The 72,089-nt window shown below is 42.7% G+C and overlaps 1 protein-coding gene across 5 annotated transcripts; it reads left to right on the top strand.

The window, feature by feature from the left end:
• Nucleotides 1-33,681: 33,681 nt before the first annotated feature.
• On the top strand, nt 33,682-53,454 carry LOC137412162 (uncharacterized). Of its 5 annotated transcripts, none has more exons than XR_010981443.2 (7): nt 33,682-33,950; nt 38,110-38,258; nt 41,017-43,233; nt 43,350-43,431; nt 43,571-43,628; nt 52,761-52,895; nt 52,989-53,442. XR_010981443.2 is itself a non-coding variant. In XM_068097451.2 (3 exons), exons 1-3 carry the CDS (start codon nt 33,831-33,833, stop codon nt 42,740-42,742), a joined length of 1,995 nt encoding a protein of 664 aa, XP_067953552.2. In that variant the 5' UTR covers nt 33,682-33,830; the 3' UTR covers nt 42,743-43,301. The 5 variants fall into 5 exon arrangements, 1 of the variants encoding a protein (XP_067953552.2); XR_013621786.1 differs by lacking the exons at nt 52,761-52,895; nt 52,989-53,442 and adding exons at nt 45,438-45,532; nt 52,178-52,291; XR_013621785.1 differs by lacking the exons at nt 52,761-52,895; nt 52,989-53,442 and adding exons at nt 43,733-45,532; nt 52,178-52,291.
• Nucleotides 53,455-72,089: the final 18,635 nt, after the last annotated feature.

Raw genomic sequence — 72,089 nt, 5'->3', positions numbered from 1 at the left:
GTTGGCGCACCCCCCTGGTGGCCGGTAGCTGCAAACTTCAAAATGGCCACCAATAGGTACGAAACAGACAATATCTCAGCTTCTACTGATCGTATATCTAAGTGTAATACCACTTTTTCCATGTTTTCGAGTACAGATAATCCATTTTTAAAGAGAATTTTAGGATTTGAAGTCAATTAAAAGGTCACTGAGGTCAAGCAGCAAACGAAGAAACATATTAAATGGAACACAAAGCATCAATGGAACTGTCATCCTGAATCACACCAACATGATAATTGTTTTCCTGCTCGATCACATCACTCCATATTGTTGCAGCAACCACCTTGACATTTGCACAATGGTGTGCACCTAATTGCAGCTTTAAAACACTTGCAGTTTCCTTTGCAAGCTCTAACACATGTGCAGTGGAGCATAAGTGCACAGGCAGCACTTGCATCGCCCAAATCGGTCCAGTACGGGACCCATGTCTCCAGCCGACCATTCCATTCCCAAACATACTGAGCTGGATCTGGCAGACACAGTTGTTTCTCCAAGCCTCGATGCCAAATGACAGCTGATACAAGAACAGTTCTCTTGACATGCTGGTACAAGGCTGCTTTTGTGGGTGGGATGCTCTCTAGAGACCTAAGCCTGTGAGTGAACATAAGCCGCTGTGCTTCATTGACAGTAACACTGGAGCAGTTCTTGCTGTACATGAGCACTATCAGTTGCTCAAATGCGCTGCATGTGGAGAGAATCCTCTGTCAGCTCGTGTGGATTTTCAGTCAAGCTGATCATTGTTTCAGTTACATCGGGAAAGTTCATCCAAGCATTCCATCCTGACTTCTTCCCAATGCCCAGCATGCTAGATGTAAGGTCACAACCTGTAAAGGCATGGAAGAATGGGAGTGCTTTACATTTGTCAGGTCCCAGCTGCAATTAAACTTCATGAACTGGAATATCTGTGTATGCTTTCCCACTCCCGAAACCAATCCACAGCTCGGTAAGCCCGAAGTTTTGGAATGATGTGAAGAAGTGAACAGACAGCACGATGACATCAGAGTCAACTGTCCGGAGGAATGCCTTCTTATGGCCATTCATGACAGCATGACGCTAGTGCAGCATCATACGGCTGTCTGCCTCCTCATGGTCAGATGGAGTGATGTCAGATAGCTCGACTGTCTTGTTGGACAGCACAAGTTCCCCTTTCGTTGTCAGTAGATGGTATTCAGACGTGGAGGTTGCCTTCACGAGCTTATCAAAGAGAAACTTGAAGAGTTCGTCTTTGTTCTCACCATCTACCGGCTGGTCATCACTACCGGCCATCAGAGGGGTGTGCCAACTTGTAGCCAGTGGTTTTTGAAAATTTCATGACCTGCCCTATCATCGTGCCAAATTTCAAAAAGGTGTTACAAAGTGCACGATTCTTGTCTTTTATGACATGTTCCTCCCCCGCTAATGAGGAGAAACAGCACGAACAGGCATGGATGACTGCAGTACATGACACCCTATATGTGGATTCTGATACAGAAAAAGGCACTCCAGTGATGTGGTCTTCATTCCATGCTGCTCGATCAGATGCTGTTGGACAACCGGAAAAAGGCATTGAAGCCCTCCTGCCACTTTTCTATGAGAAAGCAGCCACTCCAGAAATGATTCGACATGGAATGGAACTGGTGAAAAAAACAACTGAGCACCTCAACCCACACCAAGTCCCTGTGTTGGTAGTGGACCAACCACTCTATGATCTCGCAAAAAAAATGCAGTGGACCTTCCCTGACATCTTCGGGGAAGACAAGTTTGTGATGATGCTAGGTGGGCTCCACATTGAAATTGCTTTGTGGAGCACCATGGGAGATCTGCGTAGGTCTGGATGACCTGAAACCCTGAAAGAAGCTGGGCTAGTGAAGACAGAAGCAGCAGCCACAGCTTTTCTGAAAGCATCCAATGCAATGAGATCAAGATATGCCCATCAAGTTACTGTTGTGCTACTCGACAGCCTTCTGAAGCGAGCCTACGACGACAGTGGAACCGAGATGGCCCTTGAGGATTGAGTCATGGTAGCTTCTCAAGAAAGCCCAACGTTCAAATTCTGGCTACTCGTACACAAGTACCAACAGATCATATTCATGTTCATCCAGGCACATCGGGAACGGAAGTTCGAACTCATGGTCACTACCCTGCAGAAGCTTGTGCCTCTGTTCTTTGCTCTCGATCACCAGAATTATGCCAGGTGGATTCCAATCCTTATCCGAGACCTGGAAGTTCTCCCAGAAAGCATCCAGGTAGAGTTTGAGAAGGAACACTGGACAATAACTCGAAGCAATCGCCGTTTCTCATCCTTACCAATTGATCACGCACACGAGCAAGCCAATAAAAGGATGAAAGGAGTTGGTGGCATGATTGGTCTCATAGAGAACCCTGCCATGCTGGAACGCTGGATCGTGACTGGCCCGGAAATCTGCCGTGTCATTGAGGAGTTTACTGGTGTAAACGGCAACGATGATTATGAAGAACTCCCTCATCATGAGGAAGGATATGCATCTCAGCACCGATTTCAACGCCATGCCAAAGACCTGATGGAGGTGATGCCGAGCAAGGGAAATCCTTTTGAGGAGAACAGTGAAGACCTGGTTACGTTAGACAACAAGGTGTGTGAGTCTGCGGCTGCTGCCATATCTGTCCGTAAAGTCGGGTCTATGGGACAAGAGCAGTACAACAACTTCAGGGAGAGTGTGCTTGACTCAAATGATGCACTTCTGACAGCAACGATCAAGCGAAACAACTTACTGTTGTTCCATGAGAAGAAAACGCAGAAAAAGACAGCAATTAAACTGAGAATGCAGCACTTCAAACATCATGCAGAGCTCTGTGGGCAAGCTTTTGTTGTGCTAGACAGCCACGGGGGGGATTTGGAGGATTTTTTCATCACGAATCTTCCCCATACCCACCTGCGTTGTCATCCGAAGGGTCCCTCAACTCTGGTACCAAGTCAGATTTGTTGGTATACGTCGTGGAAGCCAGTACGAGTAGCGCCATTTCTGTCGACAAGGAGCTAGTTGCGTCAGATGTTTACGACTTCATTGTTATTGACGGTGGAGTACTGATACACTCACTTCCTGGTACAACTGTCCAAGGAAACACCTTTGATTCATATTTCGACAAGGTATTCTGCCCAAGAGTTCGCCACGACTTGAAAAGATCGACAAGAGTAGACATTGTCTGGGACCAGTATCGTGCACTGACAATCAAAGGAGGCACAAGGGGAAAACGAGGAACAGGCACCCGGAAACGCGTATCTGGTATTGCCAAAATCCCATTAAATTGGCCGAAGTTTCTGGCGAACATTGATAACAAGAAGGAACTGTTCTCATTCCTGTCAAAAAAGATAACAGAAGGACAGTTCCCAGATGACAAGGATGTCTACATCACTGCAGGTGATCAAGTCTACCATGTTGGAAACAGTCCACCAATGGATCAATGCAACCATGAGGAAGCTGACACTCGTGTCCGAGTACATCTCCTCCACGCCCTCCAAACATCTTCACTTGGGATGGTTAATACTGGAGACACAGATGTTGTCATAATCCTTCTGAGTAATTTCCATCACATCAAGGCTCTGAATCCAGCCGCAGAAATCTGGATCTCCTTTAAAGCGGGAAAGATAACCAGAATGATCTCCCTGAACATAATCGCCACAAACCTGGGCACGACAACGTGCAACGCCATGGCCCTCTTCCACGCATTCACTGGATCAGACAGTATGTCTTCCTTCAAGTTTAAGGGTAAGCGATACTGCTGCAAGTTGATGCACGAAGTGCCGTCCCTCATGGAGGAATTTGCATCTATCGTCAACACTCCATTCCAAACATCGCCGAGGCTGAAAGAAGTGGCAACGAACTTAGTCTGTAGGCTGTACTCCAATGAGTCAAACGAGGACAATGACATTGACCTCGTCCGAATGAGGGTGTCCTCACAGAAGACTATGGGCGTGGAGAGAATTCCCCCAACGAGTGATGCTTTGGATCAACATCTCAAAGGGAGTGTCTTCCACGCGAGCATCAGGACAACAGCCCAAAGGTCCGTGATGACTGTCAACAACCCCACTAATCATGGGTGGAAGTAAGAGGACGGCAAGCTGCTTCCCATTTGGACTTTGCTGCCCCTCGCCAAGGATGTATTCCACCTGGATGTGAAGTGCACTTGCACAAGTACCTGCATTCTGTGCAAGTGCATGAGGGCAAAGTTGAAGTGCACACGTCTGTGCAAGTGCAAATGCGAGAAGTAGCTGGACCAGAACAATTTCCAATACTGACATGTTTATATGGTCGATTTGTTAGCCACTTTCCTATTAAAACTATTGTTCAAGGAGTTATTCAAGCAATTGTCTAAGCAGTGACTCACCACCATATTGTAGCACAGTTAAAAGATAAATAAAAATGTCACTACATCATTGGGTCCGAGTATAATTATCCAGTTTATTTTTTTAAAACATGTTTCAGCTTACCGGGCCGATAACCCTTGGTCTTTTTTTGTGTCTATGCGCCGGTACCGGCAAAATTATTGCTTCTATGGGCAATATGCTTGAAATACAAGTTGTTACTCCTGATCCTGAATCCATACAAAGTTCATATGTTCAGATCGGATCATCCAATCAAAAGTTATAACAGTTTCCATATTTCGCATTGGCCGGTGGGGGGTCGGGAACCCCCCACGTCTCCAGAAGCCCCATTTTTTATCTGAGTGCTTGACACTCAAACCAAAATTGTTCTATAGGCCCTTACCTTCAAATTGGTACTGAAAACGAAACTTTTCATCAATTTGAAATGAAGAGAAAAAATTACCCATGCACGGCCCCCCACTAAATCCTTGCTTAATGCTGTTTCACACAAAGCTATTTCACTATAACACGGTTTTTCTATTCGGGAACACTTTTTGCACAACAGGGAAGGTGCCTGTTATAACGCGTTTTCTGAGCGGCGGTCAATGACCTTTTTTGCGCTGCGCGGAGCAATACACCTCGCATCTCAGACCTTTGCCCCACCATCTTGCTGCGTGGCACGTCCTCGACCTCGCACACAACCCTCACATTTGACATTATTTCTTATGGGAAAATTGTTTTTGCACAATGTGATTTTGCTTGAAACATGGTACTTTTTAGGAACGCATTTACCGCGTTAAGCGAGGAATTAGCACACTAGAGGAAGGATAGAGTGTTGCTGGAGATGGAGGGAGTAGACACCCCACATGGAACATTCCATTGCTGTCCCATTTTTTTTTGCATACTTATGGTATAGTTGGCTTTGTTTCCCACAACACCTGTCTGATGTAGTACCTCCTGTTCACAGTCTGGAAAACCTGGATATATTTGTTAATCATTGTTTTTGAAGTTCCTCTTTCTCGTCGTCCACCATCTATTCCAGCTCCTTTCACTTGCATCAGATGTGTGCATCATTCCTGCAGCATGGCGTAGCTAATGGAGCATGCACACATGAACGAGAATGTGTATAATGGGTGTCGAATTTATCAAATATGGGAGGCTCCTTCATTGCACAAATTATATCCTGTGGTTCTTAATGTTGATTAAAATTCAAGAACTCTTGTTAACTGGCTGTGTCGCTGTCCTTCTCCTATAATTATTTGCTTCATGCCTCTTCTTTCCTGCTTTGTGTCTATTATTGTTGTATCGTCTATCATTTTGCAAATGAGGATATCAAGTGGTATTTGCTAACATCTGCTAACAGGACATTTGCTAACAGGACAGCACTGTGGTCACAACCTGAGATCCAAAATATATATTTTTCATCTCTGAGGGTCTTCATGGTTTGGTTCAATATCATTTACGAGTCTGATGTACAGCTGGGTCTGGCTTCAGACAACTAGTGTATGCACTCCGAACAGGAGCGGCAGGAAGGGTTATATTATTATCCTATGTGGGGTATATAGATTACAGTAGATCTAGGCTCAGGCCTCAAGAACGTCAGAGGTGTATTCAGTTTGCAAGTTTCCTCCCTCCCGTTTCCTCTGTGTTAATAAACCTATTCATAAAAACCTGTACGTGGTCATTCGTGGTATAATAATTTGTCATTAAGCGTGACGGAATTTGCTTTAAAAATCTGGCAGTGTGTCGTTTGGGAAACGCGCATAGGGTGCTGTTCAAAATGTAACGCTATTTTTTTCAGGGAGGTGCGTACAGGCTTGATTTAACCTTACTAATAATTTAACACTCGACCCGAAGAAAGCCAATGAAAATCTGAAGCAGAACATCTGTATTATAATCAGCAGAAGCCTATATAGGCCTAATGTGTTCGGCCCCGAAACAAGATGGCAGCTATATCATTTTGTTTCTGCACTATGGTGGGTGGAGTCAAGCAACAGATGTAGGTGTGGTCTGGCAGCTGTCCGACCAATGGGTGCATATTTCAAAAATCGACCCCTAACAAGAACCCCAACAACAGCAACGCAAGGACCTTGTAGACCTGCAACATTTCACAGGTAAAAATGCGATTCCAAAAATTGTTAAACTCAAATAAACAAATTTAATTAATGCAATATATTATTTACTCAAAAACACAGAAAATTATCGTGCAATTGTGAACAGCAGCATTTTGTTCAAGTTAGTCTGCTACTCCTCGTCTTCGTAAATTATAAGATGTATAAAACCAAATCAAACTAGAACAATGTGACTGTGTCGCCAATATGCCTCCGCATAGTCCCACAATGGGTAGATGCCCTCGTTCACTGTCCTAAAAATAAAAAGTTTGATTTAAATCCCTCCAGCTGTTTTCAAGTATCACATTTTCACCAGCCATGGCAGGTTTCACATCGATCGGTGAAGCGGTTTCAGAGAAGGGATTAAAAATAAATAAACCTTTTTGGTTGGTATACCACTTCACCTATGATGTCATCATTATCATGCTTTTGTTCCCCACTGGAAGTACTTGACAATGTGTCGAGTTTCAAATTTTTCCATTCAGCAGTTTCCGAGAAATAATGTTTTAATTATGTGCTTTTAATCAAAGATGGCTGCCATACCACGTAACCTATGATGTCACAATTATCACAAAAACATTCTGCATGGGTGTCACTCCTACCCTGAAAGTTTCGTCACAATCGGACATATGATTCCTGAGAAAACAGAGGTTTAGCTTGTACGGACGGACAACCCCAAAACATAATGCCTGCGGCGACTTTGTCGCCGGAGGCATAAAAAGTTGGGGAAACTTTAGAGATAAAAATTTTTTTGAAAATAAAAGGTTTTGGGGGCACGTGCGTGAACAGCAGCATTTTCTTCAGTATGTCTGCACTCTACACCTTTTCATACTGAAATATGCAATTTGGTGTCTGTCTGTCTGTCTGACCACGATATATTCAGTCATTACTTATCCAATTTCTACCAAACTTCACAGGATTAAGGGTCACAGGGTAAGGTTGTAGCGAATTAATTTGCACCATTCCCCTTCCACCTTGGACGAATTCCGTGTGAAGGTGTATAAATAACTTATCGTGCCATTTTTACAAGGCCGCTATCCCCCTCCCCAAGGGGGTTTTCCTCCTTGAACAACTGGCATTTTAAGGCTTATTGTGGCGTTTTCCCAAGGCCGTTTCTAATAACAAAAATAACTGGAATGGCACCCGGTAGAGAGCATACCTCCGCCAGGCTCAACAGTTTACATTTTGTATCTCAATGATTGGCCGGATCTGAATTTGAACATGAACCAAAATCTAATCGCTTGTTCTTGTGGTCTAACCAACGCATTCACCAAGTTTCGGCTGAATCTGAAAAACAACTTTTTTTTTTAGATATCATGCTATATACTGGTTTTAGCCCGATCTCTCAATGGTGAAGAATCACGAAGAAAATTATCGGATACAGATTCGGATCTTCACCAAAATGTGATCATTTCGTCCTTGTCACATACGCAACCTCTCCATCAAATTTCGTCAAAATACGTCCACAACGTTTTGAGATGTCTTGTTCACGGGCAGACAGGGGTGAAAACATAACCGCCGCCCACCTTCAGTGGCAGTGGTACAATATACTCAACATCAAAATAAACTTATCAAATCTTTAGAAGGACACTCATTGAAATCCTCCATGCAAAAATGAAAAATATTTTAACACAGGTAAAGTGCAGCCATCTTTACTAAACACGTGTCAATAAACAAGAGGTTGCCTCAATCACAAAAAACAAAAGGCATGAACATCACAAGGGGTGGTGCAACAAAAGTCACAGCACTGCAACACAAAGGCACGCACCTGAATACAGTCAAAACAAAATGACACAGGAATGGACACAACACTTTAACAGTCAAGGACAATGACAGCAGTCCTCAATATCGTGTGTGTCCTCCCTGAGCTGTGATGCAGGCCGTACAACTCCGACGCATGCTCTGTACCAGGTGTTTGATGCGGTCTTGGGGAAGTCTATCCCACTCCTCCTGCAAGCCTTGAATGAGCATTTGCCGATTGACAGCCGTTGATCTCTTCGATGCAAGACGTCGACAAAGCTCATCCCATAAATGCTCAATGGGATTGAGGACAGGGGAATAAGGCATCCAAGGCATCACTTCAACACCCTGTTCCTGGAGGAAGTTGGTGGTCAGGCAAGCAGCATGGGGTCGAGCCGTCGAGCGTTGTCCTGCTGGAAAACTGTGATGTCTGGATGAGCCTGGAGAAATGGCAGCAGATGAGGTCTCAAAACTTCATTGACATAATGCTGACTAGTGAGATTGCCTTCGACGACGACCAGAGGTGTCCTGAAATGGGTGGAAATGCTGGCCCATACCATCACACTGGGTCCTCCCCAATAATTGATCTGGCGAATACAGCATGATGCTTACCTTTCCCCACCTCTGCGTTATACCCATTGATGCCCATCAGCAGCATGGAGGCAAAATCTGGACTCGTCGCTGAACAAAACTGCACTCCACCGTTGCTGTGTCCAGCAGCGATGCTGCAGACACCATCTTAGTCTGTTCCGCCGATGCACTGCGTTCAACACTGGACCTCTGCAAGGATGTCTTGCCACCAGGCCCTGACTTCTCAAGCGCCTCCGCACAGTAGAGACACTGATGCGGTTGTTGTGGCAACCTTTCGTCACTGCAGCTGTTTGCGTCGCAGGGCGGAAACGATCACAAATATGCTGCAGCACAATCCAGTGGTCTTGGTTTGGGGTGGTTACCCGTGGTGTTCCTCTTCATGAACCATCATTCACAGTTCGTTTCACCGTAATACCTGGCCAGGTTGGAAATTTCAGGCTGTGAGCAACCAAGACGTTGGGCAATTGTTCGCTGGCTTACACCAGCCTCAAGCATCCCAATGGCCCTTAAGCGTTGTTCAGATGTCAGGCGTGGCATCTGAATTTTCTTGTTGTTTTCCCTGTCAGAAGCCCCTTGAGTGACTATAGACAGCAGTAAATGAATGTCTAGCCACGAGAAGTGAAGGATTTCATTATGAGGGTCATTATTTAAAGGGAAATAGCCCTGTACAGAACCACTCAATCATGCCATTGTTGATCAACCAGGTGATTGAAGTGAAGATCCTGTTGCATAATCAGCCATTACAATTGAAGAAACGTGTTTGTAAAACTGCACATTAAAAAAAATGAAAGTGATAAGTTTATTTTGATGTTCAGTTATAAATGATAGCAAGGAACATTTAAAAAAAAACTATGACAAGGCCAACAACGGGAGAAAACAAAACTATGTTTACAAACAATGTTACATTTTTTAACTAGAGAAACAATGCATCAAATCCTCAGCCGTCAGAAGGATACACTTGAAGATTTCAGGAAACGGATTTCTGAAGACACAAAATCAACACGAGGCAGGTAGGATCCGAAACTTGGAAAATAAATCGCAATCACCTAAAGGTTTGAAAGCTGGAAGGCGTGTTGCAGGTGTAATCACTGCCAACAATGTTATGTTGAACACACAATGGCCTCGTCTTTTCATAAATGTACCAAAAGATCTTGTGTCAACCAGTGAGAGATCGCAAACTGATTATGAGCTGAAATACTGTTTCTTTTGGAAGGATCCACTGTGATGCAATGCCTTCCTGAAGAAGCGCCAAGATAAACCCATAGACGGGACCTATTTTTTCAGGAAATGAACTTCATTAGATATTTTGAAGACAAGTACAGTTTTGAACTTGCGGATGGCGTGGTGAAAGTGTGGGGGGTGGAAGAACCAGATGTAGGAGGTGCAGCATTACGATGTGTTCCCTGTTTGCTAGTCACAACAGATCTTCCGTGTCCGCCATCTGTGGTCCACTGTTTAGTGCCAAGAGGGCATCTAAGCTGATGAAATGAAAAGAGTCATTACTACAACTATGACCTCCAATGGTCCCATTTAATCAATCACACTTTCCTATGGGGTTTGCTGCCATCCCATGGAACATCTGAGATTGGCCTGTCTTCACAATCCACCTGACCAGGTCAAATGTTGGAATGGAGCCAGTGTTGGAAAGAAATCTGAATTTAGCAAATAGGTAAAAGGATGCAATTAATGGTCTTTTCAGAGAACAAACTTGGGTGTAGTTAGTCCTATTGTCACCAAGAAACCTCCAAAGTATTACTTTTATTGGAGTAGAAATTGATCAGATTGCATTTTCTTTGCTCATGATACATTTATGGTGGCGCTTGCAACAATGTTTTATTTAGACCACGATATGTGCGTCAGCTCCTTTGGGGGTATGGGGTGTTGTGCTTTGGGGCCTGTCCGGCCTCGAATCTAAAATGACTGGAAACATTTTTTTCATATTCAGAGCAGGTATGCAATGATATCTGAGCATGAGGCACGTCAACATATTTTGGTATCTGAGCCAAAAGCAATGGGACACACGATTCTATTTCCAAATTTTGGCAATTAAAAATATATATATTTATGGGAGAGAAGAGTACAGAATTGTATATGCTTTTGGGAACCATTATTTATTTCTATGCACTTTACCATCCCCACTACCAACATGTAACTTTTAATAATTTATTTATATACACCTTACCATATCCACTGCCAACACACATCTGTGAATTAATTATTTCCTTTGATACTGTTGCGTAAATAGCTTCTAAGAGTTACCAATGTATAGCTTAGAAATAGTTATTAGGTTATTACTGCGAAATAACCGCATTGAGTGGGTACCGATGTTTTCTGTAGTGCATGTTCAGCGTAAGAGTGAGCCAAATTAATTGTAATGCAATATGCATCAATATATAGGCCTATGCATAGAAGGGCTGTCTCTCCCCTCCCAATGTTTGTTTCTAAAACCATTCTCCCAAAACACCTTTTAATGTTTTACCTTCTGTAAATATGTCCTGAGGAATAGGTGCTTTTGGGAATAGCGGCCTTTTGGGAATAATAGGCAGCGAAGGCCGAAATAAGGATGTGGTGACCAAAACTGTACACAATGTTGTAGATGAGCCCTCACTAAATTCCTCTACAGTGCTAATACCTCTGGTCCTGTCACTGTCCATTCACTGCCCCTGGTCCTATCGGATCAACCAAGACACAAGTTTTGGCGTGTTCTTGCAAGGTCTTGAGCATTTGTGAGGGACTGAGAAAGTTTGAGGTGTGGCTTTGGCTTGATTGGTGCCTGAACCACCAATAGACACAGAGCAGGCAGGCCGGGGTGACATCACAGGGTGGGGCGTCACTGACAGATGTAATTAATATACAACATTTTCAGATGTAATTAACATACAATATTGTCAAAAGTAATATACAATATTGTGAGATGTAATATACAATATTGTGAGATGTAATATACAATATTGTCAGATGTAACATGCAATATTTTCAGATGTGATATACAATATTGTCAGATGTGATAAACAATATTTTCAGATGTGATATACAATATTGTGAGATGTAACATGCAATATTGTGAGATGTAAAATACAATATTGTGAGATGTGACATGCAATATTGTGAGATGTAATATACAATATTGTCAGATGTAACATGCAATATTTTCAGATGTGATATACAATATTGTGAGATGTAATATACAATATTGTCAGATGTAACATGCAATATTTTCAGATGTGATATACAATATTGTGAGATGTAATATACAATATTGTGAGATGTAATATACAATATTTTCAGATGTGATATACAATATTGTCAGATGTAATATACAATATTGTCAGAAGTAATATACAATATTGTCAGAAGTAATATACAATATTTTCAGATGTGATTTACAATATTGTCAGATGTAACATGCAATATTTTCAGATGTGATATACAATATTGTCAGATGTAACATGCAATATTTTCAGATGTGATATACAATATTGTGAGATGTGACATGCAATATTTTCAGATGTAATATACAATATTGTCAGAAGTAAAATAGAATATTGTCAGAAGTAATATACAATATTGTCAGATGTGATATACAATATTGTCAGATGTAATATACAATATTGTCAGATGTGATATACAATATTGTCAGAAGTGATATACAATATTGTCAGATGTGATATACAATATTGTCAGATGTAATATACAATATTGTCAGACGTAATATACAATATTGTCAGACGTAATATACAATATTGTCAGATGTAATATACAATATTGTCAGATGTGATATATAATATTGTCAGAAGTGATATACAATATTGTCAGATGTAATATACAATATTTTCAGATGTGATATACAATATTGTCAGAAGTAATATACAATATTGTCAGAAGTAATATACAATATTGTGAGATGTAATATACAATATTTTCAGATGTGACATACAATATTGTCAGAAGTGATATACAATATTGTCAGAGGTGATATACAATATTGTCAGACGTAATATACAATATTGTCAGATGTAACATGCAATATTTTCAGAAGTAATACACAATATTGTCAAAAGTAGTATACAATATTGTCAGATGTGATGTACAATATTGTCAGATGTGATATACAATATTGTCAGATGTAATATACAATATTGTCAGAAGTTCTATACAATATTTTCAGATGTGACATACAATATTGTCAGATGTAACATGCAATATTTTCAGATGTGACACAATATTGTGAGATGTAACATGCAATATTTTCAGATGTAATATACAATATTGTCAGAAGTAATATACAATATTTTCAGATGTGATATACATTATTTTCAGATGTGATATACAATACTGTCAGATGTGATATACAATATTGGCAGATGTAACATATAATATTGTCATATGTAATATACAATATTGTCAGATGTGACATACAATATTGTCATAAGTAATATACAACATTGTCAGATGTGACATACAATATTGTGAGATTTCATATACAATATTGTCAGATGTAACATACAATATTTTCAGATGTGACATACAATATTGTGAGATTTAATATACAATATTGTCAGATGTAATATACAATATTGTCAGATGTAACATACAATATTGTGAAATTTAATATACAATATTGTCAGATGTGATATACAATATTGTCAGATGTAACATACAATATTTTCAGATGTGATATACATTATTTTCAGAAGTGATATACAATATTGTCAGATGTAATATACAATATTGTCAGATGTGACATATAATATTGTCAGATGTAATATACAATATTGTCAGATGTAACACAATATTTTCAGATGTGACATACATTATTTTCAGATGTGACATACAATATTGTGAGATTTAATATACAATATTGTCAGATGTGACATACAATATTGTCAGATGTAATATACAATATTGTGAGATGTAATATACAATATTGTCAGATGTGACATACAATATTGTGAGATGTAATATACAATATTGTCAGATGTAACATACAATATTTTCAGATGTGATATACAAATTGTCAGATGTAATATACAATATTGTCAGATGTAATATACAATATTGTCAGATGTAATATACAATATTGTCAGATGTAATATACAATATTGTCAGATGTAACATGCAATATTGTGAGATGTAATATACAATATTTTCAGATGTAATATACAATATTGTCAGAAGTAATATACAATATTGTCAGAAGTAATATACAATATTTTCAGATGTAATATACAATATTGTCAGATGTAATCTATATTATAATAGCCGTAGATGATTCTGTCTGTCTGTCTGTTGGGCGTCTGTCCGGCGTGTGGCTTACTCGGTTTGCAGAGTAGCTCCACCCATAGCTCCACCCATTCTGGGAGAGGCTTCGCTTCATATAAACAAATATCCACCATTTTATTAACTCGCATAGCTTTGAGGCCTGTTTTGTAGGCCCGTGGTGTCTTGCTCTCTCTCCCAGTTTTATTTCAAATCAAATTCGATATATCATTTCATTTTTCACAGTCGCTAACATAGTTTTAGACTCGGTTGAAAAAAAACGGGAAGAAAATCCGATGAAAGTTGCCGTTTTATAGAACGAAATGAATTCTCAAAGGCCTGTAACTTCAAGGCCATTGAGTCTCTCTCACGCCTTTATCTCCAATCTAACTCACCATCTGATTTCATTTTTATCGATGGTTTTGGACTCGGTGTCAGCAACGTGGGAAAATGCAGAGATATATTTTAAAAAATACACCATATCACCGCCCACCGCCCAACCGCCAACAACCGCCCAATATGTATCATACACCGCCCAACATGTATCGTACACGCCCAACATAGACGGCAACATGTCGACAATATCACTTTTTCTTTAAACCGAGTGAACCGAGCCGAACCGAATAAACCGAGTGAATTCACCGTTTACTTTTGATGACAGTCGTCACAAAACGACATATATTTCTTCGTTTTTATTTCATTCAACATTATTAGCCGGAAGTAAAATATGGTTCAGGAAATTACCGAGAGATATTTCTTCGTTTCTTTATTTATTAGTTATTTGCGCATGCACTTTAAATAGGTTTATTTGAAATCTTTAATTTTCACAATGTAATATATTTGTCATTTGATGATGACGAGACACTTCCTCTTGACTCGTGACAATTCATGCGTTGCGTGGAAACTTCCATTTCCAAAATGAATGACACAGTCGATGAAGAACGACTCGGTGTCAGCAACGCGGGAAAATGCAGAGATATATTTTTAAAAATACACCATATCACCGCCCACCGCCCAACCGCCAACAACCGCCCAACATGTATCATACACCGCCCAACATGTATCATACACCGCCCAACATGACAGACGGCAACATGTCGACATTATCGCTTTTTCTTTAAACCGAGTGAACCGAGCCGAACCGAATAAACTGAGTGAATACACCGTTTACTTTTGATGACAGTCGTCACAAAACGACATATATTTCTTCGTTTTTATTTCATTCAACATTATTAGCCGGAAGTAAAATATGGTTCAGGAAATTACCGAGATATTTCTTCGTTTTTTTATTTATTAGTTATTTGCGCATACACTTTAAATAGGTTTATTTGAAATGTTTAATTTTCACAATGTAATTTATTTGTCATTTGATGATGACGAGACACTTCCTCTTGACTCGTGACAATTCATGCGTTGCGTGGAAACTTCCATTTCCAAAATGAATGACACAGTCGATGAAGAACGCAGACTTGAACAGGATGCAGCAAGAAAACAAATGAGAAGGGCGAACGAGTCCGTCGTCGAACGTCAATGCAGACTTGAACAGGATGCAGCAAGAAAACGAATGAGACGGGAGAACGAGTCCGTCGACGAACGTCAATGCAGACTTGAACAGGTTGCAGCAAGAAAACGAATGAGACAGGAGAACGAGACAGTTGAGGAACGTGAACACAGACTCGCACAGGATGCTGCTGCAACAACGATGAGGAGGGAGAACGAGACAGTTGAGGAACGTGAACACAGACTCGCACAGGATGCTGCTGCAACAACGATGAGGAGGGAGAACGAGACAGTCGAGGAACATGAACACAGACTCGCACAGGATGCTGCTGCAACAACGATGAGGTGTGAGAACGAGACCGTCGATGAACGCCAACACAGACTCGCACGGCATGCTGAGCAACAAAGACGTTGGAGTGCTCAGCAAACATATACAACCGCAGCCATAATGAATCCGGCCGAAGTATCCGATAATATTGTTCAAGAGCATAATTGCGGTCCAATGACGTCACCATGTGTGTACTGTTCTGCACACCATTTCACAAATGAATCAACAGGACAAGGGGATGGATTTACACTGTGTTGTTCCAAGAGAAAAGTTTAATTGCCTCCACTATTTGCCGTACCTGCTCGACTGCAACAACTTTATCAGGGTGACGATGGAAAATGTCGCAACTTCCGAGACAATATCCGGAATTACAATTCGGCATTAGCTTTTGCATCAATGGGTGCTCAGATCTCATCTCCTCCAGGAAATGGACCGTACTGTTTCAAAATCCACGGTCAAATTTACCATCGCTGTGGTTCATTACATCCATCACATGTACATGAACAAGCACAATTTGCACAATTATTTATTTTGGATACAGCTCAAGCTACAAAGGAATGTATGAATCGACCTGAGAATCACAGATGTTTGCAAGAATTGATGGCAGAACTGCACAACATACCATCTGACGTTAATCCTTATGTCACATGTTACAAGACTATGTTCGAGCGTGAACAGGAAGAAATCAGGAAAGCTGTCCTTGAAGATCGCCTCCCTTCTACCTTGGAAATGCATTTTCGTCGACTGTGTGCAGACGACCAAAGACGTTACAACATACCAACTGCTGATGAAATTGCTGCTGTCTTCGTTAGTGGACAAGATGGTGAACCACCTGCAAACAGGGATTTCCAGGTTCATTTGCATGACCAGGGCTTACACAATCTCTCTCCACTTTCCTCTCACATTGATCCCATGACATATTCCATTCTCTTTCCACATGGCAAGCCTGGATGGATGATAAACATGCCTCACCAGCGACAGACTGCGGTTCGAAACAAGGTAACTCATCGTGAATTCTATGCCTACCGACTGGCTATTCGAAATGAATTCAGCACTATCCATTCTTCGGGGAAATTGTTCCAGCAGTATGTTGTTGACGGATATTGCAAGGCAGAAGCAAATCGACTGCAATACTTCAAACAAAATCAGGAAACCCTTAGAGCCATGGAATACAGAGGACTACTGGACCACGTCCAGAACGTTGCTGCTGATAACCAACGTCCTGTCGGTCGTATCGTCATTTTGCCGTCGAGTTTTGCAGGGAGTCCAAGAGCTATGCAGCAGAACTACCAAGATACTATGGCCATTGTTCGCAAATTCGGAAAACCAGATCTTTTCATCACGTTCACGTGTAATCCAAAATGGACAGAGATACAAGAAAACATCGGACAACACCAACGAGCTGAAGGCAGACCAGATTTAGTGGCACGCGTGTTTCATCTGAAATTAAAAGAGTTAATCGACGATATAACGAAGAAGCACGTGTTGGGCAAAGTACGTGCATTTCTCTACGTCGTCGAGTATCAGAAGCGTGGCCTACCGCATGCCCACATATTACTCATGCTGTGCCAAGAAGATAAAATTTGTACCGCCGAAGACATTGACAGAATTGTTTCCGCACAAATTCCTAATTCAAATGAGTCACCAGAGATCCATTCCTTGGTGAAGTCTCACATGATACATGGTCCATGTGGCACTTTAAATCGCCATTCGATTTGTGTGAAAGATGGAGTGTGCAGTAAAGGCTTTCCAAAAGCGTATGCTACAGAGACACTTGCGAGCATAGATGGCTATGCTCTTTACAAGCGTCCCCCAAATGGACCCACCATAACCGTTCATGGAACCGATGTTGATTGCCAATTTGTGGTCCCATTCAATGCTTATTTACTGAAGAAGTACAGAGCACACATCAACATTGAGGTTTGCGCAAGCATAAAGAGTATAAAGTACTTATTTAAATATGTGTACAAGGGACATGACTGTGCCAGCATCGAAATTCGAGAGCGCGGGAGAGTGGAGGTGGACGAAATAAAGACATATTTGGACTGCAGATATGTCAGTGCCGCAGAGGCAGCATGGAGATTGATGGAATTTGAAATGCACAAACAGTCCCATTCCATCACCAGACTTGCGGTACACTTACCTGAATTGCAGACTGTTATGTTCAGGGATGGTAACGAGGAAGAAGCCATTGTACGACATAGGGGTACAACACTTACAGCTTGGTTTCAGTTAAACCAGAGAGACCCTGAGGCACGAAGTTATCTGTACCATGACATTCCAAAATATTACGTATTTGAAGATGGACGAAAGACATGGAAACTTCGACGCCAGGGCGGCAACAAGGTTATCGGACGCATGGTTTCGGCAAGCCCTATGGACATTGAGCACTTTCATCTTCGTGTACTCCTGCTGCACTGCCCTGGTAAAACATCATTTGAAGATCTCAGAACCGTAGATGGAGCAGTTTGTGAAACATACAAGGATGCAGCCAGGAAATTACATTTAACAGAAGATGATACAGAATGGGACAGGTCCTTAGCTGATGGAGTTATCTTTGCCATGCCACAACAATTGAGATCTCTTTTTGCAACTCTATGCATATTCTGCACACCAACAGACACGTCAGCACTGTGGGAAAAATATAAAAACGACCTTTGCGAAGATTTTGTGCACAGCGGCCATATCTTGGAACAGAGTATTTTCATGGCATTGCGAGAAATACAGTCCTTCCTCCTGAGACATGGACAGACCTTGGAAGCATTTCAGTTACCAGTACCTCCAGACACTGTTGAAGATCTTTCGAGCGATGATTATCAGTATGTACCGGGAGATGAACATGAAAAAGGTGAAAACAACAGACAACTACTAAATGATGACCAAATCCAAATTGTAGATGAGGTCCTACAGGCCGTTCATTGTAGGGACCAGTACACAGGCAACCGGTTGTTTTTCGTTGATGGACCGAGCGGAAGTGGCAAGACCTTTCTCTATAATACGCTTCTGCACATCTTGCGAGGCCAGTGTCGTTTGGTTCTTCCAATGGCGTACTCGGGCATTGCAGCAACATTGCTAGAAGGGGGCCGTACATCGCACCATCGATTTAAATTGCCAGTGCCCATTTTGGAAAACTCCACATGCAACATATCACCTACGAGTAAAGATGCAGATGCTCTAAGGCAGGCCAACCTATTCATTTGGGATGAAGCACCTATGGCTCCAGCATATGCTTTAGCGGCTGTTGATCGATGTCTCCGGGATGTAACCAGCAACAACATTCCTTTTGGTGGAAAGGTCTTACTTCTTGGTGGGGACTTCAGGCAGGTTTTGCCCGTTGTACCTCGCGCTGCACCTGCAGCAATCATCGCCACATGCATCAAGCGTAGCAAGTTGTGGCCAAAGTTCAAACAGCTGAACTTAACATCAAACATGAGAGCTAATGATGACGAAGAATTCTCAAAATGGTTACTGTCGGTTGGAAATGGGACTGTGGAAACAATTCCTGACTCAGATTTAATACGACTGCCTGATCGTATCTGTGTAGAAGACAACATTTCTTTAGCAGAGGCTGTTTTCGGTAATTTGAACGAAATCCATTCAAACTATGATGCGCTGGCACAACGAGCCGTGTTGTGTCCAAAGAATGAATCCACATTTGTGATCAACGATGAGATGCTGGATGCATTTCCTAGGGAAGAAAAGACGTACTTCAGCGCTGATTCCATTGTCTGTGATGACCCTGAAGAGGCACTAAATTATCCTATGGAATTCCTAAATCAATTAACTCCTTCTGGAATGCCATTGCATAAACTTCGTCTCAAAGATGGTGCTGTCATCATGTTACTCCGTAACTTTGATCCGAAACAGGGACTGTGCAATGGTGCAAGATTGGTTGTTAAACGATTGTTGCCAAACATAATAGACGGAGAAATAATTTCTGGCAGTCACAAAGGAACACGCACATTTATACCCAGGATTAGTATTGCACCTTCCCATGATACAACACTACCATTCGTACTCAAACGCCATCAATTTCCAGTTCGTGTGGCATTCTCTTTCTCAATAAACAAGAGTCAAGGTCAAACATTACACAAAGTTGGGATTTACTTACCAGAACCCGTCTTCAGCCATGGCCAATTATATGTTGCATTGTCGCGTGCTAAACGATTTTAGGATGTCAAGGTAAAGGTAGTCAGTAATGGCCAACAGGGAAAAATTGATGGCCACAGTGGAATCTTCACCCGTAATGTTGTTTACCCGGAGGTCCTGCAGTGACACCATTCAGGCAACAAAAGGAGGGCACGAAGGAAAATAGTTAATTACTCCGACACATTTAGTTGCGGTGATTGAAAAATCACCGGACCATTGTTGCTGTTTTGATGCTTTTTACTGCTGTTTTGATGCTTTTTCACTGCTGTTTTGATGCATTTTCACTGCTGTTCTGATGCTTTTTCACTGCTGTTTTGATGCTTTTTCACTGCTGTTTTGATGCTTTTTCACTGCTGTTTTGATGCTTTTTCACTGCTGTTTTGACGCTTTCCACTGTTGTTTTGATAGTGTTTTGATGCTTTTTCACTGCTGTTCTGATGCTTTTTGCCGTTTTTTAAAATATAAAAATCTCATTTCAAAAAAAAAAATTCCAAAAAAATCTCACAATGATGACATATAATTCACCGAAAACGTTGAAGCAACCGCATAATATTACAGTGATGCTTAACTCTGAGTGAGAATAGTTCTAAATTTTAAAAACTTTCTTCTGATATTTGTGATTTATTTCAAACAAACTGTATTTCCCATCTACACGGGCATGTATTCCTATTAACGTTATGTAAAGTACATAAATTGTGTGGATTACATCATTTGTGGATGTGATCAATTACCAGTAACCATTTTATATAACTGAATGTGCAGGTGCAGCATCTAACTCAATATGTCGAAATGTCACACACATACATGCCCGTGGGATTCCCAAGGGTGACCCCGCTAGTATACAATATTTTCAGATGTGATATACAATATTGTCAGAAGTGATATACAATATTGTCAGATGTGATATACAATATTGTCAGATGTAATATACAATATTGTCAGACGTAATATACAATATTGTCAGATGTAATATACAATATTTTCAGATGTGATATACAATATTGTCAGAAGTAATATACAATATTGTCAGAAGTAATATACAATATTGTGAGGTGTAATATACAATATTTTCAGATGTGACATACAATATTGTCAGAAGTGATATACAATATTGTCAGATGTGATATACAATATTGTCAGACGTAATATACAATATTGTCAGACGTAATATACAATATTGTCAGACGTAATATACAATATTGTCAGATGTGATATATAATATTGTCAGAAGTCATATACAATATTGTCAGACGTAATATACAATATTGTCAGATGTAACATACAATATTGTCAGATGTGATATATGATATTTTCAGATGTGAAATACAATATTGTCAGACGTAATATACAATATTGTCATATGTGATATACAATATTGTCAGAAGTAATATACAATATTGTCAGATATGAAATACAATATTGTCAGATGTAACATACAATATTGTCAGAAGTAATATACAATATTGTCAGATGTGATATGCAATAGTCAGATGTGATATACAATATTGTGAGATGTAATATGCAATATTGTGAGATGTAATACACAATATTGTGAGATGTAATACACAATATTGTTACGGTCCACGGATTAGATGTTATTTACCGAGCGGAGGTACCGCGGCCGAACAGTTTTTCCCTGACTCACCCGATTCACCCAGACGTTGGCCGTATCGCGCCACAGCTATTCAATACAATAGGGAAAAGACAAAGACGACGGATTGGGAAGAAAAGGAAGACGAAGGCAAAGAAAGATTTGGAAATACGATTACTATTTATTACTATTTACAGGCTCAAAATAACCAAGGAGAAGGAAAGATAATAAAATAATATACAGAAGCTTTTAGAGACACAGTGAATATTACTAGCTTATACGGACTTAATTACCTACCCAGGACAGAACAAACAAAACAAACTCACGTACGCAAATGGGGAACTTGCAGGCAGGAATGGCTGGAAAGAGAGGAAAGTCCAATGGGTCCGGAGCTGGCAGCACGATCGGCGCGTTCGGCAGCCGCCGTCCCTTCGCGGCCCTGCTCCAAACTGCCGTCCAGGCCCCAAGCGGCTGGCGAGCGTTGTTGCTGCTGGGGACGCTGCTGCTGCTGCTGCTGTAGACGCTGCCGCTGGCGAGCAAGGTGACGAATAGCAGGCTTTTGCGCTTCCCTGGATGACCTCTGCTTTTGGACCTCACAACTCAGCTCTTGTCATAGCTCATCTCAGATCTCAGCTCATCTCTCGTAAAAGCTCCTCTCCTTTCTCAGCTCATCTCTGGACCTCTTTGCAACTCTCTTTGGGGAACGTCCCGCCGCGGGTTATATAGGCCCCGCCCCTCAACCTTCGCGAACCTCCTTGATGTTTCTTTCCACACCCTCTCCAAGTCCAACCCCTTGTTCGTGGTTGGTTGAGTGGGGCTGACTCACTCCTCCCCTCTATGACGAGGTGGGGACCCGCCTTTCTTCCCCAACCCTGCCTCGTGGTCAATGGCGGCTTTGGAGGGGATGTAATTGCCAATTGACGAAAGGGGAAATGGAGGTTTTTGGGAATGGGAATGAAGGGAATCTATCTCTTTCACTTGGTACAATGGAGTGTCAGTTTAATGGAAGACAAGGCCTTACTCTAAAACACATAATTAAGATATAAGCTACTGAACAAGGGTTTTATCGTGTCCTTCAATGTGGTGTTTCATGGAATTAACTACCGGGACGCCCTTTTTACCTTTACACCACTCTGGAGGCAGGAGGGGCCATAATCAACAATGTTACACAGCAATTTCCAATACAATACACACAATCAAAAACATACCATCCTCATATCCGCAACAATATTGTCAGATGTAATATACAATATTGTCATATGTAATATACAATATTGTCAGATGTAATATACAATACTGTCAGATGTAATATACTGTTGCGGATCTCTCGAAGCCCGTCCATGTACAGAGGGTGGGGGGGGGGGTTAAACCCCTTTTCCCCCTCGGGTCTTCGAGTCCACGAGGCCAAGCCACCACTCCCGTAGCGAGCGTGCGGAAGGGCATCGGTTCGATTCCACACGTACCTTCGGTACCCACTTCGCCACGAAAACGGGGACTGGACCTTGCACAAGCCACGCTAATCGAATACGCCCGAGCGGTTTGCGTATGACGTGACTCGTGCCGTTACTTTTATTGAACCCAATTTAGCGGTTTTATTCGTGCGATGCTAGGCCAATAGTGAAATGACGGGAACGATCAAATAGAAGAAAGAAAACGGGTTTATTTACAACTATACAAGGTGAAGAGACACAGAGCAGGCTTAATCAGTCTTAACTTATTCCCGGACAAGGGCCCACTCACTCACGCAGGGAAAAGAAGGAAGAACAAGTTCGCGCTCCAAACGCGCCTTGGCGCCGTTCGCTCCTGGACAGCTCGCCGGGCGTGGCCCTCTGATGTTCGCGGCACGTGTGCTGGGAGCGCAGGCAGGGAGACCGTGCATCTGTGGCCCGGAATGGATCGTCCTCACGAGCGCGTTATTCACAGCCGCAGAGCGCAGGGCACAGGGAGAGTTCGTGTACCGAGAGGGCTTATAGCAAGCAACCAAATTCACTCGTGGCTGCAACCTCTCTTTCTCACTGGGATTTGGTCACTGTTGCAGTGTGACATGTGCAATGGATATGGATATCACCCCAGGTATCCATGAAACATGGTGGGTGGTGAATCTTTCTTTTTTTCTCGAAAGAAGTTTTTCTTTTTTCCATTCCGGGTGGTTTTCTATTTGTGGTGTTTGCATTTTGTGAAGAGCTTCACATGAATGAATGAATGAACGAATGATCAAATGATCAATAAATTGTGCTATGCAAGTCGTCACATCGTCGCAACAGCAAATGCCGAAGCACCTTTTTGTTTGTACTTTTGGAGTTTTCTTATTTACAAACGATGAAGTTCAATATTCGATAAAGATCATTTTTTAAAGTACTAAACGCCAAGAAGTGCTGATGTGGAGAATTATCCATGGCAACCTGGAACGTGTTATTAAGCTGAACGACATGATACAAGTTATTAATTGCAATCAATTTGTCTTTATTGATTGCACAATTTAGCTCCACGAGAATGCCTCCACTTTGAAAATGGGAAAAGAAAAAGTAGTGTTTCAGGTTATTGGATGAATGTGCAATTTAACATGAAATTAAAAAATGTAAAAATAGTTTTGAGTTTTTTTAATTTAATGTTTTACTGAAAAGTGTGGATATATGGGTGAAAGAAGGGTGCTTGATTTATTAGTCCCCTACCGGTGTACACCGGAGGGGACTACTATAGGTTTGCACTCTGTCCCTCCGTCTATTAGTCTGTCCGTCTGTCAGTCCGTCACGCAAAGAACAGTTTTCCGGACTTTGTTTCTAAACACTTAATGCTAATGATTTCAAACTTGGTACATGGTTTCCTCATAATAAGTTACAGATCAAGTTCGAACTTCACGAGGTTTCGATCATTTTTGACAAAGTTATGGCACTTTGAACTTTGGTAATTTCCCCAACAGTTTTCCGGACTATGATTTGGAGTGCGGTAAGTCAAAGTTGTTAATATTCCTTGTTTTAACTCCAATTTACATTCTTTTTCCCCTTTTAGTGAGAAGTATGTGTCTGTGCAACCATTCATGGTGCAAATCGGATAATTTTTAGCCGAGTTATCTCAGACCGTGAGTTGGTAATTATATAATTCACACAGTGCAATACGTGCAGGCCGCTCCACGGAGTGACCTTGCGGGCTTATTTTAACTCCAATTTACATTCTGTTTCCACTTTTAGTGAGAAGTAGGGTCTGTGCAACCATTCATGAACTTTATTTGGTGCAAATCGGATAATTTTTAGCCGAGTTACCTCAGACCATGAGTTGGTAATTATATAATTCACACAGTTTTCCAGACGACAGACTGCCGGTAGGGGACATGTATTGCAGCGCAATACTCAGAATGCTTGTTTATACCAGTAACGGTACCCGCCCGACACGCGGGGCTTCAATTGGGAGGCCCAAATGAAAAGGCAAAATATCAGAAATTAAAGGCTTTTTTTGTTTTAAACGATTCATGTAAACATCCGTCATATCATATCACACGCAAATCATCAAATCACATCTAAACAGTATTTGTGGAATTGCAATTTTGCCCTTCTCACAGCAGAATCCAGGTCGTTCGTCATTCCAGCAGTGGGCCTTGCAGAAGGGGCACTTACGTCCTGTATCATACAGACTTGGCAGCTTGTGACCTTGCTGCTTTGCTGGATAGGCAGCTTCTTCAAAGTGCTGGACATCAAACACTGCTCCAATCCTCCTCTTTTGCGTTGGAGCCACTTTAAGCTGGACTTTCCCAGCGCTCTGGTATGCAGCTGTGTTACGATCTTGTTCAGTAGATCTGTATTCCTCGGACTGCCTCCGAGACTGGTGTGCAGCTGTCACGTCCTTGTTCACCAGATATGTATTCCTCGGACTGCCTCCGAGACTGGTGTGCAGCTGTGTTACGATCTTGTTCACCAGATATGTATTCCTCGGACTACCTCCGAGACTGGTGTGCAGCTGTCCTCCTTGTTCACCAGATATGTATTGCTCAGACTGCCTCCGAGACTGGTGTGCAGCTGTGTTACGTCCTTGTTCACCAGATCTGTATTCCTTGGACTGCCTCCGAGACTGGTGTGCAGCTGTGTCACGTCCTTGTTCACCAGATATGTATTCCTCGGACTGCCTCCGAGACTGGTGTGCAGCTGTGGTACGTCCTTGTTCACCAGATCTGTATTCCTCGGATTGCCTCCGAGACTGGTGTGCAGCTGTGTTACATACTTGTCCCTGCCTCCGATAGTCCTCGTCTCGGCGATCCTTATTTCTTGCAACAGCTTCCTTGGAAGTTTTCGTTAATAAGGCTTTCCGTTTGGGAGGCATTTCACCGGTTTATCTGAAATGGTGCAACTGTGCAGCGATCGGTGCAGCCGTTTGTGCAGCACCCGGGAAAACAACATCGTCACAATGAACGTTACGCGAATGTTATGTGGGAGTCCAAACCTGAGAATGCTGGAGACCAAAGCTGAAATTGAGAAAACTAAATAGCCTATTTTACTCCTGGGGATCCCAAGATTACCCACACAAAATATCGTTGCGATCGGTTCAGCAATTTTTACGGTACCTTCGAACGGGCAGACAGCGGGACGGCCATTTGGTGAATTATAGTAAGATAATCCTTTCGAGGTCATTTCCGTTATAATACAAGTTCATGTCATGAAAATGGTCTCGGGGGCAAAAAGGATTAATTTTCTGATTCGTTCTATCCTAATTACATGTTCAGAATAGGTATACAGTATTGTAAACCCTAATTTAGGTCTGCCCAGACTATGTTCAGGAAGGCCTTGTCTCTCCTCCATCCCTTTGTTTCTGTCATTGTGAAATGTTCTTCATTTCTCATTTATTTAACAATCTTTTACGATTTTTTTTAACAATCCTTATCCTCGTCAAAAACTTCATTGGGCCGTGTGTCGTCATCCTGGGAATCCATGATCTGGTTTGGAACATCTGAGTGCACCTGAGGCCGTTTGCGATGCAAGAACAGTCTTTGGCATCACAGAACCGAATGCAGCTACAGGTCATCAGGTGAGGTGCTGCTGGACCGTCATTCGCAGTCCTTAACCTTGGTCCGCATTCTTAGTCCGCAGTCCGAAACCTTAACCTCAATTCGCAGTCCTTTAATTGATCCTTAACCATTGGTAAGTAATGCCAAAAACGATACATTGCAGGATATCTCAAAGTTAGAGATGGATTTGGATGAAACTTGTTGGACAGGTTGTGTGTGACAAGGAAGAACCGATTCGATTTTGGTGAAGATCTGAATGTGGATTCGGATATGAGAATAATTTAATTTTTTAAGAGATTCTTCACCATTGGGAGTTCGGGCCAAAAACGATACATAGCAGGATATCTCAAAAAGTTATGGATGGATTTGGACGAAACTTGTTGGACAGGTTGTGTGTGACAAGGACGAATCGATTACATTTCGGTGAAGATCCGGATCCAGCTAGTGTAATTTTTAATTGATGAGGCATGATGTGAGATTGATCGTGCGCATCTTCACTTTTGGCATCTCGAAAAGAGTTCACTCCTTATGAAGGTAAATAAGTCTCTGCATGAGTTGTTCTCTGCTGCTTGTTATATAGCGTCATCATCTTTACGACTACCTTCCATGCCATCGCAACTGTCTGACGCAGACTCTACTTTTGTGTATACACGGTAGCTTGACCTTTGGTGATGGTCTTCAGCTGCCCCAAGGTCCCTGCGTTTTCAATAGGAAGCATCCGCAGGTCCATCTTTCTTGCAGAAGTTTGTCTGACTGTGACGTCAGTGCGGAGCTGAGTACATTGAACCAGACTTGGAGTTCTGTCCCTTCAGGTGTTTGTTAACCTTTTGGCAAAATATACACTCAGCCTGAAACACTCCAGGTGAACCCTCTTGCCTTGTTGAACCTCGTCGAGAATGTCCATGATCATCAAAGTCCCTTTGGCAGTTATTTAACCCAGAAGCTTTTAACGGGTAAACTTGCTGCGGCGTTTACAATGGTGTCGCACTTATGGGAGTCCCCCCTCTGGAAGGTCCTTCAGGATATTGAAAACGGTCATGATTTCGGATTTCTGCTTTTCCCTCAAACTCAAAAATACAAGAGTAAACAGAAGTTCAACAATCAGAAGAGTTGATCATTCTATGTATTAATCAGTCGTGTTTTTACTCTCTGGTACATTGATTGTGATGTATTTGTAGTATTTGGTGTCCTATGAACTGCCATACCGAGTCATTCAATAATTCGATTATTTAGGTTATTTCAAATTGTTTTTTAAATGATTTCAAAATGTAGTTTTTTGACTCAAAATAGCCGTTTCCATGGCAACTGCATGGAATTCACTCAGAGAAATTGCAGGTATTTATTTGAAACCATCTACAACCTTCAAACCAATTTTATCAATGAAATGCAATCTATTTATTGGGAATATTAAAAACGTGCTTTTTGCCCCAAATTTCTTATAAAGGTGTCAATGTGCAATGGTCATCACATCAAAATATGTTCCCTCGCCAAAGACTTTTCCAAAAAACCCACTGAGGCCTTGCCACCTCAGGTGGTCCTCACAAGTAAAATTTCAGCACTTTTTCAGTTAAATATGTGTATTACACGGTGTGTTCCGTGTTAAATGTGTGTTCCGTGTTGAATGTGTGTTCCGTGTTAAATATGTGTATTACACGGTGTGTTCCGTGTTAAATGTGTGTTCCGTGTTGAATGTGTGTTCCGTGTTAAATATGTGTATTACACGGTGTGTTCCAGGTTAAATGTCAAATGTTGATTGGAGAGGGAATTGGATTCGACTAAAAATCTCTGCAAAAAAAGTTTTAAAAAAAGGAAAGTTTCTGCTGCTGTACTCCATGGTACGGTCCTCGATTTAACAGAAGTAACAAACATGGGTGAAAACATGACCTCGGTTCACATTAGGTGCAGATGTATTGAGAACACCTGATGGTGGGTGGGAACGTATTAAACGTTATCTATTTATTACGTATGCACGTACATACATAATGAATGTTCGGACTCGTCCCAAAGGGACAAAAAGGACTAAGGAAGGACGTTCACCATTACTCACTCTGCAAACACCGGTATAACAAGGTTTATCATTAATAACATCAATTAAATGAACAGGTATCTGTTATGGAAAGTCGGTAACTTGAGTGTCTCAACTTATGAAACTGAACGTTTTTTAAATCCTCCACTCCTTGGTGTAAAATGTTTGAAAAATAAAAAAAGTTGTTGTTTAAACCTTGAACCACCTGGTTTTCACCAGAAGAGATCAAAAAATAAATAAATTAATATGCAGATTTTATCAAGAGAACGATGCAGACTTCCGTTTCTTCTACCGACTCCTCTCCGGCCTTGCTCCCCCAGCTCTCTCTGTGCTCTGTCCCCCAAATATTCCTGTAGGTCGCACAAGATCTGCCAGCCACCCTCTGATGGTTAAACTGCCGAAATCTCGGCTCTCTGCTCACCTTCACTCTTTCATTCCTCTTTTCTCCTGCCTCTGGAACAAACTCCCACCCCTCCCTCCAGGTCTTTAAAACAGCTGTTCACCACCATCTCTTATCTTCCCCCATCCAAAACCTTGATCTTTTCTACCCCCGCTAATTCACCCCAGATCCACCTTGTTTGAAATTCCAACTTCTTTCCTGGAAGTCCTGACAGTGTCCATATGTTTTATACCTCTCCCACCCCCCTTCCCATGCCCCCCCCCCAAAGCCCTCTCCCTCCCACAGATCTCTTGATGTCTCCATGTCTCTCGGTCCCTGCTCTCAAATGTTGTGTTTGTGTCCTTCCCCCTCTCTCCCCATCTTGTCTACCGCTCCCGATGTTATATGTTTTATGTGTCCGTTTGTCTTTCTGTGTGATTAATGTTCGCTCTTTCACGAGCCTCAAAAAAAAAAAAAAAAAAAAAGAGGGGGCGTGGCCACAGCCCAATGTGACGTCACAGTTTTTGTTCGCTGTCACAATGAGAATTCCAACAACAGAGAATTCTTAATAGTCCGGCAGCTAAGCTAAATATAGCATAACAATTGTGCATTTTGTGAGGAAAGCACCAAATTTGGCACACTAGTAGACTATCATATTATGAAAAGATCTGGATGTTGGGCCATCTCAGATTCAGAGATTTGATTTTTGCAATATTTGCAGATTTTTCAGATTTGCAAGCTGAGATTGCAACGCCAGGGACGGCCGACTCCTTCCTGCGAGCTGCCCACGTCACCCGCACAAGAAGAGCTCATCAAATCACTGCAGAGGCACTGCACATCCTGCAACACCGTGCGTACGAACGCCACTATATGACATATGCTGATGATGCAGAAGACCTGCCTGAGTTCGAAGACTGGTATCACCAGAGAGGAGAAGACATTCCCAACTTTCAGTACTAGGCAACTGTGCTGGAACTAGAGATGTTGGTACTGGTCTACGTGCGTTCTCTGCGGCAGGCTTCATTCACGATGCACCTTGATGCCCTGACGGAACTGGTCCCATGGTTCCATGCCTTAGACCACACACACTATGCCAGGTGGGTCCCTGTTCACCTGAGGGACATGGTTGCACTCCCAATGAAGCACCCAGATGTAGCCAGAGAATTCAGGGCTGGCAACTTCACTGTACAGAAGACGAAGAAGGTGTTCTCTTCGATCCCAATCGAATCGAAATCTTGCAAAAATCAAATCTCTGAATCTGAGATGGCCCAATATCCAGATCTTTTCATAATATGATAGTCTACTAGTGTGCCAAATTTGGTGCTTTCCTCACAAAATGCACAATTGTTATGCTAAGTTGCCCCACTATAAGACAAATCAGTGTGGATAAACCGTCATTCGTGGATTGGTGCGGACAAGACATGTGGTTTATTCACATCGTGGTGTTCTATTACGATGTACGGCGGCAACTCCACCGACCGCCATTTTAATTTATATGCCGTTCAGGCCGAACTTGTAATACATCACATTCATCGTGCTCTCCCTCAACGTTTTTCATTCAGTGTGAAACACAAACAAAGCGATTGTTACAATAATCATCAAATATCGAAACTATCGACGTTGCGGATCTTCCAATGACACGGTACGTATAGACCAATGATACGGTACGTATAGACCAATGACACGGTACGTACAGACCAACGAAACTGCACCAACTAAGGTTCATTATGAAAGCGGTTTGTGTATTATTTCAGAACCCAAGATTTAATCTCCTTAAACTCAAAACTCTGCTCTTGTGACCTTTTTCTCTTGACGAGGAGTTCACTGTGGGACGTTTCACGACTTGTCCTGCATACCTTTTCGGCCATGCTGGTATGTTACTTGTAGGTGTAGGTAGTTGGACAGTCTCTGTGGTATGCTGCTTGGATGTGTAGGTAGTTGGACATTCTTTGTGGTATGCTGTGGTATACGAGTGACACACTGTTAGGAAAAAAAGAGGGAAAAGAAAAAGTGGAGAGGAATTATGGTAATAATACATTATGTTTAATTTGTTGGTTTGGGAAAATTGTTGTTGGGAATTAGGTATTCCCGTTTGTGATTGTAATCATATACAATGCTATTCTTAGTTTAGTAATAAAATACATACCTGATTGAATATTATTTGTGTGACGCATATAAATGAATATAACTTTTGTGTTAAGGAAAAACAACAAATTGTTGAATGTGAAACTGTCGGAAGATATACATGATTATGCTGATTTCATGGTAAGATGTACCCTATCTGATCCAGTGTGTGCGGAAAGCAGATTCAGATGTGACTGAGCATAAGGATAAGACGAGATCACATTTTGGAGGGATTGCTAACGGAATTGGGAAGAAGTTCGAGAAAGAAAATTTGTGGCTAAAAAATGAAGTTAATCGTGGCATACACCCTCTTTCTCAAAGAATGATGAAGACATTCTCCCGTGTAACTTGGAGATGAATGCTTACCTTCACCAAGGAAATTTATGTGACCATTTGCCTGGATCACACTGCAACATATGAAAGAAAGGCGATCACTTACTCTTGTTCGAAGACTTCGAACATTCACCACATCAGAAGTTGCAGGATAACGACATTTTACCTGCAACCTCTGTGAAATGCGGGGACATATGTTATTACTTCACCAACGTCCGGGGAACCAGCATGGAGCTGCAAAAAACGGCTATGCCCTTGTCACAACAGCTGTGCACGATTCTGCTGGTTGCTCCTGGTAAGGACCATGAATGACCTGAACACCATGGTCCCAACATCATTGTGGATGCATCCGGCATCCCTGTTCCACATCTTGCTGGCCAATCAACGTCACACCAATACTTGCTGCCCACTCACAATGAGGGAGGAGGCAAGTCGACTACAACTGGGTGAAGGCCTTGTTCAGGAATTACTATGGTTTACAGCAAAAAGTGGCAAGAATGCTACAAGGAGAGCAGGGTCAGTCTATGACTCCGCAATGTTACCACAACAGCGAAATCCTACACGAAGTAGTGCAGGAGCTATGAAGACATTAGGAGAAAATGTTTCATACCAGGATTCAAACACAAGTGATCAGCCCTTCCTTTCAAACAAAGTCAACATTTGTGTGGAGGCAAACGTTTTTTGCCAGATGGTGCAGATGCTTTACAAAACTTGAAAATGAAGTGAAATTGTTGTATCTTGGTGATGGTGAAGTGTTGTTTTGAAAATATATTTGTGATGCAAATGCAATAGATTGAACGATATGGAAGGAGTCAATGACCAACGAAATGTTTTGTGATTCTTGCAGGATGACGGTGTATGCCCAAGGGAATTTGATTACCAAAGTGATTGATTATTTACTTATACTTGTAATGATGTTTACTTGTAGTGATTGATTGTTTACTTATATTGATGTTTAGATTAATGGTTAATATAAACAAAAACAAAAAGATGAGGGAATTGTGGAAGTGTAACTCAGTGTAACTTATTAATTGGCACTGGTAACTTATTAATTAACACTGGTAACGAAGCAGATACATTTTACCTGCAAACTCTGTGAAAGACGAGTTCGTAAATGAGTGTCAGGAATGTGCCCGAACATGATAATCTCTTGTCCACCTGGTCACAGCCCCTGGCTGGAGCACCCCCCTATCGTTTGGTAAAACGGAACTCACAGCAGGAGGGGAGCGAGCTGATGCCAGGACTTGGTGCATGCATGACCTCGGGGCATTAGCGGAGAAAGGATTAACGTTCAGCGGACAGGGGATTAAGTCCAGTTTGTCCATATAAACGAGAGCAAACGTTGAGTCGAGAGGACTTGTCACCAGGAGCTCTGACCGACGGAACGGATGAGCACTCCTCATCATCAGACCCTCTGCCCGACGGGAGTGGCGGAGGAACATCGACCGAACGAGAAGGACCATGCGAAAAGAGTTAACCTGGTCCATTGAATTAAGCTGATATTTGGTAATTGGAATAAAGTGAATAACCAGTTAATAAACCAGACCTTTTGTAAAACCTGTGTCCGGTCATTGGAGTCTTGAGTCTCCCGAATACTTCCCCTACACGGTTACCGCTGGAGGCACACAATCGCCTTGCACCGGCCAGAACACGGCCAGACGCGCCTCTCCCGGGCATGCCCGGACTCACTGTTCCCGGGCACGCCCGGTCTCGTCTTTCCCGGGCATGCCCGCTCTCGCCTTTCCAGGGCTCGACCAGAGCGTCCGGGCATGCCCGCTATCGCCTTTCCAGGGCTCGCCCAGAGCGTCTGGGCATGCCCGCTATCGCCTTTCCAGGGCTCGCCCAGAGCGTCCGGGCATGCCCGCTCTCGCCTTTCCAGTGCTCGTCCAGAGCGCCCGGGCACGCCCAGCCTCGACTTGCCAGGCCGCAGCCAAACACGCCCGGGCAGGTCCAGACTCGCCTTTCCAAGGCTCGCCCTTGACACCCGGGCATGCCCGGTATAGCTTTTGCCGGGCAAACTTCCTGACATAAATGTGTATATATATTGCTGCCCGATAAACGGGCTTTTGTCAGAATACCTGAGCTGTTTTGTTTCAATAAAGCAACTCGGACGAATTCCGTCTTTGGTCGCGTCAATTCTTTCGACTCGCGTTGGAGCGCAGCTCCTTCATCTTCTTTTTTTTCTTTTTTTTTTAAATTAAACTGCGAATACATGAATAAATAATGCAGAGACAGGTTACATGCTATGAACTGCGACTACGCAAAACTCATAAATGCTGGGACTGCGAATGTTGAGGCCTGACTGCATTTCACTTCACCGCTGTGACGTTATCGTCAACTTTCACTATGAATTTGTCCAATCAATTTTGTCTGATCGACCACATTATGTGTCTGTCTTTCATTCAGAAATTACAAGGATGTACCCAGGACATCTTGGAAAAGCTCGGAAATGTTCTTTTCATTCAGGTATGACGTCATGTAGTTCTGAAGATGTGTGTGTAAACATATGTGCACTTCCCAGCTCTGACGTCATCGTCAACATTCACTCTGAATATGTCCAAATGCTTTTTTCTGATCCAACATCTTTCGTTATGTCCATTTCTGTCATACAAAACATAATGGCATATTCCAACACCATCTTGGATAGGCTCAGAAGTATTCTTCCCATTCATGTAGGTAGTTGTACAGTCTCTGTGGGATGCTGCTTGGAGATGTAGGTAGTTGGACAGTTTTTGTGATATGGTGTTTGGAGATGTAGGTAGTTTGACTGTCGCTGGTATTGTAAAGTCATAGCTGGATTTTGATCAAGTTTTATTTCTCAGGTGATATGATTATTGCCTGCCCTTGCCTACTCTCAGCTATAACACCTTTTATTATCTCTGGGCATGCATGGTGAGGGCTTTGGTCAGTTTGCTGTTTGGAAATGTTCACCCAGATTTGAACATGGCAGCAGGTCGCATGTAAAACTAGAACGGCACTCGGCAGAGCGCATACCTCTGCCAGGCTGAACAGTTTACGTTTTGTATCCCAGAGTAGACCAGAAAATCACAATACAGAATCACATTCAATCAAAATCATCCGTCCACAACTTTTTGAGATTTCCTGCTGTACATCGTTTTTGGCCCAATCTCCCATTGGTGACGAATCACTTAAAAATGCGACTAGTCGGATCCGGATCTTCAGCAAAATTGAATCGATTCTTCCTTGTCACACACACAACCTGTGCAACATGTTTCGTCCAAATCTGTCCATAACTTTTTGAGATATCCTGCTATGTACCGTTTCTGACCCTATCTCTCAATGGTGAAGGATCACGTAAAACATTCTCGTAGCCGAATCCGAATCCGGATCTTCACCAAAATCTAATCATTTCGTCTTTGTCACATACACTACCTCACTGCCAAATTTTGTCCGAATCCGTCCGCAACTTTTTGAGATATCGTGTTCACAAACAAACAAACAGGGGTAAAAACATAACCCCCATCCACCTTTGGTGGCGGAGGTAACAAAGAAAGAAAATTCTTCACGATTTGACCGAATCATTTACAAGTGCAATCTTAGACGAAAGTACTTTCACCGAGGATGGAGCGGGTCAAGACCCAATGCATGTAAAATATTTCATTGATAAGTTACATTGATTTGTTTTGCAATATTTGTCAACACATGTATGTTTAACTTTCATTGAAATCAAAGGGAAATTCCCATAACAGGTGTATAACCACTATTGACGTTATTGACTTAGTTATTGACAATAATTTGCACCCCATGTCCACTCTTGATCCAATATTCCCCAATAACATCACACAAGAACTGAATTGATTATCTTCCTCGTACATTCAATAACAAGCAGGGCTCCACAATAATTAATTTGAGCGTCCTTAAATAGGACAAGTTGATCGATTTGTGGGATAAATGTTACAAACCTGTATTTGTTCAAAGAACAATAATCAAAATACATTTATCGGAGTAAAAATAGTTATTCTTTTATATCAACAGCAACTTGATCAGGATTCCTTTCTTTTCAAAGTGGAATATTTTGGCGGTTTTCCCACATCTCAGAATGAGGCATTCCTGGAAATCTCCTCTGAGGTTTCTCAGAAAGGTGAGTGTCCAGGTGTACCATTTGGTAGATGGAAGGGTACGGGGTAATGTTATTGTCGTGTCTGCCCTGTCGTGAACACCACAGGGCGACACAGATGACCAAACGAGCTTTAACTCCAAGGCGTTCAATCCAATGGCGCACCTGCATTATACGCATGGGGGAAGAGTGGGGGGGGGGGGGAGTCGGGGTCCACCGGCAGTCTTTGAACCTGCAACAATTAACTCAAACCGACACACAATTAAAATGTTCAAAATAAACAGGTTTATTGAAAATAAATGCCAGCAACAAAAAAATTCACGTTAAACTAATATCCTAAATGGGACGTACCCACACAGACTCGAATACACACAAAGGGAAATATAAAAGAATGAAAGTAAAAAATGTGTGTTTGTTTAGTGGGCACTTAGCGCCGAGCTGCTCTTGAACCTCGTTAGGAATCGTCCAAACCCCCGCGTCCTTGGCGGGAACAGCACGCTTTGCCACGCAGCACGCGAGCAGGAACCAGGCCTCCGTGCACAGTTCACCCCTCTAGCCGTCGAGTGCACAGCGAGCAGGCCGCGCCCGTTCACTCGTCTCTGCTCCACACAGCACCGCCGCCTCTCCGGTTCACTCGGCATGGCCCTCAGCCATCACGAAGCCACGGCCAAGCGTGCCAGAGTCCACGAGCCACGACCGCCTTTCCTCACGATCATCGAAACCCAAAGTTAGGGATATGAAATGCTAACTGCACAGCACCAATGCCCAATGCAAGAGAGCAAAAATGCCACCGTTCGCTATGAACTCCCGGGTGTAAGGGGCAGAAAATGTCGGAACAACGTCTTTTGTCTTCTAGAGGGACAGCAAAGAGGACAAAATGTCGGTGAGAGCGTTATTTTAAACTCGATGCTCTGACTTCATCCGTGCCTACTCCACCAATCAATAGTCCCATCTTAGCAGTCCTTGCGCCAATCAATCCCGGAACAATCACTGCTCTGCGGGGCGTCACCTCCCGGACCTCCTGTCCCTGTGTGCTCACCAGGTCGGTGGTATCAGCGGTAGTTTTCAATGTCCTGCTTCCAGTTGGTTTTTATTTAGTGTTATAAATGCGCGATTGCCTGGCTATCTGTGTGTGTTGCTGGTGTCATAAGAAACAGAGGAAAAATAACAGAGGCCATTACATACAAGGGATTAATTACCCATAATCCTTAACCAATTAACATAACCCCACCCCTCGTGATGGGAACGAAGATACGCTCTTGCACAACATACGGTCTACTGGATCCCTACTTATGATACATGGGGCTTCTTCTTCTTCTTCATGACAATCAGAGCACACTACCTATGCAAATCTACCTGGGCTAAGGTATTGCCTACCGTCCCCCCTCCCCCACAAACGTAACATTATTTTCAAAATAAAAACTTTTCAAGAATTTTCCCAAAACAATTTTTTTTAACACAATGTTGGGCTTCTGCCAATTTAGATGACCTTTTGACCTCTGTAGACAGAAATTAAATTTATTGCTAAGCTATTATGTTTCTACTTTGTGCTTATACAACTTATTTCACACGAAGATTGTTAATAAAGGAGTATAAGTTGTGGGTGGAATGGTGCCAAACTTCATTTCCCCTACTCCTGAAAAAGGAGACGTTTTAAGACTCGATCCCGGTATTTTTAAAATATCTGTATATATAATATATATATATATATATATATAAAAGACATGTTTAATGATGACAGAGTATTGTGATGCAGTTTCTGCTTCAAGGGACCTTAAATCACCAGAAACCATTAAAAACATTTTATGTGCACAACTTCATGTACCGATCTAAAATATATGCATCTGGCAACAACCTGAACCCCATATTCACCGAGGCAGGTCCATACTTCACTCGTATCTCATCAGGTCCTACTGATTTGCTAATTTTCATCACTCTTAAATCGGCTGTCTTGTCTTGCAGTACTTTTTTGTATAAATCAAAGATTCCAGGAGCAGCATTTAAAAAGGAGTAGCTCAGTGAGTGTTGGTACACAGTTGAAATCCCATATCCAATCTTCCTTGTCTGACATTTAAATCGTTGCGATCCATCTTTGCCATGAGGATGTGATGAGGAATATAAAGAGATTTATCTTCAGTTGGAAACTTCAGGTTAACTTTCCCCACCAAGTGAAGTTGGAATTTGTCCCATCAAGGCAAAATCTTCTTCATGGTCGTGTCGATTGAGGAATCTTCATGGTGTACTTTTTCTGTAAATAGTAACACACATTGCACTCGTTTGTGTCGTGGAAATTGATACCGACAAACTACATATCAGGGCTGGCAGAGCTAAGCAGTTTGTACACTCACCTCTGAGCTGTCTTACCTGGGTTTGAATCTCGAGCCATTGTGAATGCACTCTAAAACACTTCAAGAACATCTTGTTCTTACCTTGTCACGACCTTTTGGGTTTTGTAAAATAATTGTAAACATATTGTATCGTTTAATATATAATTAAACAACCATTTCTCCTTCCCCTGCCCTTGTCTAATTTCCATACATTTTCCAGAATCATGCTGTGGAGGAAGGAGGGATGTCCATGGTTCGTGATGTCGTGCTCGTCACGATCACCTTACTCTTGTTTATAGGTGTAATTTCATTTGAACCATCACGTTGGTTCAGGAAGAAGACGCAAAGAAAAAAGTCCTGCGTTCACTGGTAAAGAACACAAGTGACTTTTAATCAATATTTATGATGATTTAATCCAATGGGACAAGATAGCTCAGAAATTTGAAACGTGTTTACATAAATTTTTTATGAATAACCAAAGGTTCAGATGGTCCAAGGAGAGCAGAGGGCCGATATGTCGCTCTACCGTACTTCGGTGGAACGTCAGATGGCCGAGCGATGTGCTGGTACTTCCCTCATGCCTGGCACCGAATTGGCGGCACTTTTCATCAATATTCATAGTGCCTTCATCAAAGGGGCCAAGATTGTTCAGAGATTTTAAAAAGGAGTTTACATTAAATGCTTTTCCACAATCAAGTCTTGGAATTGCACAGGTTGATCACAGTATAACGCAGGAAGATATGGGATTCAGCGGCAAAATGGAATGGTGAAAAATTTGTATTATTTAAGAGAAATCTTGGAGGGCAATGAAGGAACAGGACTTGGATAAAAGTATCTTGGAATAAATGTAAAGAGTTTGGAGGTATCCCGACAAACAAGTGCATTTAGCCTGTATAAGGGCAGCCGTGGTGTATGGAAGTGAAACTGGGGCCATGGGGATGGAAGGTGAAAGAAGAATAGAAGGAAGACACGGGATGTCAAGAAGGATTTTTGGTCTTTCATTGAACGATAAATGGCGGAGCGTAGATCTTGAAGAAATACGACAACATTTCCAGTATGGAGATTGAATTGAGAAAGAGAAGGTTTAGATCATTAAGTCATGCAGCCAGAAGGACAGATGATGAAACAATGAAGAAGATTGTACGTTTGCAGAAAGAAAATGCAAATGGAGATATTCCATCAATCGACCAACTGCCTGAAATAGGTGGAATGTGGTTTAAGGAATCTGATGATGAAATACAGACTTGGCATTTAATATGGAATATATTTTTTTTCTTGACTTGGGTTTACTTTCTGAACTCGGTATATCAATCTGATGAGTTTCTTTTACGCTTCAGTGATTTCTTTGTTAAAAGAACCATGTCACTGATTGTCTGTCCCAGCAAGAAGTCAATAACAGGATTATATCACAGGTGGCATGACAAAATGTACGGACAGGTACATTTGACGATTGGCTTCACAATCGGGTATATAAGGGTTGTTGCATTCTGTATTAGTGGAAAACAACTGCTGCACGTCTACAAAAGTTATTGCCGCTTCCCATGGAGATGGTCTGTCAACTCGACAATGCTGTTTGTCATTTAGTGGTGGCTTTACGAAATTACGGCATGAAACAGCGTGCTATTGCTCGGCAGTATGGCATCACTCAAGGTCAGGTGTCAAAGATCCTGAAACGAAATGCTCAGAGGGGTGTCCCTACTCCAATACCGAGGTCAGGACGTCCCTGCGGAACCACAAGGAGGGATGATCGCCAGCTGCACCGGTTAGTCCGCAATGGCCGTACCAAGTCAGCTAATCGGCTTCGGGCTGAGTGGCAGCAACTGACAAATGTGCCTGTATCCAGAAGGCTAGTCAACCAACGACTGGTTCAAGCAGGCTATCGTGCCAGGCGTCCCCTGAGAAAGCCAAGTCTGACCAGACAACACCACCAGCGTCGATTGCAGTGGGCCAGAGAGCACCGTCAATGGCAGTCAGGACACTGGAATCACGTGATCTTCAGTGACAAGTCTAGGTTTCTGGTCTATCGTCAATATGGCCGCGTCCGAGTGTGCAGACAAATGCATGAAGCCGACAACGAAGATTGTATAGTGCCAAGAGTCCATGCTGGAGGTGGTGGGGTGACCGTTTCGGCTGCTTTTCATGCAGGGGGCAAAACTGACCTGGTTGTTCTGAATGGAAACCTGAACCAGTTCAAGCACAGGGCCATTCTGAAAGAAAGATTGCTTCCATTTGTTCGTGCAGCCTATCGAGGAAACTTTGTCTTCCAAGATGACAATGCATGGCCTCATCATGCTCGCATGATCCAACACTTTCTTGCTGACCGTGGTGTAGAGCATATGGAGTGGCCTGCCATGTCCCCGGATATGAATCCGATAGAGAACTTGTGGGCAGAATTAACGCGTCAAATCGACAACTTGGACCAGCAGCCTGCCTCTGTGCATGAATTGCAGCAGGCTATTGTAACTGCATGGCAAGCCATTCCTGTCCAAACCTTGGCAAATCTCGTGAACAGCATGCCTCAATGTGTACGTGCTCTCCTGAATGCTCGTGGGGGTTACACGAAGTACTGAACTGTAATTTTACTGTCCGTAATCCCAGTCGTGATTTAACTTTTGTTTTTGTTTAAATTTTTTCTTGGCTAATCTGCAAAATAAAGAGATACTTCTGGAAAACGCACAGAGGTTTAACACAGTACTGTCCGTGAATTGAGTTCCATATCAGTTTACATCACTTTCAAGGATCAATTTACTTGCTTCGAAATGTCAAATGTGGTTTTTGTTTCTTTTAAAGGGCACATTAACAAAATCTAGAATAATTTCGACATAATTCCAATGAACTTTTGGTTCTACGTCATCTTGAAAAGTAAGTTCACCCACACAAAAAAAATATTCCATATTAAATGCCAAGTCTGTATTTGCTTGTTTTATGTTTTGGGTTCATCGTTCCACACTTGTTTACGAACCTTGTTTAAGTTACATCTGCACGCTTGATATTCCGTATCCTATAGCATTTCAACACTCGTGGAACATGTTTGTTTCTGTTTTACAAAACCATGCATTCAATACTTTACATGTTGTGAAATACTTCATTTTAGCTTGAACTGAGAATCTCTGTTTTTATCTTGCAGTTTACGATGTGGACGCAAAGAAAAAGGGAAAGAAGAATTGAAGAACGACCCACCATTGGTAAACGGGCTTCAGGAAAATGAACACCTTGAGATGCAGAAAACAGAGGAAAAGGAAGAAGAGGTTCTGGAGATGAAGGAAACAATTGATTTCACAATAAAACAAGACTCTGTTAATAAAGAACAAGCTGAAGAACAACAAGAAGAAGAAAAATTGTGGGAAGAGGAAGAAAAACTGCAGGAATTGAAGGAGAGGTTGGTCCAAAACGAAAGAAATCTCATACAAAGAGAGCAGTTGGTTCAGGGAAAAGAAGAGGAGTTGAAGGAAAAGGACGTGCAACTCAAATTACGAAAAGTATTATGGCTAATGGAGGAAGAAGAACAGAAGAAACATGAGGAAGAACAGCAGAGAGAGAAAGAGGAAGCAGAGCAGAGGAAAATAAATGAACAGGAGCAGAAAAAACAAGAAGAGCTTCGGATAAGAAATGAGGAAGAATGCAGACATGCAAAACAGAAAAAGTATTTTCAGGAAGAAAAAGTCGAATTCTGGATCTGGGAAACACAAACAAACACAGAACTTAAGCAGAGAATGATTGCTGTGGAAAAAATCGAATTCGATGTTAAAAACAGGATGCAATTAGTGCGGCAATTGAAAGATGTGCAGAAACGTACGGAACAGGAGCTGAAGCAACAAGAGGGCTTTGAAACGTTGATGATGAAAACAAAAGATGAAAACCTACGGGAAAAACAGCTTCATATCCACAAAAAATGTGAGGAGCTCAAAGATCGAGAGCGCAACCTGCAGACATTAGAGGAAGAGAATAGTCGAAGAGAGGGAAAGCAACAGGAAGAACGAGAGGGATGTGAAATGGTATGGAAATCGAAAGAGTTGATTTTATTGAAAAGAGAACAAGAGATGAGAGAAAGAAAACACAATGTGGAGATAAAGACGCAGGAGCTGTTGGTAAGGGAGACGAAAGTGAAAAAACTAGAAATGCTTGATTATCAACAAATCCAAGAAGTGCTTGAAACAACAGATGAAGGTTTACAGCAGCAACAGAAACATCAGGATGTTCATCAGGTGCCGCCCGAACCAAAGCTTAAAGGTGACGACGGGGTGATGCAGCAACATCAGGATGTTCATCAGGTGCCACCCGAACCAAAGCTTAAAGGTGACGACGGGGTGCAGCAGCAACATCAGGATGTTCATCAGGTGCCACCCGAACCAAAGCTTAAAGGTGACGACGGGGTGCAGCGGAAACAGCAGGATGTTCATCGGCGGCCGCCTGAACCGAAGCCTCTTCGCAGGGATGAACCAGCGGAGCTTGAAAGCCGAAAAAAGAATCTCATGTTCCGAGGACTAAAGGAAAGCAAAAATGACATGCAGCTTGTGGCAAAGTTGCTCAGCGTTATGAACTTGAACATCAAACCTGAATATACTTTCCGCGTGGGATACCATGTTGGGAAAAGACCGGTGAAAGTTGTTTTCAGATCCGTCTCTGATCGGAATCTCGTTCTTTATAATAACAATAAGGTACGGAATTTCAATGATCCGTCTCAATGCTCCAAAAACATTTTTATCACTCCAGATTACACTGTTGTTGAAAGAGAAGAGCAGGCAAAGCTGCAGGATCATCTTCAGGAAATGAGGGAAATTGACCCAAACGGTCAATATACCATCAAAAGAGGCAAAGTGGTCAAGCAGGCCAAGGGCATCCATAGATGGTGACCCTCCCTCCTTATCTCCCACAATCCACTCGGTAGAACACATACCTCTGCCTGGCTGAACAGTTTATGGTTTTTATCCCACCGATAGGCCAAATCAGGATTCGGACCTGAACCACAATCGAATCATTTCGTCCGTGTCACATACCCAACCTCTCCACAAAATTTCGTCCAAATCCGTCCACAACTTTTTGAGACATCTTGTTCACAAACAATCAGACAAAAAAACAGACAGAGGTGAAATCATAACCTCCATCCACCTTCGGTGGCAGAGGTAAAAAAAAAAAAGAAGAAAGAAGAGGATAATGTACATATGAAGATAATGTACTCCGCCATATGAAGACCTCACAGGGAAGACCTGCTGTAACGGAAGCCCAGCTGTCATGTCGGGCTGCAACAACAACAGTTCAGTTTTGTCCTCCAACGACAACAGAGGACCTGATGGAAGGGAATCCCAGGCGTGATGACTGGCAGCAACAACATGACCTACAACAGGTAAGCCCTCCTCAATACTTTGGGGCAGGTGAGATGAACACACTGGGTGCAAACCCAACCAACACAAAGATGAAGACATTAAATTTGAAATAAATTTGGCACTTCTTCTTTTACAGACATTACTGTTCGTGCTTCCTTTGATGAAGAAGACCATCCTTAATTGTGGAGTTAATTGTAATTATAATTTCGCTGGGAAAGGTAATTTATTGGCATGGTCATCCCCATGCAGAATAAATAACAAGAACATTAACTCCATACATTTCTTTTTGTACCCTTTCCTGAACAAGTTATCAGACTGATGAACATGTCAATGTGTTTAATCTTTCATTTTTCATAGAAGAGGAGCTCGTTGCCTCCTCCACACCCTCACCTGAAACCATCCTACCTGTTGGAATGTAAGTTGTCAAGATTCTTGCCTTACATTACAAATTATTCCAGACTTTGTCCAAACTGCATGTCCTTCACCTCCATTGTGTCCATCATTTTGTCTCTGCCTCAGAAATGTTGAACAAGCGAATATTTTGCTGCACTCTAATCCAGCCGATCACCGAACCAATCTTCCAATTGGTGGAAGACTGGCATGAGTGTTAATGTACCCATATAAAGGTCATTGTGAACACCTGGATGAGCATTAATTTATTGTTTGAAATTTTTTTTCTGGCAAATCCATTGGGAGTTTGTGATGAAGAAAATCAAGATGTGAAATTGAAGGTGAAATAAAAAAAAAATTCAATTGCGATTCAGAAAGGAATGCAGAGAATGCAGTATTTCCAGGATTGCGGTTGTTAAGCATGATAACAATAATAATAATAATAATAATAATGCTAATAATGAATTTATTGTCACATATATGCAATTGTCGAAGAAGAGACTCGGCTCTCTTCAACTCAGAGGGTGTACAAAACAAATTTATTTCATGATCACAGAGAACTGAAACATAGTGCGCTTGACAATATGATCCGTTCTCACTGACATCTTCTCTCGAGTGGCCTTCTATTTCCTGGTGGACCCGTGGGTGGGAGGGAAAAATGTGAAGGCCACGCAAAGACATACCCCATCTGTTTGCCAGAGTTATAAAACTCATGATTACAATCAAGGCTGCCAAGTTATCACAGAAGGATTCATGAATCTGATCGGATAGCCCTGAGCAAAGAAAGGTTTTTACAATTGAGACATTCCATCACATGCTGAGAGAGAGAGAGACATATGCAGATGTGACCGAAGATTAAAACAATGAAAGTTGTAAATATTGAGAGTTAATCCGTTGCAATCCCAGACAAGTTGGCGCCAGTCTATCATCATTTCGGCAACTCACTGACGAACGCTTTGGCACAGGGATAATTATGGACTTTTTCAAGACACGGAGAATTTTACAAAGCTGAAGTGACCAGTTGAAAAGTAAAGTAAAAATGGGCGACAGTTCATCAGCACGAGAGACCGCAGCAGTCCGGGGCTGATACCATCAGGACCAGTCACTTTCCTGACCTTCAAGTTCATCAGAACACGCCGAGTGTCATTTCTGGAAATCACAAAAGCTTGAGCTGTCACTTCCACTGTGGTTGGTGCTGTGCACACCGGGTGATCGAATTGGCTGTAAAAATGAGTCAGTTTGGCTGGCAATGTGTGTCGTCATTCCTTGGAGATTTCAACTTCGGCTTGCAACGAGTGATCGTGGGGAGATCCTGCCAGAGTTATTTGGCATTCGCACTCATGATGTTCTACTCCGTAATTTTCTTGATTTCTGCATTATTTAGGCCGAAATCGCCGGGTACTTGACATCTCAATGAGCAACGTTGTCTTTTCCTTTTTGTTCCTGAGTACTATCTCTGTCGCAGTCCTTCGCTTTCTCTGTTCACGCTGGATGGCATCATCAGGTCGTGAGCATTATGTCCTTCTTTACAATGATTGCTTTTCGTTCATGTTTCCATGAGTTTTGTGAAACTGGGATATTGAAATTTCTGCAGATGTGCCAGTAGATTACTCCACATAACTTGTGCCTTTGGGTATACAGCTGTTCTGACATGAGTTTTTTTTTTTTAACATCCAGATCGGATGTGACTCCTGGTTTCTGTTTCTACCTTGCACAACATTCTCTGTCCCAGTTGAACTGCCTCTTCTTCGCTATTCCAGTGATCCTTCTTTGTCTATCCAAAATCTGTCCAATTCTTTTTTTGTATTTTCCAGCTCTTTTGTCTTTCTCCCAGTTGTCAGTTGTTGCGTGCAGAGGAAGAAGGTGTCGTAGCGGCCACTGAAGAAGAAGATGCGATATTTTGCCGTGGATCTATCATCACTCCGTCATGTAAGTGCTCCAGGAATGCAAGACAAAATATCAGACTCTCACAGATCTCAAGTTAAATCTTAAGGTTCTACTTTAATGACTCAGCATTCACGTTATACCTTGGTGACCCAGCATTCACGTTCTACCTTGATGACCCAGCATTCGTGTTCTAACTTGGTGACCCAGCATTCACGTTCTACCTTGATGACCCAGCATTCCTGTTCTAATTTGATGACCCAGCATTCGTGTTCTACCTTGTTGACCTGGCATTCGTGTTCTACCGTGATGACCCAGCATTCGTGTGCTGCATTGATGACCCAGCATTCGTGTTTTAACTTGATGACCTGGCATTTGTGTGCTACCTTGATGACCCAGCATTCGTGTTCCACCTTGATGACCCGGCATTCGTGTTCTACCTTGATGACCCAGCATTCGCGTTCTATCTTGATGACCCAAAAAACGAGTTCCACCTTTATGACCCACAAAACGAGTTCTACCTTGATGACTCATCATACGAGTTCTACTTTGCAGACTGACAAAATTCGGGAAAAATCAAGAAGTGAGTTCTGCCTCGATAGCTCAGAATGTGAGACCTATGTAGGAGATTCAGGGGAAAAGAGTTCTGCCCAGATGGCTCACAAAGTAGGCCCGTGTGAATCCCGTAACAATGGCGGACTATGTGTGACCTCGGTTGGGCAATTTGAAAGCTTGGACAGTTTTTTTTTTTTTTTTGTATACAAGATCGGGGCTCGTGTAAGAGCTAACATCGATCACAAAAAACAAAACAACAAACGGACACACAAAATATACAATAAAAGGGAGCGGGAGACAAGATGGGGAGAGAGAGGGAAGCACACAAGTACAACAGCAGAGAACAGGGACAACGGAAAATCTGTGGGAGGGAGAGGGCTTGGGGGGAGGAGGCATGGGAAGGTGGGGAGGGGGGGTTGGGGGGGGAGAGGTATAATTGCTAGAACTTCCAGGAAAGAAAGAAGTCGGTATTTCAAAGAAAGTGGATCTGGGGTGAATTAACGGGGATAGAAGAGATCAAGGTTTTGGATGGGGGAGTTGATCATGGAGTGCCTAAGGGTATTGATTGTGCTTCTGGTTCATAGTTTAGTTATCATTAATTACTTCTTTATAAATTTTATTTTTAATTCCTATTAAAGGAAAATGTTGTAATGTTAAAACAATGTTAGAGGAAAGGGGATGCAATTGCAGTACTTTGAGGTTGTACACTCTGTGTGGTGGGTGTACAAGCGCGGATCCACACTGGCGGGAATGGCGATGCTTGTAAAAGGTGCAGAAGCTGGTTCATTAAATCCTGAATGATCCACTGATCTATGGTCTTGAACTTTGCCTGAAATAGACCCCCTTCATGACTTTACTATCCTCATCCCTGTCGTGAGCCAATTTATAGATCATCTTCCTCCCACCACCCTCTTCCAAGTTTTTTTTTTTTTTTTTTTTTTTACACCTCCTCCACTTACCTGGTTGCACTTAGGGTAGCGTGGGGCAAGACGCCCCCATTAAGCAAGATTGCTGATATACTGCTCCTGTTGCAGCTATAGAGAACTAAAAGTAAATGCAAACAATAAGGACACATTAGTGCTACATAATAGCACAAGCACACCAAGATAGAAAAAAACGAAAAAGAACAAGAAGTGAAATGTATATATATTTTTTGGCCTCTTTGCCCCATGCCGGAGGTAAAACGCCCACCAGGTTGGGGCAAAACGCTTACTGTGGGCGTGTTGCCCCTGAGAAGTGAGCGTTTTGCCCCTTACTTCCGAATTACATAAAAAGAAGATAATACTAACGTCTGACTAGAAAAACATAGTCTCCTACATAGAGGAAATTTCACTGTAAATACAAAATGTCATGAATTGTGACTTGGTCAAATTCAAACAGTCATGGGCACATGTCAGTCCGAGACATCCGACTCGCAGTTTGGGCACAGGAACTGGGCCAGTCCTGGCGTACATTGTTCATGTGCCCAATGAAGGCACAACTGGCACTGCACCCACACCTCCCTGGGTCTGGCACGGCTGTACTCCTCACAGCATATAAGACAAGGCCAGTCTTCCTCCTCACTCGAAGCCTGTCGAGCACCTTTTGTGGCCATGACTTTCCCGGGCTTTTGAACAGTTGTCAGCCCTGTCTCATCCATGTTCCACACTCTTGAAGGGGTGTAGTCTTCAGCTGTCAAACACTCCTTGAAGAGGTCAAAGAAACCCTGGACCCTGGGTTTATTGAAGCCCACAACACGCGCTATGCTGGTTGCTTGAGGCTGCCTGAGGGTGAGGTCGTGACGGGAGGGAAAGTTCTGGACCCAGTCCTTTCCTGCCATCCGGGACTCTCTGTTGAAAGGGTGGCTAATTTGAGCCTTCTCAGCAACATCAAACGCTAGACGCTGCATGTCCCGCATCCTCAGACCGTACAGTCGCCTCTGCATCTCCGTTACATGTGCTTTCAGCTGCGCGTCGATCTCAGGAGGAAGGGCGTTCTTATATCTCCCAAAATTCAGCACACCAGGTGCTGCTACTTGCTGGTCTCTGTGCCTTCGTAGGGTAGGCCTACGTGCCGGAACACCAAAGTCCTTGCTGGCACGAATGAGTGGAAGTCCCTCGCTCACTGCTGTCAAGGCTGCAGACAAGTTGCTTTGGCCATAATTGCCCCTCTCTGTCTTCCTTTTGTATGTTCTCACCATCATGTATCTGTTGACAAGTGTTTAAAAATGACGGCGTATTTAAGAAGTTGGTCAACCAAACGAATCATTATTTTGTTGTTGTAATTCTTCTGTTTTATAATATACATAGGTTATAAATACCTAACTGAAATGTTTATGAATGACCCTTAAGCTCAAGGTTCAGCTACAGCGTGAATGCAATTTGTTTTTGACTTCCATTGACATGAAGCAAATTCTGTCGTCATCGTTTTTTCACGACATTTGCTCTTATTTTATAGCGTTGGTCGATGGATTCGCACGACTCCATTTTGTTATTTCGTTCACATCTTTCTTTAAAGCAGCAATTTTCATGTCATTGTTTATACCTTCCTGCCACGTTTTCCTGGGCCGAGCTGCCTCTTCGTCTTTTTCCATTTGCCTTAAAACCTACTATCTTCCTATTAGCTTCATCCTCTATAGTTCAAGCCTACTATCTTCAGATTCGGTTCATAATCTATAGTTCTAGCTACATTACCTGTCCGAACAACCGAAGCCTTCTCTGTCTCAATTGAATTTCTATGCTGCTACTTTTGAGTGTATTTATCAACTGCGCCAGCACTCTATGTAGGGATGGCGTGGTACCATGAAAAATTCCTCCGGTCCCATTTGCTGCATCCAAAACTAAAGTTGGCATATCTTCTCCAACCAATCGCTTTGGCTACATAAGAGAGCCTACCTGGTCTGTTCAGCTGATTGTCCAGGTAGAGATCACTTTTTAGTTCTCCAGACGATGGCAAAAGCCAGAAAATAAAGAATAAAATAATAACAATCTTTATTGTCCCATATCCAAGGAAATTATTATTTGGTGACACCGTAAGTTTAACCATCATAAAAAACATAAAACACAAAGGGAATAAGAAAACAAACAAAAAAAAAACATAAAAATAACCGAGATCGGTCAAACTGGAAAATCATCTCGTTCATCCTAATAATCATCTTCAGACGGCGTATTTCCGAGCTGCCTCTCTCAATGGCAATGACTCTGGTGCCGTCCGACAGTGTTACTTGGTGCAGCATACTTTACCACTGCAATTTTAATAGATTGAAAGGATTCCCCGAAAAGTTTGAAATAGCAAAGCACTTACCTGTAGTGGGGCGGCTTAGCCCAAATATTCAAAAAAAATTGTGCATTTTGTGAAACAAGCACCAAATTTGGCACAAATGTACATTAATATGTTGCGAACATTTTCAGATATTGGGCCACTTGAAATTCCGTAATTTTTTTTTTCAAATTTTTTCAAATTTCGTAATTTCAAATTTTTCGGGTGACACCGTCACAATTTCGGTCTTCGAGGCCGGCCGATAGGCAAAGTGTGACCGGAAGGGACGAGGTTCTCCTGACCACGTGGCCCTCGATCTGGGAAGCGAGAGGCGTTCCATTAGTGGACGCGCCCCTCACGCCCGACTTTTGGGCGGCCCCGGCAGGCCGTTTGTTTTGACGTTCCGTGACAGGCCCCGCACCCCCATCTCCGGGCCGACCGGAAGCTTGTGCTGAGTACATCATACCTGAACAACTCAGTGAGGCAGAACACAGCAGTGCACACCAGGGTGACCCCTTCAGTGCATAAACCAATTAACCTGTCCACTGCAGGGCATATAGAAATGAAGTTATTTTCTGCATATAATAATAATATAAGTTCAGTTCTATATAACAATTTCTGTTATCACCACTACCACTACAACTACCACTACTACAAGCTTTGTCTGGAATTTTGTGGACTAACAGACAAACAGACATACAGACAAGCTGGGATCAAAACATTACCTCCTTCCACCATTGAGTGTAGAGGTAAACATCATGGAAATTATATCATGCCCTAGATTTAATTCATGCTTACCTGTGTATTTGCTTCACTGGTTCACAAGGTCTTTTGCATACATGTAATTCAGACTCTCGTCTTCATTGCTGACCACACAATGTTCGCAACATATTAATGTACATTTGTGCCAAATTTGGTGCTTGTATCACAAAATGCACAATTCTTTTGAATATTTGGGCTAAGCCGCCCCACTATATCGGCCGGCCTCGAAGACCGAAATTGTGACGGTGTCACCCGAAAAATTTGAAATTACGAAATTTGAAAAAAATTTGAAAAAAAAAATTACGGAATTTCAAGTGGCCCAATATCTGAAAATGTTCGCAACATATTAATGTACATTTGTGCCAAATTTGGTGCTTGTATCACAAAATGCACAACAGGTTTGCTATGCTGCTACACTACTGGTTGCACTTACCTTAAGAAGTTGCTCGACCAAACTAATTTGACATTTTGTTCACAAGATAGTTCCTTCAGTGTAATCCTTACCTTGCACTCAAGGACATGCGTCATGCACTTAAAAAACTTTTATTCTCCACTAGCTGGGATACCTGTTCTATGAACAGAAATAATTAGTAAGTGTTGATGCCAACTTTTTTGCAAAACTGCACCACACCACAATATTCATAACTCGTGAAAACCTGAGGCTTTACCATGAAAAGTTTAATTGAGAATTCTTCTTACATGCAAGAGTTATGTTGCCACTGTTGGGATCTCTATTTATTGTGCTTGAAATCCTTCACAAAGAGCTAGATGTGGGATGGGTTGATGGATGTAGGAGGTGGGATGGTTTGGGAATCGGGACCGCCTCGATGGCAGGCCCCATGTGACGTAAAAGAACCCGCTGTTGCAGCCGGTCCTGTACATTTGAAAAAAATTATCAGATTGTTCAATTTGACAATTTAATTGTTCGCACCACCACTGATTGCACGAGGTGCCAACGTTGAGGTTGTGGAGCTTCTGTGCAACAGACATTGAGGTTCAGAGGTGTGGAAGAAATTTGTCAATGGAAAACTGTCGCTCCCAGAAGAAAAACCCCAGGCAGTGTATAAGCATGAACCTCACTCGAGGGCTGAAGGCCAAAAGGCTGAGGCCTATAGGTGCTAGTATGGGCTCAGGTTTGCTTTACAATGAAGGACAAACATAGGAAAGGTACGGCAATTGTGAATATACTGTACAACACTTACCATAGCAGATGGTTTCAGCTTAACGCAACATGAAAATGGCGAACTTATTAATTAGTTAGTTTACAATTGTGGGTGGAGTCAGGCCTGCTGTCCAGCCAATGGGTGGAATACACAGCTCGGCTAATTAGATATGCTGGCCTTCACCCGTGCTATGTCCTGTGATAACTGTTAGCCAATCAGATTGTGTATAATTTTAAAAAAAAGATGGAAAAGTAGGCTTTAAAGGCTGAGGTGATGGATGAAAATACCTTTCGGACTTTGGTCTGTGTGCCAAATGTGTTCATTGTAGGACTAGCGGCACTTGTCTTTACTCTGAAATACTTTCTTATTCATTGCATGGTCAACTGTACTACCAACACAGTAGCTCTGGGTAATCCATTGGATCCCAACTCTGCAAATTGGCTAAGTGGAGGAAGAAATCCATTATCAATATGTTCATCCTCAACCTAAGCTCGTTTGTCGCTGCATTGATGACTGTATTGGCACAACAGTAGGGGAAGAATGTTGGTTGTGAGACACAACCATTTTTACATGTAAGTGAATGGGGAAAATGCGTTGGAACTTTTGGGCAACCCACCAAAAACCAAAAAAAACCCGTCTATTTCTCCCTTCCCCATTTAAGCCATCAACAAAGGTTAAATCCTAAATAGACCCCAAAACCATTTTTCGGTTCTAAAACACTCATATTTTCGTTATTCTCGAATAGGGAACCACGAATATTTGTTTGTTTTATTTTAGGGAAAAACTAAATTTTCTTATTTTATGGTTTCGCACGAGTCAAGAGCATTTAATCCTTTTTTTAAATGTTAATCCTTCCAAACTCTCTCAGTCAAGAGATATTTTTAACTAATTCTATAAATAATTTTAATCCCTTCCTCTTACACAGGAAGGTTATTGTTCTAACTCTATTTTGTCATAATTTTTTCTATATAAGATGAACCAAGGTCCAGTGCGCTTCATGGAGACAGAGGATGTCAATCGAAGAGTTATTTGACCTTGAAGATGAGTTTCAATCTTTTCAATCTTTTCCACAACAAGACTGGTAAGCTATGTTTAAACCTACGAGCAACGGTACCTGCCCTATGGGCGGGGCTTCAATTGGGAAGCCCAAATGAAACGGCAAAATATCAGAAATTTAAGGTTTTTTTATTTTAAACGATTTATATAAACATCCATTAAATCATATCACACGGAAATCATCAAAATCTAAGCAGTATTTGTAGAATCTCAATAAAAGCCACATCACTGTTCATATCGGTAAATATTATTCCATCGTGTTTGGAAAAACAGAGAAATTGGAAAAATTGGAAAAACAATATAGCCTATTTTACTCCTAGGGGTCCCAGGATTACCCACCCAAAATTTCATAGCGTTCGGTTCAGCCGTTTTTGCGGTACCTGGGAACGGACGACAGACAGACATTTGGTGAATTATAGTAAGAATAATTATATATTGTTTTATACAGAACCAAATAACTACACATTTAACAACTAATGCTTTTCCTTTTTTTATTCCAGTTTAGCCCCCAACTCTTCAATAACAGAGTTGATGGTTGAGGTTGAAAATCAAGTCAATGAATATCACGACCTTGAATGGCACTACTATGAGGTTCCAACCTGTGCTGATTTTCACCCACTATCACAACAAGACTGGTAAGCTATGTTTAAACCTATTAATTATATATTGTTTTATACAGACCCAAATAATATACGAATAATAATTATGTTTTTTTCTTTTTATCACAGCATCTCTTCAATAACAGAGTTGATGGTTGAAGTTGAAAATCAAGTCAATGAATATCACAACTTTGAATGGGATTACTTTGAGGTTCCAAAGAGTGCTTATTCATTTCCAACCTGTGCTGGATTAAACCTCCATCTTGATGAACTTAATACAAAAGTCGATCTTCCACAAGCAGACTGTGATTTGTGTCGGGAAAGAATCATCATTTCCACAATTGAATATTTACTCCCACCCAAATAAAAATGTTTAAATAATGTAAAGGTTTTAATGTTGTATGGTTTTAATTATATTTGTTTTGCTTACAATTATTTCATCATTAATTACAAAAAGAGAATAAAGGAGGGGATAAAGGGAAGTGCACTCCCTCCAATGACCCACCACCTCCCTTGTCCCATCCCTTTCCCCTCTACGTGTGTGTGTGGAGAAGGGTGGGGGTGGGATGATGTGTGTGGTGGTGCACAAGGGGGAGGGGGATTATGGGGATTATGGGTGTGGTTTGTGTGGGCGTGGTTTGTGGGTGGAGACAAAAGGGGACGGAGTCAATTTTTTGAAAATTATTTATTTATTTATTTATCATCTTTGTCTTTTGTAATTCCTGTGAATAAAATGAACACAAGATTTCTTCTCCCTTTAAATCACTTAATTTGTATAATACAGGGTCCGGCTGGGAGGTGTGACGATTTTCAGAAAACTCGTACACAGTTATTTTTTGTCGAATTTCTATTTTTTTATTTTAAAGACTACATATATAATGCCATTTAATACACTGTAACAAAGACATTTTAAAAATGTAATTCATGTTTGAATTGGGTATAACAATGCAAGTGGGGGGTCTAGCGCATGCGTGATGGCTGTTGCTTACTCGTTGTTAGGCGCCATTTCAGTAGCCATGGAGCTGTGGACGATTGAACATCGCGTCTTTGTTGTTGAGACGTTTATTCAAACGGGTAGTTCGGTGGTGCTTACACAGCGCAGATTTCGTACTCACTTCAATGTTGGTCGACGTGGCGCCGTTCCGTCTCGAAACACAATATTGAAGTGGGTAAAAAACTTCAGGACAACTGGATCTGTGAGGCCGGGAGCAGCTCGGGGAGGTGATCGAACCGTTAGGACCCCGGGAAACATCGAAAGGGTTCGACAAGCTGTGGAGGCCAGCCCTCGTCGGTCAGCGGTACGGCACGCTCACGCTCTACGGATGTCAGACAGATCAGTTCGTCAAATTTTGCACTTGGACCTTCATTATCACGTGTACAAAATCATGGTGGTTCAAGAACTGCAGCAGAATGATTTCGTACAGCGGTTTACGTTCGCAGAAAGAATGCTGGAACTGCTGAGGGATGACACTGTTCTCATTATGAGTGATGAGGCGCATTTTCACTTGTCGGGAAGTGTAAACAAGCAAAATTCCCGATATTGGTCAACAACAAATCCGCGAGAACTCCATCAAAGACCCCTGCACTGCGAGGGAGTCACTGTGTGGGCCGGAATAGTCCGATTCGGCATAATTGGGCCTTATTTTTTCAAGGAAGGCGGACGCACTGTGACAGTCAACTCACAACGTTATGTTACGATGTTGCACGAGTTCTCACTGCCTGAATTGAGACGACGTCGCATTGACCTCCCTACAGTTTGGTTTCAGTAAGATGGGGCTACTTGCCATACCTCAAGAGAATCAATGGCCTTATTAAGAGAACATTTTCCAGGGCACCTCATTTCAATCCGTGGGGATGTGGAGTGGCCCCCTCGATCGCCCGATCTTTCACCCTGTGACTATTTTTTATGGGGTTACCTGAAAGCTAAGGTTTACATTGAAAAACCACGCACTCTTGAGACCCTTTCAGATGCCATCACCAGAGAAATTCGAGCTATTCCACTTGCCATGGTTGAAAGGTCTATGGACAACTTTTCCGCGCGTCTGCAAGAATGCTTGGACAAGAACGGCCGCCATTTAGATGATGTCATTTTTCAAACATGAATTACATTTTTAAAATGTCTTTGTTACAGTGTATTACATGGCATTATATATGTAGTCTTTAAAAATAAAAAAAATTGAAATTCGACGAAAAATAACTGTGTACGAGTTTTCTGAAAATCGTCACACCTCCCTGACGGACCCTGTATAAGGGGCGACTGGGGAGCGCGGGTTTCAGAAGGGAGTAGTCAGCTTAGATGATGCAGTGTGGGTGCAGGAAGTTCTTTGTGGTGAGCGTGATGATGGAGTGGTGAGCAGAGTATTGTGAGTGTGGGGTGAATGGCATTGTATGGAACTAGGGCATGCCCGTACTATATATATATCTAAAATTATATCCCCCCCCTCTATTTACATGAAATGGTTTGGTTCATTCGCAAAGCCAAAGCGAACGGCTTGCGAGTACGGTGACAATCCCCCCCCCCCCCCTCTATTTACATGAAATGGTTTGGTCCAAAGCGAACGGCTTGCGGAGTTTGGTAAAGAAATCGCCATAGCGTGCACAAACGCGCAGGAAAGCGAAAGAATCGCAAATTAGTTTTAATTAGTTTTAAAACATAGTTTAACGCCAACATAGCGGCAACATAGTTTGCCAACGGGAAATAAATGAATACGCTCTCAAATGTGCCGTCCGAGGCAGAGTCTGTTCGCCACGTTCGGCACACGTGATAGCTCGCTGCTCTCTGATTGGTTGAATCGTTTTTTGGACATAGCTCGGTAACTACTTGTCCGATTAATATGAAACCTTGAAAAGGCACATCCTCAGGTCCCCAGCAATATACCTGGCAAGTTTCAAGTATATCGGACCCGTGGTTGTCGAGAAACAGCGGTCACAGACAGACACACAGAGATTACTGGCATTATAGATAGACTAGGGCATGCCTGTACTATATATACTAGGGCATGCCCGTACTATATATATATCTAAAATTATATCCCCCCCCTCTATTTACATGAAATGGTTTGGTCCAAAGCGAATGGCTTGCGAGTACGGTGACAATCCCCCCCCTCTATTTACATGAAATGGTTTGGTCCAAAGCGAACGGCTTGCGAGTACGGTGACAATCCCCCCCCCTCTATTTACATGAAATGGTTTGGTCCAAAGCGAACGGCTTGCGAGTACGGTGACAATCCCCCCCCTCTATTTACATGAAATGGTTTGGTCCAAAGCGAACGGCTTGCGGAGTTTGGTAAAGAAATCGCCATAGCTCGGTAACTACTTGTCCGATTAATATGAAACCTTGAAAAGGCACATCCTCAGGTCCCCAGCAATATACCTGGCAAGTTTCAAGTATATCGGACCCGTGGTTGTCGAGAAACAGCGGTCACAGACAAACATACAAACATACAAACATACAAACATACAAACATACACACAGAGATTACTGGAATTATAGATAGATATCTACAATTATATCCCCCCCCCTCTATTTACATGAAATGGTTTGGTCCATTCGCAAAGCCAAAGCGAACGGCTTGCGAGTACGGTGACAATCCCCCCCCCCTCTATTTACATGAAATGGTTTGGTCCAAAGCGAACGGCTTGCGAGTACGGTGACAATCCCCCCCCCCCCCCCCTCTATTTACATGAAATGGTTTGGTCCAAAGCGAACGGCTTGCGAGTACGATGACAATCCCCCCCCTCTATTTACATGGAATGGTTTGGTCCAAAGCGAACGGCTTGCGAGTACGGTGACAATCCCCCCCCCTCTATTTACATGAAATGGTTTGGTCCAAAGCGAACGGCTTGCGGAGTTTGGTAAAGAAATCGCCATAGCGTGCACAAACGCGCAGGAAAGCGAAAGAATCGCAAATTAGTTTTAATTAGTTTTAAAACATAGTTTAACGCCAACATAGTTTGCCAACGTGAAATAAATGAATACGCTCTCAAATGTGCCGTCCGAGGCAGAGTCTGTTCACCACGTTCGGCACACGTGATAACTCGCTGCTCTCTGATTGGTTGAATCGTTTTTTGGACATAGCTCGGTAACTACTTGTCCGATTAATATGAAACCTTGAAAAGGCACATCATCGGGTCCCCAGCAATATACCTGGCAAGTTTCAAGTATATCGGACCCGTGGTTGTCGAGAAACAGCGGTCACAGACAAACACACAGACATACACACATACACACACACACACACACACACAGAGATTACTGGAATTATAGATAGACTAGGACGTGCCCGTACGTGGCGTACCCGTAACCGTACCGTACCCGGAACCGTACCGTACCCGTACCGTACCCATACCGTACCCGTACCCGTGACGTGCCCGTAATGAATATGTACAAAATATAAATATGTATGTACTACAATCGATCGTACCTTACAACAATCAACACAGATTGCAACGTCAAATAAATGAATACGCTCTCAAATGTGCTGTCCGAGGCAGCGTCTGCTCGCCACGTTCAGCGTCACTATGACTATCGTAAGTCCGGAAGTGACGTCCTCATTTGACTGTCCGGAAGGTCGCATATCGCAGTTACGATGAATCGCAAATTAGTTTTAATTAGTTTTAAAACATAGTTTAACGCCAACATAGTTTGCCAACGTGAAATAAATGAATACGCTCTCAAATGTGCCGTCCGAGGCAGAGTCTGTTCGCCACGTTCGGCACACGTGATAGCTCGCTGCTCTCTGATTGGTTGAATCGTTTTTTGGACATAGCTCGGTAACTACTTGTCCGATTAATATGAAACCTTGAAAAGGCACATCCTCAGGTCCCCAGCAATATACCTGGCAAGTTTCAAGTATATCGGACCCGTGGTCGTCGAGAAACAGCGGTCACAGACAAACACACAGACATACACACATACACACACACACACACACACACACACACACACACACACACACACACACACAGAGATTACTGCAATTATAGATAGATGAAGAAGCCTGGGAGGACGGAGGGTGCAGGTGGCATCAGGTGTGTGAGCACAGGTGTGCAAGTGAGTGAACAGGTGTATGGAGAATGGTTGTGTGGAATAGATGGTCTGGAGTAAATGGAGTATGGAATGGATGGTGTGGAGTGAGTATGGAGGAAACTGTGGAGTGGAGTGGTTGGTGCGAAGGCAGTGGATGGGGAGGATGGACCCCATCACGAATACCCGGGGAGGGTAGTTTAAGAGTTAGGTAGAGGGTATAGGTAAATTGTGGTTGGATATTGGCATCTGTGGTGCGTGTGGAAGAATGGTGTTTGGATGGGTGCATTAGTGACATGGAAATGGCTGGGTGTGTGGCCTGTTAAAGGTATGGTTGGTTGAGCGCTCCGCCACTGTTAGTCCGTCGGCCAGGTGAGGCCGCAGGTAGGCTCTGGGAGCCAGTTAGAGTTGTTGTGGATGGGGCCCGAGGATCCGGAGGACAGACCCGGGTAGCCCAGTGCGAGAGAGGGCACCGAGGGGGTAAGTGCCAGGGAGGGCCTTCCCCAGGTAGATAGGTAGGGTGAGGAGCTAGGCAAGCTTGGGAGACGACTTCAGTGGCGGAACCGCACAGGTAAGTAGCCCTGTTAGGGGAGCCACACGACCCAGTCCTGAATTGTGCGAAGGCACAGGGAGTTGAATCGGGGGAGTTTTTTTTGTTTTGTTTTTTTGTTTTTTGTATACTGAATCGAGGCTCGTGAAAGAGCTAACATTTATTTCACAAACAAATCAACCAGACAAACAAAACACACAAAAAGAGGGAGCGGAAGACAAGATGGGGAGAGAAGGGGAAGCACACAACCACAACATTTGAGAGCAGGGAGAAGTGTGGGAGGGAGAGGGCTTGGGGGCAGGAGGCGTGGGAGGGGGAGGGCGGGGGGGAGAGGTATAAAACACAAGGGGACCGAAATTAGCGGGGGTAGAAAAGATCAAGGTTTTGGATGGGGGAGGATAAGAGATGGTGGTGAACAGCTGTTTTAAAGACCTGGAGGGTGCAGTGGGATTGAAGAGAGTGAGGGAGTTTGTTCCAGAGGCGGGAGAAAAGATGAATGAAGGAGTGAAGGTGAGCAGAAAGTCTTGATTTTGGCAGTTTAACCATAAGAGGGTTGCAGGCAGATCTTGTGCGACCTGTAGGAATATTTGGGGGACAGAGCCCAGAGAGGGCTGGGGGGGCAAGGCCAGAGAGGAGTCGGTAGAAGACGGAAAGACCACCAACCTGCCTGCGGTGAGTGAGTGAAAGGCCCTTGGAGTTAGCTTCATCGCGGGAGATTCCAATGATTCTGAACGCTTTGGTTTCAACAGCATGAAGACGGGCTAGGTGTGAGGCAGGAGCACCAGACCAGAGGGGAGAGCAGTATTCCATAGAGCTGCGGATGAAAGCCTTGTATGTGGTGAGGAGCTCAGGTGTGCCAAGGAAGGACTTCGCACGAAGGAGGATGCCCAGTCGGCGACTGGCTTTGGAGGCCAGATTTGAAATGTGGTTTTCCCAGGAAAGTGAGACCCCAAATTGGTGAGCACCACAGATGGTCAATGGGAATTTGGTTCTTAGAACTGCATAGAGTAAGACGGCCAATGGTTTTGCAGGGAAAGACCCCGGGTAATGTAAAGTGTGTTAATGCTATTTAGAGAGTAGTTAGGATTAAGCATCTCCTCGCACCATCTACACCCACTCACCTGAGGTGACGACGGTGCTCCACACCATGCCATGGTTTGTTGTTTTATTTTTGTGCAGATGTTTTGGAAATGTGAGACGCATCATGACATGGGTGAGACATTGTGCTTGATGTTCCAGCTCTTCCTCCTTATGAGGAATTGATGATGAATTGGATGATGGCAAATTTGGTTGGTTAGAGGGATTGTGAACGAATTTGGAATTAGGGGAGATATGGGGAAGACAAGACGATAGTGACGAATTTGTAAATTGTTGTGTAAATATGGGGTAAGGGCAAGGGTAGAGTAGGTGACAGGGGGGGTGGCGTACGGTAGGGAAGAGCTTTCTCAATTCGCTCTTCGTGCGCACCTCGCTCTGCATTACCTTGATGGATGTGTAGTGTTGCACGCTCTCACAATGCTCACGAACCACGAATCAACCACGAACGAACTCTCTCTTGCTCTCACTGACTCGTTCACTGGGGCACTCCCTCTCCGACTGTCTGACTCACAACGCTCTCTGGGGCACTGTCTCTCTGACTGAGGCTGGGGTGGGGGGGGGGGGGGGGAGGGCCGGGGCAGGATTTTATGGCCCCGCCCCAGAGTCTTACCCGAATGTTCCAAGCCCCTCCTCTCGCTGCCATTGTTTGCCACTCCCCTTGAGCTCCGATTGGCTGCTCGCCGCTTACCGGCCACTCCCCTGCAGCTCCTCCCTTCGGCCTGCCAGACTTGTTTCAGGCCAAGCACGTGGCATTCTAGCCCAAAGAGCACCTAACTCACTGGCCTGCTCAACGCATACTAACACAGGAAAGGAGACTATGCTTACATTTAATAAGAAATAACTGAACAAAAGCGAGGCTACATGTTGGGGTGCAACTACCTACGAGGGGGGTAATTCTTTATTCACAAAACCGCAACAATACAATATTTTCAGATGTGATGTACAATATTGTCAGATGTGAAATACAATATTGTCAGATGTAATATACAATATTGTCAGATGTAATATACAATATTGTCAGATGTAATATACAATATTGTCAGATGTAATATACAATATTGTCAGATGTGACATACAATATTGTGAGATGTAATATACAATATTGTCAGATGTAATATACAATATTGTCAGATGTAACATACAATATTGTCAGATGTAATATACAACATTGTCAGATGTGATATATAATATTGTCAGATGTAATATACAATATTGTCAGATGTGATATATAATATTGTCAGATGTGATATATAATATTGTCAGATGTAATATACAATATTGTCAGATGTAATATACAATATTGTCAGATGTAATATACAATATTGTCAGATGTAATATACAATATTGTCAGATGTAATATACAATATTGTCAGATGTGACATACAATATTGTGAGATGTAATATACAATATTGTCAGATGTAATATACAATATTTTCAGATGTAATATACAATATTGTCAGATGTAATATACAATATTGTCAGATGTAATATACAATATTGTCAGATGTAATATACAATATTGTCAGATGTAATATACAATATTGTCAGATGTGAAATACAATATTGTCAGATGTGACATACAATATTGTCAGATGTAATATACAATATTGTCAGATGTAATATACAATATTGTCAGATGTAATATACAATATTGTCAGATGTGACATACAATATTGTCAGACGTAATATACAATATTTTCAGATGTGATATATAATATTGTCAGATGTAATATACAATATTGTCAGATGTGACATACAATATTGTCAGACGTAATATACATTATTGTCAAATGTAATATACAATATTTTCAGATGTGACATACAAGATTGTGAGATGTAATATACAATAGTGTCAGATGTGACATACAATATTGTGAGATGTAATATACAATATTGTCAGATGTAATATACAATATTTTCAGATGTGATATACAATATTGTCAGATGTAAAATACAATATTTTCAGATGTGACATATTATTGTCAGATGTAATATAAAATATTGTCAGACGTAATATACATTATTGTCAGATGTAATATACAATATTTTCAGATGTGACATACAATATTGTGAGATGTAATATACAATATTGTCAGATGTGCAATACAATATTGTGAGATGTAATATACAATATTGTCAGGTGTAATATACAATATTTTCAGATGTGATATACAATATTGTCAGATGTAACATGCAATATTTTCAGATGTGATATACAATATTGTGAGATGTAATAAAAATATTTTCAGATGTGATATACAATATTGTCAAATGTAATATACAATATTGTCAGATGTAATATACAATATTGTCAGATGTGATATACAACATTGTCAGAGGTAATATACAATATTGTCAGATGTGATCTACAATATTGTCAGATGTAATATACAATATTGTCAGATATAATATACAATATTGTCAGATGTGATTTTCAATATTGTCAGATGTAATATACAATATTGTCAGATGTAATGTACAATATTGTCAGAAGTAATATACAATATTGTCAGATGTAATATACAATATTGTCAGATGTTGTATACAATATTGTCAGAAGTAATATACAATATTGTCAGATGTAATATATAATATTGTGAGATGTAATATACAATATTGTCAGATGTAATATACAATATTGTCAGATGTAATATACAATATTGTCAGATGTAATATACAATACTGTCAGATGTAATATACTGTTGCGGATCTCTCGAAGCCCGTCGACGTACAGAGGGCGGGGGGGGGGGGGGGGGTTAAACCCCTTTTCCCCCTCGGGTCTTCGAGTCCACGAGGCCGAGCCACCTCTCCCGTAGCGAGCATGCGGAAGGGTATCGGGTCGATTCCACACGTACCTTTGGTACCCACGCCGCCACAAAAACGGAGACTGGACCTCGCAGAAGCCACGCTAATCGAATACGCCCGAGCGGTTTTTGTATCACGTGACTCGTGCCATTACTTTTATTGAACCCAATTGAGCGGTTTTATTCGTGCGATGCTAGGCCAATAGTGAAATTACAGGAACGATCAAATATAAGAAAGAACATGGGTTTATTTACAACTATACAAGGCAAAGAGACACAGGGAAGGCTTAATCAGTCTTAACTTATCCCCGGACAAGGGCCCACTCACTCACGCAGGGAAAAGAAGGAAGAACAAATTCGCGCTCCAAACGCGCCTTGGCGCTGGTCGCTCCCGGACAGTTCGCTGGGCGTGGCCCTCGGATGTTCGCGGCACGTGTGCTGGGAGCGCAGGCAGTGGAGACCATGCGTCTGTGGCCTGGAATGGATCGTCCTCACGAGCGCGTTATTCACAGCCGCAGAGCGCAGGGCACAGGGAGAGTTCGTGTACAGAGAGGGCTTATAGCAAGCAACCGAATTCACTCGTGGCTACAACATCTTTCTCACTGGAACTTGGTCACTGTTGCACTCTCTCACAACGCTCACGAACCACGAATCAACCACGAACCAACTCTCTCTCGCTCTCACTGACTCGTTCACTGGGGAACTCCCTCTCCGACTGTCTGACTCACAATTCTCTCTGGGGCACTCTCTCTCCGACTGAGGCGGGGGGGCCCGGGGCAGGGTTTTATGGCCCCGCCCCAGAGTCTTACCCGAATGTTCCAAGCCCCTCCTCTCGCTGCCGTTGTTAGCCACTCCCCTTGAGCTCCGATTGGCTGCTCGCCGCTTACCGGCCACTCCGCTGCAGCTCGTCCCTTCGGCCTGCCAGACTTGTTCCAGGCCTAGCACGTGGCATTCTAGCCCAAAGAACACCTAACTCACTGGCCTGCTCAACACATACTAACACAGGAAAGGAGACTATGCTTACATTTAATAAGAAATAACTGAACTAAAGCGAGGCTACATGTTGTGGTGCAACTACCTATGAGGGGGGTCATTCTTTATTCACAAAACCGCAACACTACCCCCCTCTCTCACCAGACTCATTCCGAGTCGACCCCAACAATGGAACGACCGGTAGAGCCTGGCATGCAAAGTTACCATTACTTTTAAATGTGACACATGGGTGTAATCCCCCTAGCATTTATTCTGACCCATGTGTGCGACATTTTTAACACTAGATATGTCCCCCCCCCTAATGCGTTGAGCAGCTACTCTAACAGACCCACACCCACAACTACCTGAGTATTTCGGAATTTTCAAACTACACACATAGTTTACACACATACCTCACTACTACACACTCACTACACCTCACTACACCTCACTACTCACTACTACTACACACATACCTCACTCCCCTATTTACAATGCACAGAACTTACTTTATTTACAATTCTACGACCCAAGACCTGCACTTTGGAAGAAGAGAATTGGAGGGGAGAAAATCACACTTGATATGGCACTTGCTGCAAGCATCTTGCAACTTCTGTGTGCGGCTAACAAAACCGGCTGGCCCTGACCGGCATACAGGCCATATGAAGCATCAGGGCCATCGAAGCTTCCACATCTTCTTCATACCTAGCACACAATAGTAAACAATTGCTCACACTTTCCTTTTATTGGCCAGCAGGGACACTCTCCTCTGGTCCAACTGCGTGGCATCAGAGCCACTCAACAAGTGGTCCGAAGGTGCAAGATGATTTTGCAGCAAGATGCTGCACAGCAGAGGTGCGAATTATTCTTTATTATTATTTATTATCACAGTTATTCTTTATTCACAAAACCGCAACAATACAATATTTTCAGATGTGATAAACAATATTGTCAGATGTAATATACAATATTTTCAGATGTAATATACAATTTTTTTTTTGTTTGTTTTTTGTTTTTTGTATACTGAATCGAGGCTCGTGAAAGAGCTAACATTTATTTCACAAACAAATCAACCAGACAAACAAAATATATAAAAAGAAGGAGCGGAAGACGATGGGGAGAGAAGGGGAAGCACACAAACACAACATTTGAGAGCAGGGAGATGTGTGGGAGGGAGAGGGGTTGGGGGGAGGAGGGGTGGGAAAGGGGGTGGGGGGGGGAGAAAATTGACAGATGTAATATACAATATTGTCAGATGTAATATACAATATTGTCAGATGTAATATACAATATTGTCAGATGTAATATACAATACTAGTGGGGTCACTTGTGGGAATCCCACGGGCATGGACATGTGTGACATTTGGGCATCTTGATTTAGATGCTGCACATTAAATTTTACCAAATGGTTAATGGCAATTCATCAGATCCAGAAATGGTGTAATGAACACAATTTATTTATTTCACATAATATGTGACCCCTCACTCCCCTCCACCTGACACTGTCCTCTCTCCACCCTCACGCCTCTCCAATCCCACTCCTCCTCACACTCCTCTCCAATACCTCCTCACACTCCTCTACAATACCTCCTCACCCTCCTCTCCAATACCTCCTCACACTCCTCTCCAATCCCTCACACTCCTCTCCAATCCCTCACACTCCTCTCCAATCCCTCACACTCCTCTCCAATCCCTCACACTCCTCTCCAATCCTTCATACTCCCCTCCAATCGTGCCTCACTCGCCTCTCCAATCGGCCCTCACTCTCCAACCCCTCGCTCCTCTCCAACCCTGAGCCCCTCTCCAACCCCTCGCACTTCTCTCCAATACCTCCTCACACTCCTCTCCAATCGCTCACACTCCTCTCCAATTCCTCACACTCCTCTCCAATTCCTCACACTCCTCTCCAATCCCTCACACTCCTCTCCAATCCCTCACTCACCTCTCCAATCGCTCCTCACTCTCCTCTCCAATCGCTCCTCACTCTCCTCTCCAATCGGCCTTCACTCTCCAACCCCTCGCTCCTCTCCAACCCCGCGCTCCTCTCCAACCCCTCACACTCCTCTCCAATACCTCCTCACACTCCTCTCCAATCCCTCCTCACACTCCTCTCCAATCCCTCCTCACACTCCTCTCCAATACCTCCTCACATTCCTCTCCAATACCTCCTCATACTCCTCTCCAATCGCTCCCCACTTGCCTCTCCAATCGCTCCTCACTCTCCTCTCCAATTGGCCCTCACTCTCCAACCCCTCACTCCTCTACAACCCCTCGCTCCTCTCCAACCCCTAGCCCCTCTCCAACCCCTCACACTCCTCTCCAATCTCGCACACTCCTCACCAATCCCTCACACTCCTCTCCAATCCACCACACGCCTCTCCAATTCCTCATACTCCTCTGCAATCATGCCTCACTCACCTCTCCAATCGCTCCTCACTCGCCTCTCCAATCGCTCCTCACTCGCCTCTCCAATCGGCCCTCACTCTCCAAACCCTCACTCCTCTCCAACTCCTCGCACCTCTCCAACCCCTAGCCCCTCTCCAACCCCTCGCTCCTGTCCAACCCCTAGCCCCTCTTCAACCCCTCACACTCCTCTCCAATACCTCCTCACATTCCTCTCCAATACCTCCTCACACTCCTCCCCAATCACGCTTCACTGTCCTCCCCAATCGCTCCTTGCTCCCCTCTCCAATCGCTCCTTACTCGCCTCTCCAATCGCTCCTCACTCTCCTCTCCAATCGGGCCTCACTCTCCAACCCCTCGCTCCTCTCCAACCCCTCGCTCCTCTCCAACCCCTCACTCCTCTCCAACCTCACTCTCCTCTCCAATCGCTCCTCACTCTCCTCTCCAATCGGCCCTCACTCTCCAACCCCTTGCTCCTCTCCAATCCCTCGCTCCTCTCCAACCCCTCGCTCCTCTCCAACCACAAGCTTCTCACTCTCCATCCCCTCGCTCCTCCCTCTCCAACCCCTTGCTCCTTTCCAACCGCTCACTCCTCTCCAACACCTCACTCCTCTCCAACCACTTGCTCCTCTCCAACCCCTTGCTCCTCTCCAATCCCTCGCTCTCTCTCCAACCCCTCGCTCTTCACCAACCCCTCGCCCTCTCCAACCCCTAGCTCCTCACTCTCCAACCCCTAGCTCCTCACTCTCCAACCCCTAGCTCCTCTCCAACCCCTCGCTCCTCTCCAACCCCTTGCTCCTCTCCAACTCCTCGTTCCTCTCCAACCCCTCGCTCCTCGCCAACCCCTCGCTCCTCTTCAACCCCTCGCTCCTCTCCAACCCCTCGCTCCTCTCCAACCCCTCGATCCTCTCCAACCCCTTGCTCCTCTCCAACCCCCGCTCCTCTCCAACCCCTCGCTCCTCTCCAACCCCTCGCTCCTCTCCAACTCCTCACTCCTCTCCAACCCCTCGCTCCTCTCCAACTCCTCGCTCCTCACTCTCCAACCTCTCACTCCTCTCCAATTTCTCGCTCCTCTCCAACCCCTATCCCCTCACTCTCCAACCCCTAGCTCCTTACTCTCCAATTCCTCGCTCCTCGCTCCTCTCCCGTCTCATTCATTTTGGAAATGGAAGTTTCCACGCAACGCATGAATTGTCACGATCCTCAAGAGGCAGTGTCTCGTAATCATCAAATGACAAATGGCAAGTAAATTACATTTAGAAAATTAAAGATTTCAAAGAAACCTATTTAAAGTGTATGCGCACATAACTAATAAAAAAAAAACGTAGAAATATCTCTCGGTAATTTCCTGAAACATATTTTACTTCCGGATAATAATGTTGACTGAAATAAGAACGAAGAAATATATGTCGTTTTTGTGACGATTGTCATCAAAAGTAAAAGTAATATATCTTAACGGAAAAGAAAAAGCGAATTTTTAATATATGTCGACATTTTCCCCGACTGTTATTTTAGGCGGTGTATTTTCGTGTATCATCGTGGCACGATTTTTAAAAATATATCTCTGCATTTTCCCGTGTGTGCGTGAATGTTCTCAATTATTTCTGACACCGAGTCTAAAACCATCGATAAAAATTAAATCAGATGGTGAATTTGAGATAAAATCATGAGGGTGACTCAATGAATGGGCTTTATTTTACAGACCTTTGAGAAATCATTTCGTTCTATAAACAGAAACTTTCATGGGATTCTCTTCACGTTTTTTTTCAACCGAGTCTAAAACTATGTTAGCGACTGTTAAAAATGAAATGATATATCGAATTAGAGTTGAAATAAACCTGTGTGAGAGAGAAAGACAGCACGGGCCTAACTAAACAGGCCTCAAAGCTATTCAAGTTAATAAAATGGTGCATATTTGTTTATATGAAGCCTCTCCAAGTAGAGGTGGACTAGAAGGACAAGAAGAACAAGAAGGACAAGGTGGACAAGAAGGGTTTACTCTGTAAAAGGAGTAAGCCACACCCCCGGACAGACAGACAGACAGACAGACAGAATCACTGACGCCTATTATAATATAGCTTGTCAGATGTAATATGCAATATTGTCAGATGTAATATACAATATTTTCAGATGTAATATACAATATTGTCAGATGTAATATACAATATTGTCAGACGTGATATACAATATTGTCAGACGTGATATACAATATTGTCAGACGTGATATACAATATTGTCAGACGTGATATACAATATTGTCAGATGTGATATACAATATTGTCAGATGTGATATACAATATTGTCTGATGTGATATACAATATTGTTAGATGTGAAATACAATATTGTCAGATGTGATATACAATATTGTCAGATGTAATATACAATATTGTCAGATGTAATATACAATATTGTCAGATGTGATATACAATATTGTCAGATGTGATATACAATATTGTCAGATGTGATATACAATATTGTCAGAAGTAATATACAATATTGTCAGATGTAATATACAATATTGTCAGATGTAATATACAATATTGTCAGATGTGATATACAATATTGTCAGATGTGACATACAATATTGTCAGATGTGATATACAATATTGTCAGATGTGATATACAATATTGTCAGATGTGAAATACAATATTGTCAGATGTAATATACAATATTGTCAGATGTAATATACAATATTGTCAGATGTAATATACAACATTGTCAGATGTGATATACAATATTGTCAGATGTAATATACAATATTGTCAGATGTGATATACAATATTGTCAGAGGTAATATACAATATTGTCAGATGTGATATACAATATTGTCAGAAGTAATATACAATATTGTCAGATGTAATATACAATATTGTCAGAAGTGATATACAATATTGTCAGATGTGATATACAATATTGTCAGATGTGATATACAATATTGTCAGATGTGATATACAATATTGTCAGATGTGAAATACAATATTGTCAGATGTGATATACAATATTGTCAGATGTAATATACAATATTGTCAGATGTAATATACAATATTGCCAGATGTAATATACAACATTGTCAGATGTGAAATACAATATTGTCAGATGTGATATACAATATTGTCAGATGTGATATACAATATTGTCTGATGTAATATACAATATTGACTTGCAGTGATTTCTTCCTATAATGAAGTTTAATTGTAATCCATATAATTAGCATGCCATATAGTTTTTACCATTTTACCCACAAAGCAGAAAGCATCCTTTCAAACAAATACTTCTTGTGTGGGTTTGTCAAGTACGTTAGCAAGTGGAACACCATTCTTGGACAGAAACTGCCACAAAGACATTTCATTGTGCAATGGAACATGATTGCTATTTCGCAGGAACCATTCACTCCTGACCCTCATTGGTCTTGGTGACACAAATGGATTTTACGACACAATAATTAAATAACTTCACTGCAGAACATGTCGTTCAGTTTAACCATGGAAATGAAAGCATAATGTGCTAGTCATTTGAAATGAAGCCTCCAAATCTGCATGTGGGTATGTTATCAACAAAGCAAAGCGACATGTGCTTTCAAAAGGTGTGCAGCGGATGTTGAAGCCAAGTTGTACACAAGATGCCACGAGGTGATGTCAAGAAGATATATCTACCATATAAAACATAATGTCGGTTTGTGTGTTTGTACAGATGTCTGTCCCCCTTCATAAGTGCAGGTTTTAAAGGTCAATCTTTTAACACGAATGTGTGTTCACTACAGTCTGTTTTTGAGGATAAAACAAACTCGAAAAACATTTTCCATAAAAGAGTAAGTATGTCTCTTCTATTGGAAAATGTAGACGGTGGCTTGCAAACCGGGCCTCAAGGGCGGTGTACATAAAAGTTTTTAAAAACAATACAATAAATACAAGATGCAGGGAGGTCAAATTTGCTGCACATGATGTGCAATGCATGCAAAGTAAAAGGAGTGTTAATTTACATCCATATGATGTCTAATAAATAAATAAGATACAAGCACAGCTGACACTCGGCCGAGGCTTCAGATTTTGGCACGCTCACGAGGCTGCACCGTCCAATAAACTGTTCCAACCTGTCATTTTTGACGGGCTTTTTACTAGTACCTATATGTGTATATATATATATATATTGTTGCAGATTCCGGTTCACCCAACGTACTAACGGGGATGAGGGGGGAGGGGGTGAAGTCCCCGGGTCCACGGGGAGGTCGTGCCCGGCGAGTAGCGAAGCAACTACTAATGCCAATCCCCCAAACATGGCCACTACTCAAATACCTTCGAGACCGCGTGGTTCAAAAGACCGGGAAATGAATGCCCTCTCGCGATTTCACACCTTATTCCAATTGAGTGTGCCGAGCGGTTTTATTGCGCTGGTGTGAATCACAGTTATGCTGCGTGATTTATGGGCCTAATTCGAGTCAAATTCGGTTCGGCCTATGCTCTACCAATGGGGGAAAAGACGTATTCGAACAGGTTGAACGGAAACAAAAATGTACACATCTTTTATTTATAATTCACAGAAAAAGGACGAGAGCAGACTTAACAATTCTACCTATCTAAATCCCAACATAGGCGCCTTGCACACACACACTGGGAATGAATCGCACAGGTTAAACTCTTACCGAGCAACGTGCAGCCGTGGACTTGGGTTCGCTAGCTTCCGTGCGCAGCTCCCGGGCCGTTCAGGATGCGCAGCTTGCAGGTCGGCCGGACGAGCCACCGCACCAAAGTCAGCACGAACGACGATCCAGGACGGATGAATTCAACGCAGGAAAGACCAACCAGCATGGAGGATACCACGAGGAATGAAGGTCGAGCACAGGAAGGACGAACCAGCATGGAGGACAGCCAGCTCGAAGGACCATGACGAGAGCCAGAGAGCAGAGAGAGCAAAGTGCGATGGACATGGGGTTTATATCGGGTCGAAAACCTCCATAGAATGTTCCACAGGCCCCCATTGGCCAAGGCAATACTGGTAGATTGCCGGCGAAGTTTGCTAGAGAAGTGTCCACACCTGATTGGTTGTTTTACATGTCCACAATCCCTCATTGGTTGTTTGTGTATCCACAATCTCTCATTGCTTGTTTGTGTATCCACAATCTCTCATTGGTTGTTTGTGTGTCCACGATCTCTCATTGGTTGTTTATGTATCCACAATCTCTCATTGGTTGTTTGTGTGTCCACGATCTCTCATTGGCTGCTTACATGTCCACGACCTCTCATTGGCTGCTTGTTGGTGATGTGTCCACACCCTCTCACCGGTTACCTGCTGGTGACGTGGGCGGTTCTTTTAGCCACGCCTACTTCAGTCAGGTTGATCACGTGGACTGTGCTTGCAGCCATGCCTCCTTGCACATGAACCAGTGTCTTCCTTCCAGTATATATAGGTTTGAACCCTGCCTAAACTCAACGCATATTTGCTTTAATTACTACACAATGGGAAGGGAGCTTATCTTTACATTTAATAAGAAATAACTGACCAATGCAGGCTACATGTTGTCATGTAATTAAGTAGAGGGGGTGTTCTTTATTGCAAAACCACAACAATATATACACTGAACATCAAAATTAACTTATCACTTTCATTTTTTGAAATGTGCAGCTTTACAACCACGTTTCTTCAATTGTAATGGCGATTATGTAATGCGAACTTCACTTCAATCACCTGGTTGATCAACAATTGCATGCTTGAGTGGTTCTGTATAGGGATCTTTCCCTTTAAATAATGACCCTCATAATTAAATCCTTCAGTTCTCGTGGTTAGACATTCATTTACTGCTGTCTATAGTCAATCTAGAAGCTCTGACAGGGAAAACAACAAGAAAATTCAGATGCCACGCCTGACATCTGAACAACGTTTAAAGGCAATGCTTGAGGTTGGTGTAAGCCAGCGAACGTCCAACGTCAGTCCAACGTCTGAGTCCAGATTTTGCCTCCATGCTGCTGATGGGCATCAACGGGTATGGCGCAGAGATGGGCAAAGGTATGCATCATGCTGTATTCGCCAGATCAATCGTTGGGGAGGACCCAGTGTGATGGTATGGGCCGGCATTTCCACCCATTTCAGGACACCTCTGGTCGTCATCGAAGGTAATCTCACTTGTCAGCGTTATGTCAGTGAAGTTTTGAAACCTCATCTGCTGCCATTTCTCCAGGCTCATCCTGACATCGCAGTTTTCCAGCAGGACAACGCTCGACCCCATGCTGCTCGCGTGACCACCAACTTTCTCCAGGAACAGGGTGTTGAAGTGATGCCTTGGATGCCTTATTCCCCTGACTTAAATCCCATTGAGCATTTATGGGATGAGCTTTGTCGACGTCTTGCATCGAAGAGATCAACGGCTGTCAATCGGCAAA

Source organism: Myxine glutinosa, chromosome 1 (genome assembly GCF_964187855.1).
Source record: "Myxine glutinosa chromosome 1, kmMyxGlut1.1, whole genome shotgun sequence".
Taxonomy (NCBI): Eukaryota; Metazoa; Chordata; class Myxini; order Myxiniformes; family Myxinidae; genus Myxine; species Myxine glutinosa.
The sequence above is the reverse complement of the archived record's forward strand: the minus strand, read 5'-3'. Positions and strand labels throughout refer to the sequence as shown.

Bases quoted from the DNA above. Each gene is read 5' to 3' on its own strand.
- LOC137412162 (XM_068097451.2), top strand. From the start codon at position 33,831: ATGAATTTGTCCAATCAATTTTGTCTGATCGACCACATTATGTGTCTG. The intron at 33,951-38,109 runs GTATGACGTCAT...TACATTTTCCAG, and splicing joins GAAATGTTCTTTTCATTCAG to AATCATGCTGTGGAGGAAGG. The intron at 38,259-41,016 runs GTAAAGAACACA...TTTATCTTGCAG, and splicing joins AAAAAGTCCTGCGTTCACTG to TTTACGATGTGGACGCAAAG.